The 60,948-nt window shown below is 31.9% G+C and overlaps 3 protein-coding genes across 7 annotated transcripts in view; 2 read left to right on the top strand and 1 right to left on the bottom strand.

Moving 5' to 3' along the window:
* Positions 1-205: 205 nt before the first annotated feature.
* Positions 206-36,245, bottom strand: LOC111050556. Of its 4 annotated transcripts, XM_022336899.2 has the most exons (13): positions 33,617-34,474; positions 32,856-32,902; positions 31,673-31,830; positions 30,602-30,804; positions 28,761-28,920; positions 27,622-27,742; positions 20,859-21,000; positions 20,087-20,200; positions 18,987-19,120; positions 8,838-8,985; positions 2,894-2,973; positions 2,090-2,213; positions 206-1,371 (listed from the first exon to the last, which is right to left on the bottom strand). In XM_022336899.2, the coding sequence occupies exons 3-13, from the start codon at positions 31,780-31,782 to the stop codon at positions 1,280-1,282; spliced, it is 1,428 nt and encodes a 475-aa protein (XP_022192591.2). In that variant the 5' UTR covers positions 31,783-31,830; positions 32,856-32,902; positions 33,617-34,474; the 3' UTR covers positions 206-1,279. The 4 variants fall into 4 exon arrangements, with proteins under 4 accessions (XP_022192591.2, XP_039280747.1, XP_022192590.2 ...); XM_039424813.1 differs by lacking the exons at positions 32,856-32,902; positions 33,617-34,474 and adding an exon at positions 36,214-36,245; XM_022336898.2 differs by lacking the exon at positions 32,856-32,902 and having other exon boundaries at positions 33,617-34,390.
* Positions 36,246-49,510: 13,265 nt separating this feature from the next.
* LOC120350595 lies at positions 49,511-51,001 on the top strand. The gene has a single exon (XM_039424765.1). The coding sequence runs from the start codon at positions 49,664-49,666 to the stop codon at positions 50,396-50,398; it is 735 nt and encodes a 244-aa protein (XP_039280699.1). The 5' UTR covers positions 49,511-49,663; the 3' UTR covers positions 50,399-51,001.
* Positions 51,002-57,284: 6,283 nt separating this feature from the next.
* LOC111050555 (microprocessor complex subunit DGCR8) overlaps positions 57,285-60,948 on the top strand; it is an 11,228-nt gene continuing 7,564 nt past the window's right edge. The window contains exon 1 of one of the 2 annotated variants that reach the window (XM_039424741.1): positions 57,285-57,460. The gene's annotated coding sequence lies outside the window, so the exon portion shown is untranslated. Of the gene's footprint in view, positions 57,645-60,948 lie in introns of both variants that reach the window. The other variant, XM_039424748.1, reaches the window with a different exon arrangement.

Raw genomic sequence — 60,948 nt, 5'->3', positions numbered from 1 at the left:
TTTTTTTCAATTAAAATCGAATCTTCAATTCGAGATCTATAAAACTTGATAGTAATATCAGAGTAATCGATATGCAGACAACTTTTAACTGAGAATTTATCATAAATAATTGTGTTACACATTCCATGGTATCACCGAAACAGAGTTAACAGAATTAACAGATCATTATAAATAGCATAGAGGATAAATAAATTTAAAATAACAGTTTCGAAATAAAGTTTTATTGAGAACAAATATAAAATGTAAATTCTAAACTTGTAATTTATAAATTTTTGGAATTTAATATCGAAGATGTGTTCATAACGTTGTCACCATTTTTGGCTTCATCTAAAATGCTATCTTTGTCGCCCTTCTCTAAAAAATGGTGGCTGGCTATGAAGGTGTTTTGTGCTCTCTGAATATTTTTCTGTTTAATTGAAATTTATAATGTTTTAATTTGAGATTTGAACAGTTTTATAGTGTTCTAATTTTGTATAATTTGATTTGTGTGTCTACAAGCCTATAGCCATTGTTTTCAACTATATAAATGGATAAGTATTTTAGCTTGTAATGATGCTATATGTTTAAGTGTTGTAAGGTATTGTTTTGTGGATTTGTGTTGTATATTGCCAAAATTCTTATGAAGATTATAAGTTGATTTGCTCTGAAAACTGGATTCCCTATTCATTAGCAATAGATCCATTCATAATTTATCAAGAATTTACCATTTTGGAGCCGATAACTTTCTTTAGGTTAATAGGTGAAAAATGCTATTCAACCTATTTAGGATATATTGGTAGCACGGCAAAACATACAAAATAACATCACATTATACACAACCATGGCTTGATTGAATATAATATAGTAGTTGAATTACACTATTCAAATGAGTAATGAAACTAATATGCACTATATGATATGTAAATGAGTTGATGAATAAAATAGCTAATAAACTATTGAGCTAATGCACTAAATAACTCAACAAGTATTAATAAATTTTCTTCTTTATTAAAAATGTATATGAAATTTATCACTCATTAATGTTTATTATATATATTGGATAATAAATAATAAGTAGAATTAATGAGTGAATTATCTCATGAAAAGTGGGCTATTTCATAATTCCACTTCACAACTACAGAGGAGTCCTGTATGGTATAATAAGTAACTACCGTATAATAATTATTATCATTATCAGAGTTAATGTGAATATAAATAATGAATATAAATCTGTGTTGGACATTGATGTTGTTTTGTCCGACAAAATTGAAAAATGAGAATGAAACTGAAGAAAAGGTTCTTAGATGCAAAGAGAGAAAAGTTCTTCGCTGAATGATAAATGATTGTTTTGATTGTGATGCTCATTATTTTCCTCAACAACTGGCTTACCACCTGCAAAAGAATTGAACGTTACGTAAATGAAGTGATTGAAATGAGAAAAATTCCATACATGGTCAAGTCAAATTCAAATTAGTTTATTCATGAAATATGACATATTTAAAAAATATAAGTGTTATGGATTACATGAATATTCTCCCTGCATGGGTGATTTGTCCGTGTGCAGGGAGGAGTCGCAAAGCACTAAATAACTCAATAAGAGCATTAATAATAATGTAAGTGTTAACTGAGATTCAGTTGAATGTTTAGCACTCTATTATGAACAAAGCAGAGCACTTAGGCTACAATACTAATTTTCAATAAATTAAGTATAAAAAATCTATTCTAGACGCATAAAATACTGTAAGTAAATCATTTGAAAGGGGAATTGTTAAAAGGAAAGTTGATGGGAAAAAAGTAAGTCAAACTACTTGACAAACCGTGAATCTATATGATGTGAACAAAATTGGAAACTATGATTTTAGTGACGTCCTTGTTTCATTATCATTACAGTATGGGCGATACCATATTAGGCGGTTTTTTGGGCGCCAACCCAATCAGAAGCTAATCGGAGAGCTTCTTGCCCTGCCGACTCCGAAAACACCTGAAACCCCGTCTAATTTTGTCTCTATATTGAGAAGTAATATTCAATTCTCCCCTGGAATATGTAAGCTATATTTTCTGACACTTTTCAGAAAGATATAATATAATCTGATTTTCTTAAACATATTACCTTCCAGAAGTTTGTCTGCAGTCACAGCAGTGATTATAGCAATCAAAATATTTGAGGACAATAGTTTTAAAAGTGCAGGTGATGAGCCACCACATCCAGACGTTAGAACAATATTAGGTAGGATCTGGAAAAAGTGAAAGTATTAATGAAGAACAAGTTGAATTCATATTATCATATGAAATTGACGACTATTAATTAGTTTGAACTTTAAAATACCTATGTGGATTTCTGAAAATCATATTTGAACAAATTATTATTTTTTTATTGTTACCATTTCATGAATGTTACAGCCTATACGAATGGATTGTAAGATTATTGAAATCCCAATGTTGGAATTCGAAGGAATAGATAGATATTATAGACAATTTTTTTTATCCATTGCAATCTAGTCCAAAAATACTAATGAGCAATTTTTTTCTAATATAATAATGGGTTAAATATTAATAAGATAGGTAGTTCTCACCAGGACTACTACTTAATCTAGCAACTAACTTGAAATTAACAAAAGATAACAATAGTGATATATAAATAAATTATCATGTATTATAATATACACATTCACACTATCAGCACTGCTCTGCTTTTGACATTTTCACTCCACAACACTACACAACTCTACGGTTTTGATATTATAGACAATGATGTAAAATTATCAATACTTGGATTTGTTATTGATATACCGGAAGTCTAGTTGTAAGGTGAACAGAATTTTTATTTGAAATGTTTTATCATGATTTTTAATATTAATGATTTTAAAATATTAATTAAATTGAAATCATTATGTTATGAATATATTGTTCCTACAAAGCTAGTGAATACTGATGATCCAATAACAGCGAAGTCTCGACTTGACGTGTTTCTTATTGCCTTTATCATCGAAAAACCTGAAATCAAATAAGGTAAGGTAAAAATGAGGCTTTATTATATTATATTCAAGAGCATTAACTAGCTTATTTTTATAGATGATAAGCGTCTACATGATTAGTTAAATATGTCAACCATATAAATTATTATATTATTTTACAGTATCCCACCTTACCGTACAGGGGCGGATTGAAGGGTGTGGTGGGGCTACCGGGCTCGAATGATGGGTAAAGAAAATTAGGATGTAGAGATACTGTTTTTTTTTTTTTTTTTTTTTTTTTAGATTACGTCCTAAAGACTCCAGTCATGGAGTATAAGACAAGTCATGTTATTACATAATAATTCTAACACTAAGTAGTTCAACCTAGTTTAGGATTGAAAGGAATTCTTGTACACTATAAAAAGCTTTATCAACTAAATATTTTTTCATTTGTTTTTTGAAAATCTTCAAATCATCATTACTTTTCAAGATTTGAGGTAGCTTGTTATAAAATTTCCTACCAATATAATCTGGTTTTTGTTCAAATAACCTACTATTGTGACCCATTATATGATAATCTGCTCTGTTTCGCGTATTATACTCATGAACATCTGAATTCTGGATCACACCACTCTTTTTCACATGCATTACAACTTCATATACATACAATGATGGCACAGTTAATAGACCAAGCTTTTTAAATAAAGGCCTACAAGAGTCTAACCTATTCACTTTCTCTATACATCTGAGTGCCTTCTTTTGAATCTTAAACACTCTGTCCATATTTTGTTGAGATGAATTACCCCATACTAAAATAGCATACCTAATATGAGATAGTATAAGTCCATGGTAAGCAGTTAACAGTAGTTTTTTATCATTCAGCCTAGCAAGCTGCCGCAGGACAAATACCCCAGATGATATCTTATTACATATCCTCTCAATGTAAGGATGCCATGTTAATTTCCTATCCAATAAAATTCCCAAGAATGCTACTTTCTCTTCTTGGTCTAATTCATTTTCCTCTACAAACACATTTATTTCTCTATCCTCTACTGAATTATATTTACTTTTGAATTGTAGGAATTGACATTTCTTACTATTTATTGTTAATTGCCTTTGCTTCAAGAATTGGACAATTGACTGTACTCCAGTAAAAGCATTTATTTCTAGACTATCTAATAAATAATTGTTAAAGATAAGCGATGTGTCATCAGCAAACAACAGAGCTCTGTGATCTTTTAACTCTTTTGGTATTTGGTTCACATACAACAGAAACAGTAAGGGACCCAGAATTGAGCCTTGAGGTACTCCAGCCTGGACCTCCAGTTTTTGAGATTTAATTTTTACTATTTCATTCCCATCCACCTTGGTAAGCTCAACACACTGGTTTCTACCTATGAGATATGATTCAAACCATTTTAGTTCTATACCATTCACACCTACAGTTTTTAGTATTTCCAATAATATTCTATGGTTCACACAATCAAAAGCTTTGGATAAATCAAGAAATATTGCGGCTGCCTTCTCACCTGAATCTATTATATCTATTAGTCTTTCAACAAGGGATACTATTGCAGTCTTAGTAGATTTCCCTTTCTGGAACCCATGCTGTTCATCACATATGAAATTAATTTCTTCCAGGTGCATCAATAACCTATTTAAAACTACTCTTTCAAAAATTTTACTTATTACATTTAGAATACTAATGGGTCTATAATTTTCAACTCTTTTAGAATCACCGCTCTTGAAAATTGGCAAAATTTTTCCTTGTTTCAGATCATCAGGGAAAATACCCTGCTCTAGTGAAGTATTAAGGAGATGCAATAAAGGGTCCAGTAATTCATTTTCACATTCTTTTAAAATTTTGCTTGAGACCCCATCCAATCCTACTGTTTTTTTGTTATTCAAATTTTTTATTATTCTTGACAACTCATCTCTTGATAATGGATGAAATTTAAATACCTTTTCAATTGGCTCAGCATTTAATGTAGCTGTATTATAAGTATTAGTGTTCAGTGACTTTTGGAGATTATATGCAACCTGTTGATAATATTTATTGAAAAAGTTACAAATGTCTATACTATCATCCATATAATTTCCATTCCATGTTCATCGATTATCCTAGGGACATTAGTAACTGTATCCTTTTGAGCTGCTCTCCTATTTCTATTAATTACCTCCCAAACAGCAGAGTTAAAATTGGTACTAGTTGTTAATATTTCAGCTGTTTTCTTACACTTAGCTTTCCTCACTTCTTTTGCATAGTTTTTCTTTAGACATTTGTATTTGACCTCACTCGGAACATCCCTCACTAATTTAAATTCCTCATAAGCTTCCCTAACAATATTTCTTTGAGTAAGATATCTTCAGTTATCCATTCATCTACTTTGTTTAATTTACTTTTTACTTTGACTTTTTTTATCGGACAGCATACACTAATGTGAAATCTTAGAGTATCAATGAATTGCTTATATTTGTAATTTAGGTTACAACTGTTATAAACACTACTCCAATTTTCTTGAAGCAGTTCCTGCTTCAAACAATTTATATTTCCTAGCTCATATTGCTGAATTTCTTTCACAAAAGTTTTTTTCCTGCTTGGATTCTGGCCCTGCAACTTAACATCTAAAATTTGATAGTTATGATCTGATAGATCTGAGCTACCTAACCTGACATTACAACCTTCTATATTTGTGAGGATATTATCAATAATTGTCTGTGAAGTTCGAGTTACTCTTGTATATTCGTGGACCTTAATTTCTAAATTATTCATATTAATAATATCTCTAATATCCTCTGTCATTTTATCGTGCCTGGCAAAATCGGTATTGAAATCTCCTACTACTATAACATTTGTGAAACGAGCGGTTGTAATTTCCAAAAGTGTATGGAGCAGCTCACAAAATTTTTGCCAGTCTCCATTTGGTGACCTATAGATACCTAACACTACTACCTCAAATCGATCATCAATTTTTAACCTTAGTCCCGTCACCTCTAAATCCATCTCAACAGAAAATCTCTTAACAAAATCCAGTTCATAAGTTTGGGTATGTTTAGCATTGCTAGTGAATATACATACACCACCACTTCTATGAGCTATTCTACAAAATTCTGATCTCAGTGAATAGCCTGGAATCCTAACTTGATTTATTTCCTTTATTTTTAAGCCATGCTCTGTGAAAATAACAATGTCAGGATCCTCCTGTTTAAGAAATACTTCTAATCTGTCAATTTTGTTGCGAAGATACTGAATATTTTGATGATAAATACTAAAAACCTTACCATCTTGTGCTACTCTATCTCTAGCATTTGTAGCTATTTCCCTTTCCCTGTTTTGAGCCAATTTACTAAAAAATCGTTATTTGTTTTTCTGACTGTTTTTAAACCAGAGGATTGCAAACGGCTTTCAATCAGCTCTGCCAATCTATTACAAAAGATTACTTTGCCAGATCGATTTAGATGCAACCCATGATTAGTGAAGTTATGTCTTTTCAGCCTTTCATTTAGAAAACAAATCCCCAGTTGTTTAGAATTCTTATTTTTTAGGCTGTTGATTGTATTATGGATTGATTTGTTTGTCGAATTGATTGCTTCATTTAATTCTGGCCTATCAAACCTATTAGGAATAGTACTTATTATTAAGTTTGTTTTTTTGCTGAGTGGCACAATTTCCTTGATTTTTTCTGTTACTTGAGGAAGATGATTCAAGTTAGGTTCATTTATATTATTTGAGCCACCCAGTACAATTAGATAGTCATTTTCATCAAAGTCTTTAGTTTGTTCCCTAGCTGACTCTACAACTGCATTAATTGATGCACTTGGCTTGAAAAAACATTGGACATCAAATTTATTTTTTAATCTTTTATCAAGGAGATCACTGCAATCACGTCCATGACTGGACGTCAGTAGCAGAACTCTCCCTTTCCTATCTTTATTTCCCTCAGCTATATTTTTGGTTGCTGTCTTCAAAACCTCACTGTACGTTTTATTCGACCATTTTCAGAGCATTTCCCATCATTTAGGTTAGATTCTATTTTTTTGCATTTGGACGGAGGTTCTATCATACATTTAGTATTATCAAATTTAGATTTTAGTTTCTTTATTTCCTCCGACATTAGACTACATTGATTTTTTAGATTTAGTATTTCTTTTTTATGGTCTTCATCTTGTAATTTTATAATCAGTTCCAAAGATTTAATTTCTTCTACCATCCCTAACCTTTCTTCCTCAGACGTTTTTAAAGTTACTTCTAATTGGTTTTTTAAATTAGTGTGGCTACTTTGTAGTTGAGCAACTTTTTCGGCTAAAGTAGTTTGAAGAACTGGGGTTTTTGGTTTTGGCGTTTTTGAATTTTGGTTTTGGGAACGCGTAAGTACTCTCGCTATGTTTACATTTCTATTATTAACCTTCGGTGTTTTACTTGAGCTCATCTTCCTATCTAAGAAATTATATTACTTGCAATAATAATAATAATTGATTTATAAATGATAGGATTTTAATTTGGTTATAATTCTAGTCAAGTAAACTATCTATGTTTATTTTTAAATCTCGAAAACCTAACCTCAAACTAACCTCTAAACGGTGTTTGGCTTTTTAAAATAGAATTAAGAATTAAAATCTAAAACAAAATGATAAAACGTGATCAAGAAACAATTAATAATGAAATAAACACAAAATTTGTACTTATCCGTGACTATTTATAACACAAAATCTTCCAAAACCCAGGAGCGAAATTATGTAGTACTTTCATTCACAACCTCTCAAGGTCAATCCTGTGATAAGAAACCCAGAGTCGATATCATATTTTGAAATCACTAGTATGAAAAAAATTGATGAACTAATTATTGTTAAAAAACTTTTCTAGATCAGGTTTGCTGTAATGAGAAGCAATAAAAACGGTATTGAGTTGCTTACATTTCTTCAAGGGTTATCAGTCTATTTATGAAAATTATCCCTGGGGAGACACCGGACCCCTCTTTTAAAGCTTTGGCCTCATCCAAATACTTTTGAAATTGAAAATTAACAGGTGAGACATGTTCAAATCGAGATTTCACTCCAGTGTTGTAAATATATTCGGCTACTCGAGTTTCTCTCATATTACTAGAGTTTCAATGGAAAAATTTATTTTAGAATTTCCGTACGTCTTACGAATCAATGTGGTTCATGCGCATCTATCTGTGTGAGGTCATTACTAAGATTATTGGATAAAAATTGAAAAAAAAAATCCAAAATTAATGTTTGAAAAAATAAGCTAATGGTTTCAAAATATTATTAGCAAGCAGGTACCATCAAGAATAATGATATTGAAGAGATCAACGAAGAAAATGAAAAACACAATGTGATTTGAATCATATTGATTAATAAATAATATACACGAAGTTTGTCATCTCTTTATGTTTGTACCTCTCAAATCATAGTTTCGATCTTGGGAAATTCCCATCAATTTATGGATGATGAATTGTTTCTTTATTTCCTTTCTTTTTAATTTCAATGGAGGTGTTCAGTCATATCAAGGATGAGCTACTACTCTAGCTAACAAATTAGAAACTATTAATACTATTCCATCAATCTGTGTTGCCTGAAAATTATTGTCCATTCTCTCCATGATAAGATTTGATGGTAGTGGTATCTGCCTGGGGTCCCACAAATACTACTTAATTCGGCCATAGCTTTTTAAATAAAGAGAACTTACTGTCCAATATCACGACAAAAACAGTTATGAATCAATTTAACACATAACAATCATTTTGATGATTTTCATTCATTGTTATTTCAAATGTTAATATGAACATCCTTATAATATGTCCAATCGGAATATCAAGGTGCATTTGATTAGACTGAGTCGCAATAGAAGGTTACCGTATATATTCAACTTCAATCAATAAATTGTATTTGATTACTAACCAATTACTGACACAAGCATTGATATAAGAAAGTGTATTGCTTGTAGATGATACATGCTTATCCTGGAGAAGGCCAGCAGTGTAGGTGGATGGATCGCTATAAGTACAAGGCTCAATCCACATAACTTCACAATTCTGGTATGCATTATCTGCAACACATATTACATTTGTTAAGAACCACTAAGTACAGAATATAATATTGTAAAAAACTAATTTTTCAAGTCATAGTCCGAGAGAAGCCTTCATTCAAAAAAGCCTTCTTTTATTGGTTCTCGTGACATTTAATCATGATTAAAATTCAACGGGTTTTTGTGCAACTGGGCAATTTTGCTATGTTTCAATATTTTCAAATTATATTGACGACAGAGCATATAGTTAAGAAGAATCAGTGAAATATACTTTTAGTCGTATAGCCTATGCCTTATTTTATATCACAAAAGTTTCAAAAAGACAGAAAACATGAGTTTTCTAAGGAATACTTACTTACTTATTCTGCAAAATCGGTTTATATATATATATATATATATATATATATATTGCCGTGCTACCAATTTTTCCTTAAATCGGTTGGAATAGCATTCCACCTATTAACCTAAGGATAGTTGTCGGCTCCAATGAAATAGATTCTTGATAAATTGTGAATGGATCTATTGCCTATGAATGAGAAATCCAGTTTTCAGAGCAAATTAACTTATAATCTTCAGATGAATTTATACAAATACACAAAGAACTATATCTTAAGCCTAATTATTTTTAGAGTAACTACGAACTAAAATACTTATCTAGTTTACAGTTGAAAAACAGTGGCTATTGGCTTGAAGACACAAATTAACTATATCTTAACAAAATAGAACACAAAAATTTGTATAAAACTCAATTTAAAACATTAATAAACGAAAATGATTCAGAGCAAAACTCCACAACAACACGCTTAGCCAGCCATTTTTCTAGAGAGGGCTGAACAGGAAAAACCTAAGTTGCAAGTCACAAAGCCAACGCCTTGTTCAGTATAGATTTTACAGACACGTCACCAAAAAATTATAACTTACAAGTTTAGAATTCACATTCTACATCTGTTCTCAATAAAACTTTATTTTGAAACTATTATTTTAAATTTTTATATATATCTCGATTTAAATAAACCATTTCTAGTAATTTTGTTAACCCTGCCTCGGTGACAACATGGAACAATGCAACAAACATTCACAATAATAAATTCTCCGTCAAAAAGTTTGTCTGTCTATTGATGACTCTGATATTTACTATAAAGTTCCATAAATCTCGAATTGAAGATTCGATTCAAATGTGAGAAAAAATGTAATATTACAAATACCCCCCTCTTGACATAAAAAAATTTTACTGTTTGAAAATTTAAAGAAAAAAATTTACATTGACCCTAATGAAAATTGTTGAAATTTAAATTCGAGAACAGTAACAATTTTTTCTAGAAAAACATTACATGTCATCCAATAATATTGAAAATTATTATAAAAATTCATCAATAGCGTTTGTTATATGTTTCCAAACAATATCTCAAAATATAGAATATCAATATTACTTTTGATTTAGCTTTATAATTTAAAGGAAAATATCTCAACAGAAAGTTTAATATGTAAAGAATAGTTTTCTGAAATTGCACATAAATTTAATAGATAGAAAAATTTAATTTTTTATTGCATAAAAAAAATTTAGTATGTTGAATGAAAAATTTATTATTATTATATTATTATTATTATTATTTTTTTTTTTTTAATGAATTGATGAATTGTTACATTTAATTTTCACATAAAATTTCAATAAATCAAAAAATGTTCATTTCTTTCACTATTGACGCGGTTGATATTGGCATTGGCATTGGCGCAGGCATTGGCATTGGCATTTGCGCAGGCATCAGCGTTGATTTTGGCATTGACATCAGCATTGGCACAGGCATTGGCATTGGCGCAGGCATCGGCGTAAATATTGGCATTGGAATCAGCATTGGCGCAGATTTTGGCATTGGCACAGGCATTGGTGTAGTTATTGGTGTTGACATTGGCATAGTTATTGGCGTTGGCATCAGCATTGGCACAGATTTTGGCATCAGCATTGGCGCAGGCATTGGCTTCGGCGCAGGCATCGGCGTAGATATTGGCGTTGGAATCAGCATTGGCGCAGATTTTGGCATTGGCACAGGCATTGGTGTAGTTATTGGTGTTGACATTGGCATAGTTATTGGCGTTGGCATCAGCATTGGCGCAGGCATTGGCTTCGGCGCAGGCATCGGCGTAGATATTAGTGTAGGCATCAGCGTAAATTTTGGCGTAGTTATTGGTGTAGGCCGCAGCGTAGATGAGTCACACTAGTTCGAAAATCACCCAAATGTTCTTAACACTCTTCATGGCGTTCACTTGTTGCTGATTTCGAGATTCACATGATAACTATTTCAATGTTAATGTCTGTGCTGTACCTGTTATCTTAAAATGCTTATACACTAAAAAGAAAAACTTGATTAGGCTATCAATACAATCTAATACACATGAAAATTATTTTTAAATATTTATGAACTTGAAATTTGTTAACATCCTATTATACAGTCAGCAATACATAAATTGTGAAATATGGACATATCAATGATAAATTTAAAAAAATTCATTTTCATCTATTCACTGTTCAAATATCAAAATTTAATCCATTCTTCAAAATAGAAATAGAATTTCATAACACCCTGTATCATTATCAAAATTGTAAAAAACATCAGATCATCACAACAAAAATTAATTTCAATACATATTTCAATAATTTCAGACAATTGATCTTCTATTCACAATCATTTCATAATATATCTGCATTTCATTATCATTTAGTATAACATTTCATTTATAGCATTTATAGCAAGTTCATTTCACATTTATGATTTATCATTCAGGGTTTCGAAATTATTTAGTTTTAACTTTTTGTTCAAAAAATTTTATAAAAAGCAAATTATTTAATATTATTAATCATCGTTTGTTGGATACTATAGTTTATTTCGACTCTTCAATGTTCTAAACACAAACTACATTTCATGACAAAACTTTACTATCAATCATTAAACAAGAAAACATTCAAAACATCAATAATATTTTGCTTCAAAGGCAAACAATATTCATAATTAATCATCATTTGTGGCATTATTTTTGCATCTATGGCAATCAACATTATTAATCAACACAAAAATATTATCTCATTACTGCCTCTCTAAGTCATAACCTCTGTTATTTCTTCTTTAGGCAATAATGGGTTTCCATCTCAAAAAACAATCACATACCAGCAAAATTCTAATCAACAAACCCCACTAAAAATTCTACATACACTCCAGCATCCATTTCAAACGATAATCAATCATATCAAAATTTATAGAACAAACAATTTTAAAAATTTTGAAAAAGATATCAATCACAAAAACTTATTACAATTAATAATATAACAAAACGTTTTAAATTGAACCATTTATTTTTTAAAATAATTTAAAATTTTAAAGACTGTATAATAAGTACAAACATTTCAAGATTATAATACAAAGATGATCAAGATGAATAATGGGTAAATAAGTTCCCTAAAAAATACAAACAAGAGAAAAAGAAAATTGGGTAAATAAATTCCCTAAAACAACACACATTTCAAAATAAGTGATACATGATGAAAAAATATACCACAAGCAAACAATTATTTACACAACAATGGATAGATTTTAGAAAAGTTAAGTTTTATCAACAATTTAAAGATTAGGAAAATAAGCTACTATTTCAACTTCTAATATTATTTCAGAAAAAATACAAATTTAAATGACTATGGACAAGATTGGTTAAGATATGCATCATAGAAGAAATTTACTGAATATTACACAAAGACAGGAAAGAATCGAAAATTGAAAAGATTAAGGGCCAAGAAAAATAGGCTACAGGAAAAAAAAAGATACAATTATGGACTCTTACCATACATAGTATTTACGGTCATTGCTATTCTGAATCCCGGCATGACACAGGATTCCTAATCATTGTGTGTTGGGGAATACCCTTTCATCATGTGATTCATTGTCATCATCTTGTAAGTAAGCAACTTGAAACAACCTTTGAATACTAACACATCAATGGAGACTTTGCGTTTCGTTTTCTTCAAGAACATGATATTATTCATGGGTTCATTTGTTTCAACAAAGCTGTTTTGCCTACAAAAGTTAGTCATGTTCACTTGAGAATGCATTGCATACACCTTTTCAATTCTCAGTTGAAAGTTGAACTCATCAACTTGATTCAAAGCAAGATTCATTTTGTTTACATTGTTCCTAACCTCTACAGAAACCTGTCTCATGTAATCATTCACTTTGTTCATAGTTTTCCTAACCTTCAATGTAGCAATATTACTTTCATGATAGTTGACTTTCAGTGAAGACAACTCCCTACCTACTTCTTTACTCAATTCTACTATCTCATTAGGGTTGACTTTTTCAAGAACAGTAACTAGGCCTACATTGTCAGAAACTTGAATGAGTTGATCCTGTATCTTAACACTACTATTATCCTGCTTCAATTTGTTTTCATCTTCATGATTATTACTCAATGTTTCATGTGCATTTTTCAATAGAAGGTTTATACTAACCTGCTCTAGTCTAATGCTAGTACATTCTTGCTTCATATCATCAAACCTAGCATTTTGATTTTCAAACATTTGGTCTAACTTAGCATTTTGCTTATCAAATTTAGCATTTTGCTCATCAAATCTAGCATTTAACTCATCAAATCTAGCATCTAGCTTATCAAACCTTTGTGTTAAGAATGCTATAAGATTCAGATCATTTTTAATGTTTGCCATTTTGTAATATGCACTGATTCATTAAAACTTGATCTCTCTTGAACCGACTTCCCACTCAGCAACAAACCATTCATAACCTATCAAGATATCTATCTACTAATAATTTCTATAACCAGGGATTTCATGGTGTACCATTTGGGACATATTTATTTTGTAATTCTGTCCCACCACAGGGGTAACATTTGCCATGCTACCAATTTTTCCTCAAATCGGTTGGAATAGCATTCCACCTATTAACCTAAGGATAGTTGTCGGCTCCAATGAAATAGATTCTTGATAAATTGTGAATGGATCTATTGCCTATGAATGAGAAATCCAGTTTTCAGAGCAAATTAACTTATAATCTTCAGATGAATTTATACAAATACACAAAGAACTATATCTTAAGCCTAATTATTTTTAGAGTAACTACGAACTAAAATACTTATCTAGTTTACAGTTGAAAAACAGTGGCTATTGGCTTGAAGACACAAATTAACTATATCTTAACAAAATAGAACACAAAAATTTGTATAAAACTCAATTTAAAACATTAATAAACGAAAATGATTCAGAGCAAAACTCCACAACAACACGCTTAGCCAGCCATTTTTCTAGAGAGGGCTGAACAGGAAAAACCTAAGTTGCAAGTCACAAAGCCAACGCCTTGTTCAGTATAGATTTTACAGACACGTCACCAAAAAATTATAACTTACAAGTTTAGAATTCACATTCTACATCTGTTCTCAATAAAACTTTATTTTGAAACTATTATTTTAAATTTTTATATATATCTCGATTTAAATAAACCATTTATCTAGTAATTTTGTTAACCCTGCCTCGGTGACAACATGGAACAATGCAACAAACATTTACGATAATAAATTCTCTGTCAAAAAGTTTGTCCGTCTATTGATGACTCTGATATTTACTATAAAGTTCCATAAATCTCGAATTGAAGATTCGATTCAAATGTGAGAAAAAATGTAATATTACAATATATATATATATATATATATATATATATAATATATATATATATATATATATATATATATTCTAATAAAAATATAACATACTGATAAGTACAATAAACTAAATATATAATATAATAAATCATGAAGACAATATACTAATAATAAATATACAGAGTGATTCTTAATTATGGTAAAATAATTTAATACATGATAGTAGAGGTAAAAATAAGAAAGAAAGTTCTCATAAACATATATCCATAAACGATTCATTAGCGAGCTATACAGAGTGAAAGATTTCGACCGGAATTCAGCTCCTCTTGTGAAATACACCGATGCTGAATTGTTTGGGGACTAGTTTTTGAAAAACGTATGGTGGATTCATATGGAAAAATATCTGAAAAATTGAATAAAACTAGTCTGGAAGCTGTAGTGTGAGTAGTTTTTGAGAAAGCAAAAATCTAAGTAGAAAAAACAGACTTCTACGTTTGATGCCCAATAACTTTTTTCAATGACCAGTAAACAAATAATTTTTTGCAATAAAAATTGTAGAGAATTTAATTCTGAAAAGAATTATGTGAGCTGTGTAAACTAAATTGAAATAAAAGTTAAATGAAATGTATTCTTATGTAGTACATTACAGCACAAAAATTTGCTGTTTTATGAGAAGAGAACTAATAACTCATAGGTTGTAGATGATTGCAAATAAAGTATTCGGTTTTTATGAAAAGTTTTATTTTTATATGAAAGTAACATATCTAAATGACATTAAACTTATACCAAAAGACTAAAGATGATGATCAAAGTGACCTCCGTTGTTCTAAATGCATATGTTCAGACGTCTTATCATCGATTGTCGGACCCGTTCCAGAAGTCTGCTTTATCATGTCTATTCCGTTCAAAATCCTTAATCGGAGTTCTTCAATGGTATCAATCAAAGTATTGTATACTAAGGTATTCAAGTATCCCCAAAGATAAAAATCCAAAGGATTTAAGTGTGGTGACCTAGCTGGCCATGGTACTGGCCCACCTCGGCCTATCCATTGATATGGAAACCTGTGATTCAGGTGTTCACGAACAGCAACACTGAAGTGTGCTAGAGCTCCATCATGCATAAACCAAATGTTTTGGCGCAAATGAAGAGGTACATCTTCAAGTAAGATAAATAGCTCCTCTCTCAAAAAGTTCAAGTAGATTATGCTATTAAGCCTGGGAGGAAGCTCGAACAGAAGTAGATGATCTCCTATGATTCCTGCCCAAATGTTTACTGAAAACTGATATTGTGGACGATTAGGATTGATGGCATGAGGATTCTCAGCTGCCCAAATATGTTGGTTGTGGACGTTAACGATAGCTGTTCTTGTAAAGTGTGCCTCGTCAGTAAATAAAACGGTTGTTTGAAAGTTTGGGTTAACAAGTTTTTCTAAAAACCATCGGTTTGGGTCATCGGAATACAGTCTCGTGGCAATAGAGTATGAACTTTCTGGAGGTGGTATGGATGTAATTGTTGCTCTTTTAATATCCTCCAAATAATAGATTGATTGACATCAAACTGCACTGACAATTCTCTCGTGCTCTTCTCTGGATGTTCATAAATTTCATTAAGAACTTGTTCCTTTAACTCAACAGTCCTAGTGGATCGGGGTCTGCCAGCATAAATGTGCTCTCTGGACCTCAAAGAGCCTGTTTCAGATAGACGTTGATGAATAGTGACAAAAAACCGTGAGCTTGGACATACTCGGTTAGGAAAGTTCATTTGAAACAAACGTCTTGCTTCAGTACTATTACAGTAGTGTCCCATTCCATACATCAAAAGCATGTCCGCTAATTCGGAGTATGAATAATGTCTAAGATCACCTGCCATTTTTCAAAAAGTTAACACTTAACACAAAACAGCAAAGTAAGATGGTTACAAATAACTGGTTAATAGATTAAACAAAAAATACAGCGCGGTTACAGTAGGCCTAACTTACAGCTTGTTGTTTTCTTCAACAGTGAGCTAAGATATTTCTGGAAATAATTTTCAGCTGATAATTTCTTTTAAATATTTTCTTATTTAAAACAAAATAAATCAACTGTTTCGAACATCTGTTATTTAGATCCATGTTTTATTTGCAATCAGCTACAACCTATGAGTTATTAGTTCTCTCCCCATAAAACAGCAAATTTTTGTTCTGTAATGTACTATATAAGAATACATTTCATTTAACTTTTAGTTTACACAGCTTACATAATTCTTTTCAGAATTAAAATCTCTACAATTTTTATTGCAAAAAATTATTTGTTTACTGGTCATTGAAGAAAGTTATTGGGCATCAAACGTAGAAGTCTGTGTTTTTCTACTTAGATTTTTTGCATATTTTAACTTTTTTCTCAAAAACTACTCACACTACAGATTCCAGACTAGTTTTATTCAATTTTTCAGATATTTTCTCCATATGAATTCACCATACGTTTTTCAAAAACTAGTCCCCAAACAATTCAGCATCGGTGTATTTCACAAGAGGAACTGAATTCCGGTCGAAATCTTTCACTCTGTATAGCTCGCTAATGAAGCGTTTATGGATATATGTTTATAAGAACTTTTTTTCTTATTTTTACCTCTACTATCACGTATTAAATTATCTTACCATAATTAAGAATCACTCTGTATAAATATAATACACTAATAAAAATATTTTTCCTAATTTTTACATACCCTAGTCAATTTTCCTAGACCGATGTTGTAAGCACTGACATTTGCATTCAACCCGAAACCTGCCAGAATGAAATTCATTAGACTCTCACCAAGAACTCCATTAGAAACCGTTCTTGTAAGAGTTTTATTCTCCCCTGGAAAATATATGACAATAATTAATGCTATTAAGCCTGGGAGGAAGCTCGAACAGAAGTAGATGATCTCCTATGATTCCTACCCAAATGTTTACTGAAAACTGATATTGTGGACGATTGGGATTGATGGCATGAGGATTCTCAGCTGCCCAAATATGTTGGTTGTAGACGTTAACGATAGCTGTTCTTGTAAAGTGTGCCTCGTCAGTAAATAAAACGGTTGTTTGAAAGTTTGGGTTAACAAGTTTTTCTAAAAACCATCGGCAAATACCAGCATAGGGAATACAGTCTCGTGGCAATAGAGTATGAACTTTCTGGAGGTGGTATGGATGTAATTGTTGCTCTTTTAATATCCTCCAAATAATAGATTGATTGACATCAAACTGCACTGACAATTCTCTAGTGCTCTTCTCTGGATGTTCATAAATTTCATTAAGAGCTTGTTCCTTTAACTCAACAGTCCTAGTGGATCGGGGTCTGACAGCATAAATGTGCTCTCTGGACCTCAAAGAGCCTGTTTCAGATAGACGTTGATGAATAGAGACAAAAAACCGTGAACTTGGACATACTCGGTTAGGAAAGTTCATTTGAAACAAACGTCTTGCTTCAGTACTATTACAGTAGTGTCCCATTCCATACATTAAAAGCATGTCAGCTAATTCGGAGTATGAATAATGTCTAAGATCACCTGCCATTTTTTAAAAAGTTAACACTTAACACAAAACAGCAAAGTAAGATGGTTACAAATAACTGGTTAATAGATTAAACAAAAAATACAGCGCGGTTACAGTAGGCCTAACTTACAGTTTGTTATTTTCTTCAACAGTGAGCTAAGATATTTCTGAAAATAATTTTCAGCTGATAATTTCTTTCAAATATTTTCTTATTTAAAACAAAATAAATCAACTGTTTTAAACAGCTGTTATTTAAATCCATGTTTTATTTGCAATCAGCTACAACCTATGAGTTATTAGTTCTCTCCCCATAAACCAGCAAATTTTTGTTCTGTAATGTACTACATAAGAATACATTTCATTTAACTTTTAGTTTACACAGCTTACATAATTCTTTTTAGAATTAAGTTCTCTACAATTTTTATTGCAAAAAATTATTTGTTTACTGGTCATTAAAGAAAGTTATTGGGCATCAAACGTAGAAGTCTGTGTTTTTCTACTTAGATTTTTTTTGCATATTTTAACTTTTTTCTCAAAAACTACTCACACTACAGCTTCCAGACTAGTTTTATTCAATTTTTCAGATATTTTCTCCATATGAATCCACCATACGTTTTTTCAAAAACTAGTCCCCAAACAATTCAGCATCGGTGTATTTCACAAGAGGAACTGAATTCCGGTCGAAATCTTTCACTCTGTATAACTCGCTAATGAAGCGTTTATGGATATATGTTTATGAGAATTTTTTTCCTTATTTTTACCTCTACTATCACGTATTAAATTATTTTACCATAATTAAGAATCACTCTGTATAAATATAATACACTAATAAAAATATTTTTCCTAATTTTTACATACCCCAGTCAATTTTCCTAGACCGATGTTGTAAGCACTGACATTTGCATTCAACCCGAAACCTGCCAGAATGAAATTCATTAGACTCTCACCAAGAACTCCATTAGAAACCGTTCTTGTAAGAGTTTTATTCTCCCCTGGAAAATATATGACAATAATTAATTCGATTAAGTAAAAAATGTTGAATCTTCGATGTATGTAAACAACTATATTTGATTTTCCGTTTCACAACTGATGTTTGGGTAGGCCTACCGTTATCATAAAATTTCAAGTACCATAGCTTAAATGATTTTAAAAGAGCGGTGATTTTGATACACCTTTCTAAATATTCATACACGATTTTGTTGTAAAGAATTGAGATATTCATTCTTGAGATGAATCTTATAATAACATCAACATCTCATTCATTTATGGAAAATTCTGTCAGGTACAGTAGGCCTATGTATAGGTTACACAATAGCTGGAATGCAAAATATCGGGTTCAAATTTACCTTGACCTTCAAGAGCAAGAAAAAAAATTGTCACAAAAACCACAGATTTGATATAGGTTCATATCTACCTTTTCAAATGTATCTTATAATTGGTGACACAAAATATTCTCTATTGATAATTATGACTGCAAGTGTTATTCCACTTATATGAGGAGAATCAATATAGGCCATCAGTGAAGAACATAATAGGATATATTCCTAAGTTTTTTTTACAAAAGATACTGGAAGAATATGAGGTTGATTCGCCATCAAATTGTCTTTTTCCGTTGGGGCTACTCTTGAAATATAAATATAAAAATAGAAATCTAAGTACCCTTATATTAAAATTGTTTGATAATGGCATCATCTAGCCGAAACATGTAAAAGATTTTAATAAGGGTTCTTGGATTTCTATTTTTATTTATATACTGGAAGAATAATGCGTTCATTCTATTATATCTATAAGAATGAGTTACCGTATACATTTTTTCTCAATTCTTAGAATTGAAGACTAAGTTATGAGAGGATATTTTAGACTAAAAAAATCATGTTTGCAGTTGATTATTGGTTTTTAAATATTCTTCATTATTTTATCTCTATGATGATCATGTTGTAAATTTGTAAATGGCTTACCGCAAGCGAACCTTGTTGCTCTAAAAATCACGACCGATGTTGCTATATTAATGACAACATCTGGCAAGAGATTGATCATCATTTCATAATCTAGCTTTGGCCAACCATATATAACTGCAAAGCAAAATACCAATAACAATATTATTCACTTTATAAAGTGATTTACTTCAAGGTGAATAAATAGATATTAACATTATATAATAGATGAATACTACTTAGGCATAGTAGTATTAGGTAGGTAGTATTGGTAGTTATGGTGGAAATTAATTCAAGTTTTACAAAACAATAACTTTAAACTTATTGATTAATAGTTATAAAATTACGACTATTCTTATAAGTCCCTTGATCGTCACAAAATTAAGAATGCCACTTGCAGTTAAAATGTTAAGACTTATTTTAATAAGACTGTACGGTAGTACTACTATATGAGAGAGAATATTCTAGGCACCTCGTATGGCAATAAATAAATTTACAAATTGAATAATATTTATTGCCTTAACTTATCAATTTTTTGACGCCTTCTTATCTCTCACACAAGTATTATAATAAGCATGAGTAAACAATATAGTCTGATGATACTTCTGAATTATTTAACATTTTTCTGATTTGGCCAAGGTAGGGTTATTTGGGAGCCAATCAGCTTAAAAATAAAAACCCAAATTTTAGACCCAGTCGTCTTGAAAAATTAAAAACTTCAATTAATAAAGTTAATAATGTAAGTTACATTTCGATTTTCTTTCCAATATCTTCCTATACAAGAACAGTAACTTACATGGTCTATGAAGGATAAAACGGTGACTATCATCTTGTTCTGGAAAAGCATGTCCTGATGCTTGTTTATAGGCCTTGGAACCATAAATTAATGCTTGGAGTCCAGGATATGCGAAAATAACACAAAAAGTAGAGATGAAAATCTGAAATGAGACATGTAATATTACATTTTTTCTCGATTGGAATCGAATCTTCAATTCGAGATCTATAAAACTTTATAGTAAATATCAGAGTCATCGATTACGGACAACTTTTTGACTGAGAATTTATCGTAAATGATTGTGTTGCATATTCCATGGTGTCACCGAGGCTGGGTTGACAGAATTAAAAAGATAAATGGTTTATTTAAATAGAGATGATATATAAAAAAATTAGAATAACAGTTTCAAAATAAAGTTTTATTGAGAACAAATATAAAATGTGAATTCTAAACTTGTAATTTATAATTTTTTTTGGTGACGTGTCCGTAAGATCGACACTGAAGAAGCTTTGCTCTGTTCCTGGTAGCTAGGCTTTTCCTGTAGCTTCTCTCTGAAACTTATGGCTGGCTATGTGTGTTGTAATTAGTGTTCTCTGAATATTTTTCTGTTTAAGTGAATTTATTAATGTTTTAAATTGAGTTTTGAACAGTTTATAGTGTTCTATTTTGTCTATATATTGTTTATTGTGTATACAAGCCAATAGCCACTGTTTTTCAACCATAAACTGGATAAATATTTAGCTCGTAGTGACTTTAGATGCTTAGGCTTTTAAGATATTGTTCTTTGTGTATTTGTGTAGTATATTGCCAAAATTCATCTGAAGATTATAAGTTCATTTGCTCTGAAAATTGGATTTCTCATTCATAGGCGATAGATCCATTCATAGTTTACCAACAATCTATTACGTTGGAGCCGATAACTATCCTTAGGTTAATAGGTGTGGAATGCTATCCAACCGATTTAGGAAAAATTGGTAGCACGGCAAATGTTACCCCTGTGGTGGGACCGAATTACAAAATAAATACTTATGTCCCAAATGGTACACTATGAAATCCCTGGTTATAAAAAATTATTGGTAGGATAGATGTCTTGATAAATTGTGAATGGATCTATTGCCTATGAATGAGAAATCCAGTTTTCAGAGCAAATTAACTTATAATCTTCAGATGAATTTATACAAATACACAAAGAACTATATCTTAAGCCTAATTATTTTTAGAGTAACTACGAACTAAAATACTTATCTAGTTTACAGTTGAAAAACAGTGGCTATTGGCTTGAAGACACAAATTAACTATATCTTAACAAAATAGAACACAAAAATTTGTATAAAACTCAATTTAAAACATTAATAAACGAAAATGATTCAGAGCAAAACTCCACAACAACACGCTTAGCCAGCCATTTTCTAGAGAGGGCTGAACAGGAAAAACCTAAGTTGCAAGTCACAAAGCCAACGCCTTGTTCAGTATAGATTTTACAGACACGTCACCAAAAAAATTATAACTTACAAGTTTAGAATTCACATTCTACATCTGTTCTCAATAAAACTTTATTTTGAAACTATTATTTTAAATTTTATATATATCTCGATTTAAATAAACCATTTATCTAGTAATTTTGTTAACCCTGCCTCGGTGACAACATGGAACAATGCAACAAACATTTACGATAATAAATTCTCTGTCAAAAAGTTTGTCCGTCTATTGATGACTCTGATATTTACTATAAAGTTCCATAAATCTCGAATTGAAGATTCGATTCAAATGTGAGAAAAAATGTAATATTACAATATATATATATATATATATATATATATATATATATATATATATATATATATATATATTCTAATAAAAATATAACATACTGATAAGTACAATAAACTAAATATATAATATAATAAATCATGAAGACAATATACTAATAATAAATATACAGAGTGATTCTTAATTATGGTAAAATAATTTAATACATGATAGTAGAGGTAAAAATAAGAAAGAAAGTTCTCATAAACATATATCCATAAACGATTCATTAGCGAGCTATACAGAGTGAAAGATTTCGACCGGAATTCAGCTCCTCTTGTGAAATACACCGATGCTGAATTGTTTGGGGACTAGTTTTTGAAAAACGTATGGTGGATTCATATGGAAAAATATCTGAAAAATTGAATAAAACTAGTCTGGAAGCTGTAGTGTGAGTAGTTTTTGAGAAAGCAAAAAATCTAAGTAGAAAAAAACAGACTTCTACGTTTGATGCCCAATAACTTTTTTCAATGACCAGTAAACAAATAATTTTTTGCAATAAAAATTGTAGAGAATTTAATTCTGAAAAGAATTATGTGAGCTGTGTAAACTAAATTTAAATAAAAGTTAAATGAAATGAATTCTTATGTAGTACATTACACCACAAAAATTTGCTGTTTTATGAGAAGAGAACTAATAACTCATAGGTTGTAGATGATTGCAAATAAAGTATTCGGTTTTTTATGAAAAGTTTTATTTTTATATGAAAGTAACATATCTAAATGACATTAAACTTATACCAAAAGACTATGAAGCTTAAACGACAAAAGATGATGATCAAAGTGACCTCCGTTGTTCTAAATGCATATGTTCAGACGTCTTATCATCGATTGTCGGACCCGTTCAAATATTCCAGAAGTCTGCTTTATCATGTCTATTCCGTTCAAAATCCTTAATCGGAGTTCTTCAATGATATCAATCAAAGTATTGTATACTAAGGTATTCAAGTATCCCCAAAGATAAAAATCCAAAGGATTTAAGTGTGGTGACCTAGCTGGCCATGGTACTCGCCCACCTCGGCCTATCCATTGATAAGGAAACCTGTGATTCAGGTGTTTACGAACAGCAACACTGAAGTGTGCTAGAGCTCCATCATGCATAAACCAAATGTTTTGGCGCTAATGAAGAGGTACATCTTCAAGTAAGATAAATAGCTCCTCTCTCAAAAAGTTCAAGTAGATTATGCTATTAAGCCTGGGAGGAAGCTCGAACAGAAGTAGATGATCTCCTATGATTCCTGCCCAAATGTTTACTGAAAACTGATATTGTGGACGATTAGGATTGATGGCATGAGGATTCTCAGCTGCCCAAATATGTTGGTTGTGGACATTAACGATAGCTTTTCTTGTAAAGTGTTCTTCGTCAGTAAATAAAACGGTTGTTTGAAAGTTTGGGTTAACAAGTTTTTCTAAAAACCATCGGTTTGGGTCATCGGAATACAGTCTCGTGGCAATAGAGTATGAACTTTCTGGAGGTGGTATGGATGTAATTGTTGCTCTTTTAATATCCTCCAAATAATAGATTGATTGACATCAAACTGCACTGACAATTCTCTCGTGCTCTTCTCTGGATGTTCATAAATTTCATTAAGAACTTGTTCCTTTAACTCAACAGTCCTAGTGGATCGGGGTCTGCCAGCATAAATGTGCTTTCTGGACCTCAAAGAGCCTGTTTCAGATAGACGTTGATGAATAGTGACAAAAAACCGTGAGCTTGGACATACTCGGTTAGGAAAGTTCATTTGAAACAAACGTCTTGCTTCAGTACTATTACAGTAGTGTCCCATTCCATACATCAAAAGCATGTCCGCTAATTCGGAGTATGAATAATGTCTAAGATCACCTGCCATTTTTCAAAAAGTTAACACTCAACACAAAACAGCAAAGTAAGATGGTTACAAATAACTGGTTAATAGATTAAACAAAAAATACAGCGCGGTTACAGTAGGCCTAACTTACAGCTTGTTGTTTTCTTCAACAGTGAGCTAAGATATTTCTGGAAATAATTTTCAGCTGATAATTTCTTTTAAATATTTTCTTATTTAAAACAAAATAAATCAACTGTTTCGAACATCTGTTATTTAGATCCATGTTTTATTTGCAATCAGCTACAACCTATGAGTTATTAGTTCTCTCCCCATAAAACAGCAAATTTTGTTCTGTAATGTACTATATAAGAATACATTTCATTTAACTTTTAGTTTACACAGCTTACATAATTCTTTTCAGAATTAAAATCTCTACAATTTTTATTGCAAAAAATTATTTGTTTACTGGTCATTGAAGAAAGTTATTGGGCATCAAACGTAGAAGTCTGTGTTTTCTACTTAGATTTTTGCATATTTTAACTTTTTTCTCAAAAACTACTCACACTACAGCTTCCAGACTAGTTTTATTCAATTTTTCAGATATTTTCCCATATGAATCCACCATACGTTTTTCAAAAACTAGTCCCCAAACAATTCAGCATCGGTGTATTTCACAAGAGGAACTGAATTCCGGTCGAAATCTTTCACTCTGTATAGCTCGCTAATGAAGCGTTTATGGATATATGTTTATGAGAACTTTTTTCTTATTTTTACCTCTACTATCACGTATTAAATTATCTTACCATAATTAAGAATCACTCTGTATAAATATAATACACTAATAAAAATATTTTTCCTAATTTTTACATACCCCAGTCAATTTTCCTAGACCGATGTTGTAAGCACTGACATTTGCATTCAACCCGAAACCTGCCAGAATGAAATTCATTAGACTCTCACCAAGAACTCCATTAGAAACCGTTCTTGTAAGAGTTTTATTCTCCCCTGGAAAATATATGACAATAATTAATTCGATTAAGTAAAAAATGTTGAATCTTCGATGTATGTAAACAACTACTATACCTATTTGATTTTCCGTTTCACAACTGATGTTTGGGTAGGCCTACCGTTATCATAAATCATTTCAAGTACCATAGCTTAAATGATTTTAAAAGAGCGGTGATTTTGAAACACCTTTTTAAATATTCATACGGTACACGATTTTGTTGTAACGAATTGAGATATTCATTCTTGAGATGAATCTTATAATATAATTACATCAACATCTCATTCATTTATGGAAAATTCTGTCAGGTACAGTAGGCCTATGTATAGGTTACACAATAGCTGGAATGCAAAATATCGGGTTCAAATTTACCTTGACCTTCAAGAGCAAGAAAAAAAATTGTCACAAAAACCACAGATTTGATATAGGTTCATATCTACCTTTTCAAATGTATCTTATAATTGGTGACACAAAATATTCTCTATTGATAATTATGACTGCAAGTGTTATTCCACTTATATGAGGAGAATCAATATAGGCCATCAGTGAAAAACATAATAGGATATATTCCTAAGTTTTTTTTTACAAAAGATACTGGAAGAATATGAGGTTGATTCGCCATCAAATTGTCTTTTTCCGTTACTCTTGAAATATAAATATAAAAATAGAAATCTAAGTACCCTTATATTAAAATTGTTTGATAATGGCATCATCTAGCCGAAACATGTAAAAGATTTTAATAAGGGTTCTTGGATTTCTATTTTTATTTATATACTGGAAGAATAATGCGTTCATTTTATTATATCTATAAGAATGAGTTACCGTATACATTTTTTCTCAATTCTTAGAATTGAAGACTAAGTTATGAGAGGATATTTTTAGACTAAAAAAATCATGTTTGCAGTTGATTATTGGTTTTTAAATATTCTTCATTATTTTATCTCTATGATGATCATGTTGTAAATTTGTAAATGGCTTACCGCAAGCGAACCTTGTTGCTCTAAAAATCACGACCGATGTTGCTATATTAATGACAACATCTGGCAAGAGATTGATCATCATTTCATAATCTAGCTTTGGCCAACCATATATAACTGCAAAGCGAAATACCAATAACAATATTATTCACTTTATAAAGTGATTTACTTCAAGGTGAATAAATAGATATTAACATTATATAATAGATGAATACTACTTAGGCATAGTAGTAGTAGGTAGGTAGTATTGGTAGTTATGGTAGAAATTAATTCAAGTTTTACAAAACAATAACTTAAAACTTATTGATTAATATAGTTATAAATATTATGACTTTATAAGTCCCTTGATCGTCACAAAATTAAGAATGCCACTTGCAGTTAAGACTTATTTTAATAAGACTGTACGATAGTACTTCTATGAGAGAGAATATTCTAGGCACCTCGTATGGCAGTAAATAAATTTACAAATTTAATAATATATTGCCTTAACTTATCAATTTTTTGACGCCTTCTTATCTCTCACACAAGTATTATAATAAGCATGAGTAAACAATATAGTCTGATGATACTTCTGAATTATTTAACATTTTTCTGATTTGGCCAAGGTAGGGTTATTTGGAGCCAATCAGCTTAAAAATAAAAACCCAAATTTTAGACCCAGTCGTCTTGAAAAATTAAAAACTTCAATTAATAAAGTTAATAATGTAAGTTACATTTCGATTTTCTTTCCAATATCTTCCTATACAAGAACAGTAACTTACATGGTCTATGAAGGATAAAACTGTGACTATCATCTTGTTCTGGAAAAGCATGTCCTGATTCTTGTTTATAGGCCTTGGAACCATAAATTAATGCCTGAAGTCCAGGATATGCGAAAATAACACAAAAAGTAGAGATGAAAATCTGAAATGAGACATTATTCAATAAATTATTTTTTGTCAATTATTACAATACAGAACACCTAGCTTAGTTCTTGAAAAATTACTGAGATACGGTAGCTATTATATATTAGCATTAGTGAGTCCCAGATCTGTATAGAGAAGCTTGTCTGACATTAAAACACATAATTTTGTACTTTTAAGTACAGTTGCATATGAGCAAAATATCTGCCTACTATATATGCTGAAATGCTTCACTCAAATACATTGGGAAAAATATATTTGACTATGAAATAACTACACTTACTGAAAATAATTGGAATAGTTTACATTCTCTTGCGCCGAATCCTTCCTTCAAGGAATAATATGGTACTCTGAATTTGACTTCTCCAAACTTGAGGGCAGCAATGACCAAAGAAATTATTGTCCTGAAATAATATTGAATTAATATTATTGAATTGAATAATATTAAAGAGGGTAGATAATTTATTTATTAGAAAAAAGCATTGTGATGTACTCATTTACTGTATGAAATTACACATTGGAAATACATTTACACTCAACTCACACTTACGCGACTCAGGTCGAGAAGAGACTCGACTCTAGTCGAGAGCATGATTGTGTTTCCAAATGGTGACACTCAGACCAGTCGATTCTAGTCTCCGCGACTGCATGTCACCATTTGAAAACACATGCTCTCGACTAGAATCGACTCTCTTCTCGACCTGAGTCACGTAAGTGTGAGTTGAGCCTTATTTCCACGACGAAGCTTGCTGATACGATATATCACTCATCAAAAGCAACTATATAAATGAGACCTACGATATTGTTATAGCAACTTTGGTATCGAGTGTGAATTCTTCAATTTTGCACCAATATAGATAATTTAAACATGGTAATGATAATACCAACATAATAATGTAGGTAACTTTCCAATAAATTTGAGAAAGAAATTTGAATGGAATGTCTGGAACACAATTTTCGACTTCGCAGCTTTAGTGGATCTAGTTAGAAGGTGAACGTTTTAAACGTCTCCTTTGCTAAAGAATATGAACTGCCTTGTTAACTCTTGCTAAAAAAATAATATTGGAATTAAAATTTCACAATTAAAATTAAAGCTGCTAGGCCCCATATACCGATTGAGAGAAAACATACAATCGTGAAATAATAAATAGTGGTATATATATGAGAGAGAATTACGCACCATGCTCTACATCCCTACTATGCTTATAACTGTAAGACTCATCGTTTTCGAGAAAATGCGATACACCAAGAATCGTAGATTCAGACCACTTCCACCCCGTTAGCACAGTGGGAAGCGGTGAGGACTTTTGATATGTTCACCCCTAATTATATCAGAGAGAGCTGCAGGGAGTCAAAAATTGTCTTCCAATAATTTTCCCTCTTTACCTTTTTTGGCTAGACTAAACCCATTTTTGAACTTACATTGTAACAATGACTTCTGAATCTAAATTTTCCGAACTTCCATTGACTGTGTTAGTTTCCAATTTTAACAAATCTTCAAATTGTGATATGCCTATAGCAACACCAGCAGGTACTAAAACCAAATTATTTGATATAACGCCATCAATTGCTCGACATAAACCTGAAAGCAGGAAATGAAAGATGAATAATATCACAGCCTACTATTATAGATAGCCTATTATCTAAAGTAAGCCATTATAATATGGAAGGATCAATTGCCTATTATCTAAAGTAAGCCATGATAATATGGAAGGATCGATTGCAATCAATCATTTATTGGCTGCGATGGCAAACGGAAGATCGAAGCGATAGCAATCAATTCATTTGAGGCTGAATACGTATAATTGGATAAAATGATAAATAATGGAATAATGAAATGAATGAACGTATAATTAGATGAGACACTTCATATTAATATTCTATAAAATAGGTACCCTGATGAATTATTTAAATATTGTCTACAGAGGAAATAATTAGTAGGAAATTGTGAGAAAAGGATAATTGAATAATTTCTAAGACATTACAATTAACGCTTTTATTGAAGGAGAAAATGATATGATGGTCTATACAGGTGTATAGTTAGGATAGCCAATCAAGAGATTGGAGATGAGATGCAATGTAAGTTGCGATTCCCACTTTTTGTAAAATGTATGAAATTTATAAAGTCATCACCATCCTTTATAAAAATAACATATTAAATGAACAAGTAAACTTCAAACCAAACAAACTTTTTGATCATACCAGAAGTTGCCTTGCCTTCAAACTCACGGGATCTGCCCCATCAGGGCAGTTTCGGAGGGGAAAAAAGAAAACCCAAGAGACCAGAGATGGATGAAACTCTAGGCACAAATTCAGGTCAAGAGGCTGAGTCGAGGGTGACCGGGTGCCCTAGAGGCAATTTGGCGACCCCTCCTTCAGCGGAAGAACCTACAAAAAGCCAGGAGTGGAACTCACGTAGGTTTCTACGTGTCACGAGTTTGTGAGTAGAGAGGCCAAAACTCACCACTGCTCAAAGAAGGGCAGCCATTCAGGCAAAATCTCTTGAGAGAGGTGAGCTTTTGACCCTGTGAAGTTTCGGAGGGGCAAAAGGAAAAACCCAAGAGACCAGAGATGGGTGAAACTCCAGGCACAAATGTGGGTCAAGAGGCTAAGTCAAGGGTGGCCAGGCGCCCTAGAGGCATCTCAGTCACCCCTTCCTCAGCGGACCTTTAAAGAAGGCCAGGAGTGGAACTCACGTAGGTCATGAGGACTAATCAGTCTGAGGAGACTGCCAAGCATATCACACTGGATTACGACAAGCAACCAGATAATGAATGGGATGTTAGCATAGGGAAAAACTCCTGGTTCTTGTAAAAAGGACACAGGTATTGGTTTGCCTAACTAACATACTACTTGGGAACACAATCTTAGCTTCGGTTGACGTGTGGGGTTCTTTGAACCTTTGGATCCTTGAATCCGTCCCTTCAAAAATGATAATAGGTAATATTTGTTTATCAGAAGATCAACGAAACCCACACGTATTACGCACAAAACAGTCTCTACTAATACTTTTACAATCAAATTGATCATGCAATCAAGATGAAAGATGATATACGCAAGACTACAGCAGCAATACATTCCAACTGATGTAATTTTAGTTTCATGAGTGCATTTGGGCTATGCCTGTAGCACTCATATATGTATGTATAAATAAATACAATGCATGCAATTCATAATCAATATTGCTCTCAAGTTTATTAAAAGTTCAGGTAGGTATTACATAATATATTAGCAATTTATATTCTGGAAATGGAGAAAGGCACCTGTTAATCCTGCAAGCGCTGTCAATACATTTGTGAAGATGAGGCCGCTTTGAACAGTGTTAATCCTCGACTTCCACTCGTGAGATCTCTTGGTGAAACCCATGGCGAAGAGGTCTCCGCTGCCAGGACAAGCATTGTGCAATGATAAGCTGCTTGAAACGTTCTTATAATATCGTACACTTGGAGAAAAAAGAACTGGTAACCTGAGAAACAGTGGAAAAAGAAATTGTTGAATGTGATGGGCCTATCAAATTTCTTGAAGACTTTGGCCCGGTTGCACAAGAACCAGTTAAATTTCAATCATGATTACAATCTTGATTCAATCGAAAACCAATCAGAAAAGGCTTTTTCAAAGAGAAGGCTCTGATTGATTCTCGTGAAATTAATCGTGATTAAAATTTAACCGGCTTTTGTGCAACCAGCACTTGATCTTTTAAAAGGAAAGTATTCTTGATATACTTACTTATCAAATATCTAATTTCTGAATCATTCCTATTCTTCTAATAAAACTGCATTCCAGAATGTCTTCCAATTCTAAAAATTGAACATTAATAATTATTCAATTTAGTGGCCTATTCTAAAACAAACTATCATGCGATGGAAAAGCTAAAAATTGAATCGTTCGCTATACAATATAAATGAATAATCAAATTAGTTGAATGGTTCTGATAAAACACAAATGATTTTACAGAAAGTAATTTGACCTCTTGTCTATTCAGTTTCTATAGGCTATCTTATTTGATTGTATTGTCCAATAGCGGGTTAAGTCTAATACCCAATCTTTCAAATTGAAGAATTTTCTATTTTCTAGAATTTGGAATACTTTTGCTGACAAAGGTACGGTACAGTATGCCATTTTATAGAGCTTTTTCACACTAAAAGCTAATTACTCAACTTAGAAAGTGCATACAGGTAATTTGTTTCTATATGGCAGAACATATATTATTGTTATCCCTAAAAATATAGGGATTCAAATGGAATGAAGATCAGATTATCAAAAATAAAGTTACTAGTATCTGGTAGCCTACTAACAAAGAAAGTTATCAATTTCCAGAAACGCGCATCATTTACCTTTTCTGAAAAATGTTGAATGCAAGCGTGCTTATGCCAGTCACCATCATCATCAGAGATAATACTTGGATTCTGACAGGGTCATCGGGCAGAATACACACTACATCCATCAAGCTGTTGGAAACCTTAACTAACGGCAATAGTATTACTACTATAGCCTGAAATGAAAAAATACAGTAATAATAACTTCAAATGAGTAATAGTTCGATCCAAAAAAAATCATATTTTATTGTAGATGATAATAATGATGCCAGGATAATTCAATACCGTACTCGGCTTAGTTGGGAGAACCTCTTTGCAGAGACTGAGCGATTCATGCTGGCGGCTATCCAAGATGAGTGTCTTACTAGTACAAACTATACCTTAAATATACATAGTTCGAGAAAGACTTGACAGTGATAAATTCCGCAGAAGCCACCAGCAGGTATCTGGAACGGTCCAGCATGTGACAAGTGCATGTCAGGCTTTGGTAGCAAGTGACTATCTCCATCGGCATAACCAGGTGGCAAGGATCGTAAATCAGAGCTTAGCATGCCTGCATACCCTGTTGATAAGCTCAGTTCCATATCATCAATATAGGTACTCCTTGTGCAGTTTTTGAAAACGCTACTCTCACAAACTGTACTAAGATCGGTCAGTTCTCACAGACAAAACAATAATTCACAATAGACCGGACATCATCGCATTCTCATAGATAGGCAAAAACAGACCACCTACCTCATAGAGGTTGACATTCCCAATATGCACGATTTGAACCAGTGCAGTGAGGAGAAAGTTGTGAAATACCTGCCTTTGGCAAGTGAGTTAAAGCAGCTTTGTAATCAGGAGAACGTTATAATTGTGCCATTATTAATGTCAGCAACAGTGGTGGTACCTGATATAAGGATTTGGTTGAGAAGTTGATAAAAATGGGATTGTCAGCATAGGTGTTGCATCTAATGCAAAAAGCTATCATACTGTGCATAACATTAGGAAGTTTTTTTAATTATATTACACAATAAAGATAATAAGAGTGTCATTTTGCTTAATAGCCAATACCACTTCCTAAACCAGTAAAATAGAGAACCAAAAACTAATACCAATATGAATAATATCTAAGTTTGTTTCTCCTCATATTTTTATCAGCTTTCAGTTTTTGCAATATCTTCTTGAACGGAACTTTCGGGCAATCTATATACCGTACCTTTCAAGACATCTCAGTTTACCCAACATCTTTTCGAATGGAAGAGTCTGCAATAAAATCCCAAACTTCGTTAATTTTTAAATCCTATAATAACATCTTATGACTTTGATGAAACAATAATACCACTGTACAATAATATCCCCAAATTAGTATTATCTCAAGAATTAATCAGGTTTTAATATGCATATGGATGAAAAGTGACAATAATAGGCTTTCCAATATACCTAGTTGATGAAATTATAAAGTACCTATAGCCTAATAATAATAAGGTACCTAGCTAATAAACTCAAAATTAGTTCACAAGAATAAATTACATTCCAATAATATGAATAATAGTAACATATCCAATATTGCATCAGCAATGTATCGTAAGTTTGCAAACTGCTAGTGAAGGACTCCTATCCAAAAATTCCCTGATTTATGAATTCCACTTTCTGGAATAATTCTATAGTAAAAATATTGTCTACAGCGAAGATGGAGTAGTAAGTAACTATTTTTATTCTAGATAACTTCAATTTTTTTCAAATGCTGATTATCTTTTCAGTTTATTCACTTAATTCAAAATTTTTATAGCATATTAAATTTGATTCTATGCAAAATTGTCAATTTTGAGCTGTGTATGTCAAATTTAAAGACTAACTATTAATTTTCTGAGCTTCCAAAGAAACTTATTTGGTCAGTTAAAGCTAAATTGAGGGTTTATGAGACCTTTATGTTGTACTTGAGCCAAATTCTTGTTATAGAATTTTACTTCAACTTACCTGTAAACCCATAAACAGTGATACTAAATATGATGGAGATGATGGTTCTTCTATTTCATCCGAGCTTTCATTTTCCAATTTTTTCACTTCACTGTAACTTATTGTATCCATCATTTCCATATTACTGTGCATGTTATGATGTACGGTAGATAACATTTCGAATAAATATCTCAATTCAAAAGAAAACTTTCGAAATTTTAGGAGGCTAACAATAACGTTATAAAAAATTGATGAGACATTTCACTGATCATCAAATAATATTATTTGTAAGAGGTTGTACATTTCAAGGAAAGTAATAAATTTCTATGAATAACTCGTTATCCTACACTTGTTACAGTATATGGATTGATTTTTTTTTTCAAAGAAAATGTCTCAATTGAAGTGGATTATTATTAAAATTGAAATCGAATCAATTGTTTATAAAATAAATACCATTGCACCTTTTATAACTCCTAGAAAATTAATAAAATTCACATTATTGATTGATCAGTTCCAGTAATTAACACTTCACATCCATGGATTAGAATAAAACCTCGATTGAGTTCACGATGATAAAAAACACTCACTAAAATTCCAATTTTAGGATGATAGGGCTGTATCAAGTCTCAGTCATGAGGGCTCAGACCAAAATCTCAATAAAAAAACTTTTTATTTCGCTCTATTAATGGACAGTTACATTAGAGTTGAATCCTTAGAATCATGAACGCGCAGTGAACTCTATCGCATTGTTATTAAATTCAGAGATAATTATTGCACTTTTGGTGTTTTTTCAACTGAAATCTCGGAACGATTCCTTTTTAATCGAGGAATATGAGAAACTGTAACCCTTGTTATCTAAAAGGTCACTTTGTGCTTGTGTATGTGAGTATTTCGGAAACACAACTTCTAGAGCATAGTTGATGATGAATCAGTTCATAATAATGGAGTTTTATCTTAAATCTCAACAGTTTTATTGCGCCTGTACACTAAAACCACAAATCTTGACTCAAGTTGATGGATTAACAATGGCGGGGATAACCATGGCAGTTAAAGCTATTACCGGTACCTTACTTTCTTCAACTATAGAAGGAAAACATTGAGCTGAAAGTGAGCTAGAATAGGATTCTAGACATTAAAAAACTTTTCTATGCTGCAGGTTTTTTGAAATTTTCAAATATTGCCATCAAAAGGCTTATAATCCATGGAATAAATAAGAGCTATAAAATCCTAATAGAATTCAAATCAAAGAGAAAAGTAGATTTTTTTAATATGACAAACTGTTACATTTTGTAAGCTAGAGGAAAGAGAACCTCCACCAATAATGTGAGTGTGGCTACGAAAATGACAACAAAAATGAAAGGGAAGAATATTTAACACTTCAATAAAATTGATAACATTAGATAAATATGGTAATAATTAGATTGAATATTATTAGATGTTGAGCTATTTCAAATGAAAATATATATTTGAAAAAAATCACACAAAACTAGTTTTTAAAAATTCTTAAATAAATACATATGGACGCTACTCGCTTGGTTTTCAATTTTTGTGGTACCTAATAGAATGAAATAACTTTCCGTTTAGAATTCACTGATAGACGCGACTTTACAATTAATATAAAATAAATTGTATTAAAAAAGAACAAGCCTATCCTCTTTATTTGATCAGACGGACTTACTCTCAGTCCTATCAAAGTAGCTCTACCCCAAAAAAGATAATTTTGGGGTTTGGTATTTCATGCCAAACATGAAAGTCACCTCGAGTAGACAATAACATTTTTCTATCTATCGCACGAGCGCACGTTTGTTATTAAAATAGAGAAAGATGCTAGGTACAGTTAATATTGACAACAAACAAATAAACAATCTTTCTGTCAATGACAGATAACTGTTCAATGAATTTTAATTTATAACTCCAAAATACTGATCAATATGAGATAAAATATATGTCCCATATGACCAGGTGACAATTTGAAAATACTGGCTGTATATCGACAAGAAAGTGAATATATTTTTAGGAAAGACGAAGCTCTATTCCCACATAGCAGGTATCTTCAGTATCAATCTATGTCCGGTTCAGTGAAATTATTCTTCCTGAGTCCTAATTGGACTATTTTCCCACTCTGCCCGGCTGAGCAAGTACTGGTATGTATAGTCCCACATTAGAACTTATGGATAGTATACTTTTTTACTGAAACCGGACACGGACTTTTAATAATATACTTGTATGTGGAAATCTAGCTTCATGCAATATCATGGGTAAAAATATTCAATTCTTATTTTGGGTAGGTAGGCCTATAACTCCAAGGGAGTTACCAATTTCTAATTTATTCATAATTCCAAACTTATTCAATCCCTATCCAACGTTTCATGTTGGCAACAAAAGCATTCCCGCCAATTTTCTTCATCAACTTATCTATTGTTGCAAAACTGAAGCTCTCACACTCAAAACTGCTTTAAAAGTCATGGGGATTGAAAAACATAAGTATATTGGAAATAATAAAAAAAGTGCATAACATAATGAAAATAAAATTCTCTTCATCCCTATTAGATTTGTTTTTCAAATGTGAGAATATTGATAGTGATGGGCACGCATCATAAAAAATATTAAAACCCTACCTTATGGAAATAGACACGGCCAGACATCTGTGTAATGCATGCAATGAATAATCCACTTGTCAGCTGATTGATTAAGAATAATTATAATTATAGTCTGATTAATCCTATCTTCAAAGTAGTAGTATAGTGACTAGTAGTAGTATAGTTCAGTATACTGAACATATTCAGGCTTTAAAATAAAAAAAATACTACTCAAAAATCGGCGTTTGCTGAACATTTAATTGAAACTAATCATAATTATATCGATATAAATTCTGATATGAAAATATTTAGCTTTGGTAATGAAAGTAAGAAATTGAAAGTAAAAGAAGAATTTTATATTTATAAAACTGCAAAATTAAATGGGAATAATTTAATAAATATGACTCAATTTGACTTAAATTTTTTATTATTATTTACTATTGCTATCTAGTCATGAGACTAATGAGCAAATTTTATCGAACCTAACCTACTAAATAATAATAAAATACAGTGAAACTCTCACTAGAATCTCTTACTGCTAATGATAAATATTATGTACTTAAATTAAATAATAGTACTATAAAGCATGATTTTATTGTTTCACTCAATCACTGCTCTGCTTTTTCACTTGAAACCACTTGCACTACACTAATTCAAATGGCTTCCTCCTTTTGAGCCTCTGCACCAATCCTCCCTTGTCTAGCAGCTGGATTGCTTCGACGTTGTTGTGTTGGTGGAGCAGTGCTTCATGACTCTCTGCATACTGCTGAATCTCACAGGATACCAGGTTGACTCCCAGATCTCTATGGATGTCGCTGTTCCGCACATACCAAGGAGCATCAACAATGTTTCTGAGCACCTTGTTTTGGAATCGTTGAATGATGGCGATGCTAGTCGGTTTGGTGCAGCCCCACAGTTGGATACCATAGGTCCAGACAGGTTTGAAGATCTGTCTGTACAGGAGAACTTTGTTTGGTATTGGAAGTGATGTGTTTCTTCCAATAAGCCAGTAGAATTTCTTGTATTTTATGGTGAGCTTTTCTTTTTTCTTTTTGACATGCTCCTTCCAGCAAAGCTTAGCATCAAGAGTCATGCCGAGATATTTAGCAGAATTTGCATGTGGTATGTTGATATTATTTAAGCTGATTGGATGGTACTCATCAGCTCTCCTGTTGGTGAAGTTGACGTGAATTGACTTGCCCTCATTGAGTTTCATCCTCCACTTTCTGGCTCAGTCCTGTATTTTGTTGACAGATCTCTGGAGCTTTTCTGTTGCAGTATGAACATCGCTGTCGACTGCTAGTAGGGCGGTGTCGTCTGCAAACGTGGCTGTGGTATTCTCCTCCAGATTAGGAATATCACTGGTAAAGAGAAGGTAAAGCACTGGCCCCAAGACACTTCCCTGTGGAACTCCTGCTTTTATCTTTCTCAGATCAGAATATGAATCTTCATACTTGACTCTGAAGTACCTGCCACCCAGATATGATTGCAATATTTCTGTGAATTGCTTGGGAAGCATTTTCTTCAACTTGTAAAGAGGTCCATCATGCCATACTTTGTCGAAGGCTTGCCCTATGTCAAGAAAAGCTGCTGAACAAATCTTTTTTTCTTCTAAACTCTTCTCTATTACATTAACACTATTCTATGTACCTGGTCAATTGTGGAGTGCTTTTCTCTGAAACCAAACTGGTGATTAGGAATCAATTGTTTACTCTCTATTATTGGCTTGAGCCCACTCAATAATAACCTTTCAAACAACTTTGATAACACAGGTAACAATGAAATCGGCCTTTATGAAGTTACTTCATGTGGTTCTTTTCCTGGCTTGAGCAGCATTATAACTTCAGCTACTTTCCAGATTCCTGGTACAAATCTAAGTCTAAATGAAGCATTTAGTATGTTTGTTAACTTGATGAGTGCTTTCCTTGGCAGATGCTTTGGGACTAAGCCAGTTATCAAGTCAAATCCTGGAGTTTTCTTTGTATTGATAAGCTTAATCTCCTTTTTAACTTCTTCCACCGAGACACATAGAATTTCTTGATTCTCTTGCATAAAATTTTCATCAGTTTCTAAATCTTGTTCCTGTGGTCCATTATTTGGCTGGAAAATTTTAACAAGATGATCTGCGAATGTCTGTGCTTTTTCTTCATTGTTTCTGGCCCATTCTCTGTTTTGCTTTCTGATAGGAGGTTCTTGTTAAATAGGTGTTTTCATTTTCCTAGATGTCTTCCAGAGTGATTAATCAGTGTTTTTTCCTCCTGTTAAGTTGCGCAAGTAACCGTTGATCGATTCATTTTCAGTGTTTCTTTGTAAAAAATATAAATAAATAAAAAATATAAAAAAAGAATAGATTGTATCTCTCTTTTCAGCTCTTGAGTTAGATTATTCAGCAATCTCTTATCTTGGGGAGAACGTGATTGCTGCCACTTTCTTCTAGCTCTTCTTTTCTCCGCAATCATTTCTCTTATTTCACTTGGGTAGTTGTTTACAGTGTTGTTCTTCTTCTACTTACTTGTGGAGTATTACACCATGCTGCCTGTTTTATATTGGTTACAAATTTTTCCAACTCGTCATCAATCTGATCTGCATTTATTGGTGGTGAATTAAGATGAATTCTTCCCTCCAGCATTTGTTGAAAGCCATTCCAATCTGTATGCATATGACTGTAATAATCATTATCTTATCTAGGTATCTAATCTATTTATGAAAGTGATTTTTTCTTATGTAGCCTACCTGACAATGTCCATGGGTCCTGTAGCTTTGCCTATCATCGGTATAAGGCCACTAGACTATTAATAATACTACTCGTTCAAAACGACCTCAAATCTGTGGGGGGCTTCCTCCCATCTATAGTAATGTCCATGTTATAATGGCAGGGTTTGATGGTATTGCTATCCTTGTCTATCATCCAACAAAGTGCTATCTCACTCTAGCTTTGCAATGTTGTCAGTTGGCCAGAAATATTTTATTTTCACTTGGATTTAAGTTTTGACAGTGACTGTAGGTACAGATGTAAAGAATCAAACCTCAGCCGCCTTGTTTTTTCTACATTCTACCAAAATACTTCAGTACAGAGGTCGTATAATTGATTTGAAAATGTATTTTTGAGTAAATTAAATAATCTTTAGACATTACTGTATGAGAAACACTAATTATATACTTGACTGACCAAATTGATGACTGACCATCCTAGACTTCGTCTATGCTTCAGTTAGCCCACCGATATTATAGCACGGAATAAGCATACAATAATGTATGTATGTAGTACTTCTTTCCTCTGTGATTATAGTAAAATAACCTATAACTGTTATAGGTAAGGCCTTTTCTGCTACCAGTATAAATAAAAACGTTATTAAAACGTTATTTCAGAATTAATTCCATTGAAATTATCTTATTATAATTTCTAGGATTCCTATTTTCCTATCATTTAAAAAAGAAATTGGAATAGAATATCTATAGAAAAATCTAATTCCTGTTTTTTGAAGTTTAGATTGGTGAAATAAATCTTTTCAAATTAATCTGCGTTTACACCGGAGTTAATAACACAAGTTTTTAACATTTTTGTTATCAACTGATGTTAATTACAAAACTTAATAACATTACCGTGCTACCAATTTATCCTAAATAGGTTGAATAGCATTTTTCACCTATTAACCTAAAGAAAGTTATCGGCTCCAAAATGGTAAATTCTTGATTAATTATGAATGGATCTATTGCTTATGAATAAGAAATCCAGTTTTCAGAGCAAACCAACTTATAATTTTCATAAGAATTTTGGCAATATACAACACAAATCCACAGAACAACACCTTACAATGCTTAAACATATAGCATCATTATAAGCTGAAATACTTATCCATTTATATAGTTGAAAACAATGGCTTTAGGCTTGTAAACACTCAAATATAATTATACAAAATTAGAACACCATAAAACTGTTCAAATCTCAAATTAAAACATTATAAATTTCAATTAAACAGAAAAATATTCAGAGAGCACAAAACACTTTTAATAGCCAGCCACCATTTTTTTAGAGAAGAGCTCACAATGACCCGCCTTTTAGATGAAGCCTAGAACAGTGACGTTATGAACATGCCATTGATATTAATTTCCAAAAAATTATAAACTACAAGTTTAGAATTTACATTTCACATTTGTTCCCAATAAAACTTTATTTCTAAACTGTTATTTTAAATTTATTTATCCTCTATGCTGATTATAATGATCTGTTAATTCTGAAATAGAACTCTGTTTCAGTGATACCATGGAATGTGCAACACAACTATTTATGATAAATTCTCAGTTAAAAGTTGTCCGCATATCGATTACTCTGATATTTACTATCAAGTTTTATAGATCTCGAATTGAAAATTCGATTTTAATCGAGAAAAAATGTAATATTACAAATACCCCCTCTTGACATAAAAAATTCTACTGTTTGAGAATTAAAAGAAAAAATTACATTGAAACAAATGGAAATTGTTGAAATTAAATTCGGGAACAGTAACAATTTTTTCTATAAAAGCATTACATGTCATCCTATAATATTGAAAATTATTATAAAAATTCATCAATAGCATTTGTTATACATTTCCAAACAATATTTCAAAGTATAGAATATCAAAATTACTTTTGATTCAGCTTTATAATTTAAGGAAAATATCTCAATGGAAAGTTTAATAAAGTATAGTTCTTGAAATTGCACATAAATTTAGTAGATGAAAAAATTCAATTTTTTATTGCATAAAAATTTAGTATGTTGAACAAAAAAAATTTTTTTTTCAATGAATTGATGAATTGTTACATTTAATTTTCACATAAAATTTCAATAAATCAAAAAATGTTCATTTCTTTCACTATTGACGCGGTTGATTTTATTGATGCGAATTTTGGAAAAACAGTCCGTTAAGGCACTCAGTATGGATTTCAGTTAAGTGTGACTCCAGTGTGATGACATCAGTGTTGGGCTGATCTGAATACTTGTAGTGTTGGGCTGATCTGGATACACGTAGTGTTGGGCTGATACTTGTAGTTGACTGATGCATACCAAACTCGATACAGGTGACATCTCAGTTAGCATTGCCTCATGCTTGTAGTAGACGGCTGCATACCAAACTCAATACAGGTGACATCTCAGTTAGCATTGCCTCATGCTTGTAGTAGACGGCTGCATACCAAACTCGATACAGAGTCACATAAATTTTGTATCATATAATTATACAATGTACATTTCAAGCTTGAAATGACAATGTAATTTGTTTTTTGGAAAAGAGATAGGCGCTGCATACAGGATTAACCTAGGTGAGGATTAATTTAGGTAAGGTTTGGTTTTTTGATATTTTCAGCTTTCAAGGTTTAGAGTTCTGCATACAGGGATAATTTAGGAGAGGATTTTTTGAATCAATTCCTTTCATGATACTGTGACTGTTATTCTGCATTCAAAGTTGTGAACGTGAACATGGATGGCAATTACCTCCAGGTAATGTGGTAGTGTTGAAGTTTGAGTTACATGGTCAGCAATAGGCGTTGGCATTGTCATTGGCGTATGCATTGGTGTTGGCATTGACATTGTTGTAGGCATTGGCATCGACATTGGCGCAGGCATTGGCATCAGCGCAGGCATTGGCATCGGCACAGGCATCGGCGTAGACATCAGTGTAGATATTGGTGTTGGCATTGGTGTAGACATCAGTGTAGATATTGGCGTAGTTATTGGCATTGGCATTGGTGTAGGCATCAGCGTAGATATTGGCGTTGGCATTGGTGTAGGCATCAGCATAGATATTGGCGTTGATATTGGCGTAGGCATCAGCATCAATATTGGCGTAGGCATTGGTGTATATATCAGCGTAGATATTGGTGTTGATAGTCAATTAATGAGTCACACTAGTTCAAAAATCACCCAAATGTTCTTAACACTCTTCATGGCGTTCACTTGCTGTTGATTTCAAGATTCACGTGATAATTATTTCGATGTTAATGTCCACGCTGTACCTGTTATTTAAAAATTCTTATAAACTGAAAAGTAAATTTTGATTAGGCTACCAATACAATCTAATACACATGAAAATTATTTAAAAGTATATAATCAATATAAAAAATGAAATTTATTGTTAACATCTCATTATACAGTCAGCAATACATAAATAAAATTGTGAAATTTCCTCAAACTCAATAGAGACATCAATTACAAAATTTTAATAAAGTAATAATTTCATTTCCATTTATTCACTGTTCAAATAACAAAATTTAATCCATTCTTCAAAATTTAGAACATAAACAAATACATGTTACATAAATTTCATAACACTCTGTATCATTATCAAATTTGTAAAAAACATGAGATCATAACAACAAAAATAATTTAAATAAATTCAGACAATTGGTCTTCCATTCACAATCATTTCATAATATATCTGCATTTCATTATCATTTAGTATAACATTTTAATTATAGCATTTCACATTTATGATTTATCATTCAGGGTTTCAAAATTATTTATGTAGACAAATTTATAAATTTTCATTTTAATTTTGTTCAAATATTTTAAAAAAACAAATTATTCAATATTATTAATCATCGTTTGTTGGATACTATAGTTTATTTCGACTTTTCAATGTTCTAAACACAAACTACATTTAATGACAAAACTTTACTATCAAATCATTAAACAAGAAATCATCAAAACATCAATAATATCTTGCTTCAAAGGCAATCAATATTCATAAGTAATCATCAGCATCTATGGCAATCAACATAAGTAATTAACACAAAAAATATTATCTCATTACTGCCTCTCTAAGTCATAACCTCTGTTATTCCTTCTTTAGGCAATAATGGGTTTCCATCTCAAAAAACAATCACATACCAGAAAAATTCTAATCAACAAACTCCACTAAAAATTCTACATACACTCCAGCATCCATTTCAAACGATAATCAATCATATCAAAATTTAAAGAACAAACAGTTTTTAAATTTAGAAAAAGACATCAATTACAAAAACTTTAGAGAAATTTTAACCTTTAACTCATTTCAATTAATAATATGACAAGACGATTTTATTTAATGAAATCATTATTATTCAAGTTAACTTCCATTTATCTTGAACATTTCATATTTATGGCGACACAATTCATTAATACTTTCAAATTTTGAAGTTTTATTATTATAACAAAAGAATTTATACATAAGATTAAATTTCAGCATGTTCTAAATTGAACCATTTATTTTTCAAATAATTTCAGAATTTGAAGACTGTATAATAAGTACAAACCATTTCAAGATTACAATACAAAGACGATCAAGATGGATAATGGGTAAATAAGTCCCCTAAAAATACAAATAAGAGAAAAAGAAAATTGGGTAAATAAATTTCCTAAATAATACAAGGAAGAGAAAGATTAATTAGAGCCTATCCTACATGTCAGTTCTAAACTTTCATAAGGAAGTATATTTAATAATAATATACTACTATGGAATTTTGTAGATTCCAAGTATGACTCTAATTTGTTATAACTGTGAACTATCACTCCCACAGAAACAACTGGTGAAGGAAAAATATTTTGACTATTGTGACTGGGTGGAGAGTTCCTAGATGTCTGTAAGGCAATGTGATAGCAGACTAGTATCGGACCACAAAATCAAAAGTATGCAAAAGTTTTTACAAACATTTGATGTTGCCGTCTTATGGTTTTTATATCGCAAACAAATAGGTCAGATAATCGAGTCCAGACATATGTGGTTCACGCCCACACCTCTAAAAGAATTACACCTACTCATCTACCAAAAATCCAAATTATTGGACAGCAAAAATAAAAAAAAATGCAAAATGGGTTAAAAGCCCGGAAGAAAACTATAACCTTGGTGTTGGCATTGGCATTGTTGTAGGCATTGGCATCGACATTGGCGCAGGCATTGGCATCAGCGCAGGCATTGGCATCGGCACAGGCATCGGCGTAGACATCAGTGTAGATATTGGTGTTGGCATTGGTGTAGACATCAGTGTAGATATTGGCGTAGTTATTGGCATTGGCATTGGTGTAGGCATCAGCGTAGATATTGGCGTTGGCATTGGTGTAGGCATCAGCATAGATATTGACGTTGATATTGGCGTAGGCATCAGCATCGATATTGGCGTAGGCATTGGTGTATATATCAGCGTAGATATTGGTGTTGATAGTCAATTAATGAGTCACACTTGTTCGAAAATCACCCAAATGTTCTTAACACTCTTCATGGCGTTCACTTGCTGTTGATTTCAAGATTCACGTGATAATTATTTCGATGTTAATGTCCACGCTGTACCTGTTATTTAAAAATTCTTATAAACTGAAAAGTAAATTTTGATTAGGCTACCAATACAATCTAATACACATGAAAATTATTTAAAAGTATATAATCAATATAAAAAATGAAATTTATTGTTAACATCTCATTATACAGTCAGCAATACATAAATAAAATTGTGAAATTTCCTCAAACTCAATAGAGACATCAATTACAAAATTTTAATAAAGTAATAATTTCATTTCCATTTATTCACTGTTCAAATAACAAAATTTAATCCATTCTTCAAAATTTAGAACATAAACAAATACATGTTACATAAATTTCATAACACTCTGTATCATTATCAAATTTGTAAAAAACATGAGATCATAACAACAAAAATAATTTAAATAAATTCAGACAATTGGTCTTCCATTCACAATCATTTCATAATATATCTGCATTTCATTATCATTTAGTATAACATTTTAATTATAGCATTTCACATTTATGATTTATCATTCAGGGTTTCAAAATTATTTATGTAGACAAATTTATAAATTTTCATTTTAATTCTCTTCAAGTTTTAAACACCCTTATTGAGATCATCTCTTACTATGTAAGGTCCACGATATTTAGGACACAGCTTGGCAGAAAACTTCTTCAGCTTGCTCGACAAAATGTAATTTCGAATTACAACTAGATCATCAACCTTGAATTTATACTTGGGTTTATCATGCATATTCTGTTTGAATCTTCTGATGACACCTCTATTCTTTATTCTGTACAGTATTCGTTTGTTTCTGATACTTTCTTCTTTAAGTTCAAACTTATTTTCTATAGGATATTTGATATACTTAAAAACAAGATGTGCCAATTTATGATTCATCATAAGCTCCATGGGTATGTGACCAGTTGATTCATGAAAATTGTTGTTGATGACAAATTCAACCTTATCAATATACTTGTACCAAATATTATGCTTATTTACTGAAACATAGGTTCTCAATATGTGATTTACCTCTTTCAATGGTCTTTCACTAAGATTTGCCTGGGGATGATAAACTGAAATGTAGTAATATTTATTATACCTAATATTTCCATAGATTCTTTCCACAATCTGCTTTGAAAACAAGTATCATTATCACTGATTATATATTCAAATTTACCAAATTCATTTACATATTTTTCAAAAAAATTTACTAAATTATGAGCGTTAGCCTTAAAACTATAGGATACAACTTTTTAAACTTAGTAAAGCCATCATGAATAATGCACATCCATTTGTATTTGCCACCTGGTAGTTCTCCATAAACATCAATGAACACTTTGTGATGTTTTTTCTCAGAAATTGTGGTATGCATTTCTAATAATTTCTTTTCATTTGATGTCTTTACAAGTTGACAATACTTACAGTATCTTATAGTTTTGGTAACGAGTCTGTAACAATATTTTATGTAAAAAGTTTCTTCAATAAATTTGCATGTTTTTGATTTACCTACATGACCTAATCTTTCATGAAATTCAACTATTAATTCTTCATACAGTGCTGAAGGCACACAAACTTTCCAAAAACTATTTTTTCCACATTTTCTAGTGAACAAAAGATCATCATTTACTTTAAAAAAATTTGTTGATATTCAAATTAACTGTCTCTAACTTTTCTCTTACATTTTTTAACCAAACATCATCTTTTTGAAATTCTTTGATTTTCTTTACTATTTCAATTAACTTGCTATCACTCTTAATGATATTTAATACATTGAATTTATTTGAATTTCGATTTTCTAAATTACCTTTATAATCAGTTCTAGAAATGATATCTGGCACAATGTTATCCTTTCCTGCTACAAATTCCCACTCAATATTAAAATTTTGTAATGCAAGAGTCCATCTTCCCAAACGACCATGTCCTATCTTACATTTTTTTAAAAAGGTCAAAGCTTTATGATCTGTACGGACAACTATTTTTTGATTACCAAAATAATTTTGAATTTTCATTAAGCCAAATAATACAGCTAAACATTCTTTCTCACATATTGTGTAATTTAATTCAGATTTTGTTAAGCTTCTGCTAGCATATGCAATGACACAGTGTTCCTTATCTTCACCTTCCTGAAATAACTCAGCTGCAATTCCTACATCACTGGCATCAGTGGCCAAAAATGAAATTTTTGTTATAATCAGGATGTTTCAAGATCACACAGTCGATGAACCTATCTTTAATTTCTTGAAAGGTATCATTATCTTTTTCAGTCCAAATGAATTTATCTTTCTTGCATAGAAGATGCTTAAAACGATTTGTCAGGTATGAATAATTTTTCTGAAACTTTCTGTAAAAATTACAGAGACCTATGAATGACTGTAATTGTTTCAAATTTTGAGGAATGGGAAATTTCTGAATAGCATTTAGCTTAGAGTCATCTGCTTCAATACCATTTTTACTCATAATAAAACCCAAATACTTTATCTTATCTGCGATAATTTCGATTTATTCAGTTTCAACTTCAAATTACTTTCCCTTAACTTATTGAATAATAATTCAATTCGACTGATATGTTGTTGAAGAGATATACTAGAAATGGCAAGATCATCAATATAAGCAATAGTAAACTCACAAACCTCTTCACCTAGCATTTTGTACAAGCACTTGATAAATTCAGAACCACTAATATTCAAACCAAATGGTAGATGTGTATATTGATAAGTCTGACCAAAAACATTGAAAGCTACATATTTTTTACTATCTTCAGTTAATTTTACCTGATTGAAACCTAGAGTGAGATCAAAACTGCTAATGTAGTTGCACTTATTGAATCGAATGAGTAGGTTATCTATTGGTTCAGTTTCTGTAAAATCCTTTATTATGTACTTATTTATCTCTCTTCCATCTAAACATAATCGAATTTCATTATTTGGCTTTTTTACTATACTACAATAGGGCTTGTATACTCAGAGCTACCTGGTTCAATGATTTTCTGATCTAACATTTTCTTTAATTCTTTCTTAACTTGATCTTTATACTGATATGGAATCGGATAACTCTTCTTATCTAATTTCACATCATCTTCCATTTTAAGTTGACATAAATAATCTTTTACAGATCCAGGACTATCAGAGAAAATATCTTTGTTATTTTCAAATACTCAATTAATTTGTTTACCAACTCAGGAGATTCATCGCTTAGCTGCAATCTTAAATTATCAATCTGCTGATTCCATAAAGTATCAAACGTTTCTTGGTTTCTTTCTATGTTAACATGAAAAAGTCTATTGTACTTCAAGGTATCCTTTTTTATAAATGGAAAACAACAATCTTTCAATGATATCATATTTTGATTAAAATCAATAACTGCTCCAGCATCTTTTAAGAAATCACAACCCACCAAAATATCTACATTTAAATCTTGAACTATAAGAAAAACTATTGGCAATTCTTACTTATCAAAAAATACCTCTGACATAATCTGTTTATTTACCTTCTTATGTCTCATACCAGTAGCTACAACTATACTTACATTAGGAGCTGGTACTAAGTTCAACTTGAGATTATTTTTCTTCTTTTCATCAACAAGTTTCTCATTAATTACATTTACCTCAGAGCCAGTGTCAATAATCATTTGATATTTCTTATTGAAAATTTGTACTTCTATTTCTGCTAAATCATATCCAGTAGGTGAAGTGTTCTCTTGTTCCTCCAATAGTTCATTAAAAATACAACCTACCATGTATAGTTCTTCTTGACAAACAGTTTCAGATTTATTGATAGCTTCATCTACCTGAATTTCTGGAGTATGTACTATATTAACACTTGATTCTTTAATATGACTTTCTTGATAACTAGGTATTACTTCATTACTTAAATTTTTACAACTATTTTCTTGCACATGAATTTGACTGATTAATTCTGGCTTTCTTATTTCTAATCTGTTTGAAGTTTCAGATTCAAAATTTATTTTGTTCATGTCTACGGCTATATCAAAATTTGACCTTTCCTCAACTGGGAGAACAGGGCTGTCATTTCGTCGTCCCCTTATTAGTTTAAAGGAACATTCTGTCTTGGACGATTTGCATTCATCTGATTTGAAGCTTGAGCAGGCATATAACCTGGCGGTGGGAAGCTGAAATCTAACTGGTAGTTGTTAGCTGGTCGATTTGAATTTGATTGATTTGAATTCACAAGTTCATGATTTCTATTATCTCTGAAATTATTCTGAAAATTTTGATCTCTATGACCATTATTGTTTGGTCCATTTTGGTACCTTTGATTTTGGAAATAATTCCTACCTCCTTGATACTGCTTATTATTATCATGAAACATTACACCATTTGAATTCTGAGACCTATTTCTATCATCCCTATGTTCACTCTGATGAAAACTTATTGTTTTATTTTGACCTCCAGTTTGAGCATTGTTATGATCACGGGGCGTTTGTCTGTTTACTTTGTAAGTGTCAGTATTGTCAAACTCATTCAACAAACTAGTGAACTCATCACTAGTCTTAATGTTACGAATAATAGCAGCTGTAGATATGGTTTCATCAAAATGACCTTTCAAAAACTTAAAAATAGTATCTTTATTTAAGGCTGGAATTAGATTCTTAGCAATGTTGAAATAAGAAATATAATACTCAGTAAGATTCTTAGATAAGTTTGGCTTATATTTTCCAAATCTCGAATCATTTCTAGCAGATGACTGAATGTCGTCTGACCACATTCTAGCAATGAATTTCTCTTTAAATTCTTCAAAGTCATTTACATCAAAACGGATGAAAATCCACCAATCACGATGAGCAAAATTCGAATTGAAATTGTTTTCCAAAATACCTTTATAATTTTGATCCAGTTTGTGATTTCATTTCTCTCAAGATACTCGGTCAAGTTTACTAAGAAATGCATTGGATTATTTTTGTCAATTTGCATTTGGAATTCAAACCGTTTGGAAAACAAACCATTCGGAGAAGACATAAGAAAAAAAAAAAAAAAAAAAAAAAAAAAAAAAAAAAAAGAGCCAGAAACACATTTTTGCCCAAGGTTCAAACTACTCAGAGGTCGGGTGCTGGAGATAATGCGACGTTCATGTACCAAAACTGTGGTAGGCTACCTACTTGGACAGATTACAATTCCTGGAGGACCAAGAAGTTCCAAGGCCACCCACAACCATTACATCTTTTACTATATGAGGAATGCATTTCAAATGTGACGAGATATCTATAGACAATGGTGACTGGAATTCAGATTTCTCTTCTGGTCGTCGTCTTATTCTTGGGATACGCTGGACTCAACCGGGCTGAATCAATCAAAGATAGACAGGTTGCAGAAATAGTGGATGATGGTACAGATCCGGATATTCCACTTCAAGAGGAACCCATTTGCAAAGACGGCAAATGTACATTGAAACTCAACATGGGTATACCTTGGGTTAAATCCCATTTGGAAGGACAAATGGAATTTGGGTATAAAGGTGCGGACAATGCGGTAGAAGGTTCATCGGGTATGTCATATGTGCCATTTGGAGGATCCCCCACCTCATTCAAACTTTTCAGTGAAATTCATTGTGAAGGTGAAGATACAGTAGCATTACGCGTTGGTGCTGGGGTTAGAAAAACAATAAATTGGCAAGAAGTCAAAGGAAAAATATCACAAAAACTGCCTCCAATATGCATTCCGATTCCTGGAGCAACGGTTGTCTTGCTTTGTTTGTTTCTCACCAAGTACAAATATCACCATGAGGATAAAAGTTTGGAGTTCTGCATATTACTTCAGATAAGAGCTACTGTAATAGCTGGAATTGGATTTAAAATAGTAAATTTGCATAACAGATGCATGGTTTTGAGAAGAGAGCATTTCACACGAATCGGCGAAGGCGTGAAAGCAGTGCCAAGTTTCGCCAAAAAACAAGCCACTAGTATGCAGCAAATGTTTCAGAGATCGTTCAGCTTTCGACGATCTTAACTCACTTCCTGCACCTGCAATGGATGTTCTACCAGGTGCCTAATACATTCGACGCTTGAAAATTCTAGAAATTGGTATCAAAAGTTGATACCAATGTTTAGAATTGTCGTGTAAACCTGTACAACTTGTTGATTGACCCAGACATATGATTTAAATTTGATTGATATTCAAATTATTATTGGAATATCAATTTCATATTCAATTATAATTTCTATTGAAATATGTACCAATTTTATATCCAGTTATTAATTCTATTGGAATGTAAATTGAATTTCAATTGCGACTGAGTCACTCGATAGAAAGTGCAGGTTTACCATTTGGATGCAACTACTGCACAATAGCTGATCAATAAAAGGTTTCACACTATGTCTGGTATCATTTCATTTATACTGAAGAAATAATACAGTATCCAAAGTTCTAATATTTTGTGTTACTACAATTTGATCCAATGCTACACAGTTGATATACAGTTCAATTTTATCTGTGATTACTTTTAAATATTACCTTCTATGATTATCCTACTATAGTGGTTTATTTATTTTATGTATTCATTCGATAATTTGACAATGTTTCTAAGCTTAAGCCTATTGAAACAAACTTATATAACAACAACCTATCGAAATTACTATTGTTAGCCTACCAGTATGATTACACATCGGTTTTGTTGACATGTTAATTTTATTTATGTTTTTCCTAACCTCAGTTATAGCAGCTGTATTTTCTTGACAATCTATTTTAAAAGAGGATAATACCTTGATTTCCCTGTCTACTTTTTTGTTTAATTCTACAACCTCTTTTTCAACATGCTTAATACTTTCATTATTTTCTACATTGATAGCATCTTGTGTCATATTTTGTTGCTCAACTATGATATTTTTATTTACTCTTTCATTAACCTCATCGACCCTATCAGAAACTTGAATGATTTTGTTTTGCATTGATTTTTCTACATCTAACATTGATATTTCAAGATCATTAGTTTTCTGCTGTAGATGACCTATTTCTTTGTGATTTTTACTCAATGTATCATTTATCTATTTTATTTCCTGCTTTGTACTAACCTGCTCTAGTCTTATGCTAGCAAATTCTTGCTTCATATCATCAAACCTAGCACTTTGATCTTGTTTCAAATGATCAATCTTAGCATTTTGCTCATCAAACCTAGCATTTTGCTCATCAAACCTAGCATTTTGCTCATCAAACCTAGCATTTTGCTCATCAAACCTAGCATTTTGCTCATCAAACCTAGCATTTTGCTCATCAAACCTAACATCTTGTCTATCAAACTTTTGTGCTAGGAATGCTATAAGATTTAGATTATTTTTAGCTCCTACCATACTTGTTTCATTTGATATTTCTATTACTTCCTCATGAATTGTTACATTTGAAACATTTTCACTTACAGCTACACTACTATCGTTTGAGTCATTGTTTAAGGTTAGGTCTAAATCTTGAGATTCTTCATCTAAGTTTTGAATGTTTTCACTGGATAAAACTTCATCATTTTTATTGTTTTCCATCTTGCTACTGCGTAAAAAATATTTACTCATTAGAACCTGAATTTTCTCGAACCGATTTCCCACTCAGCAGCATCTCCCATTCACAATCTATGAAGATATCTATCCTACCAATAATTTTTATAACCAGGGATATATTTTGTAGTTTGAGTCCCACACGAGGGCGTACCATTTGCCGTGCTACCAATTTATCCTAAATAGGTTGAATAGCATTTTTCACCTATTAACCTAAAGAAAGTTATCGGCTCCAAAATGGTAAATTCTTGATAAATTATGAATGGATCTATTGCTTATGAATAAGAAATCCAGTTTTCAGAGCAAACCAACTTATAATTTTCATAAGAATTTTGGCAATATACAACACAAATCCACAGAACAACACCTTACAACGCTTAAACATATAGCATCATTATAAGCTGAAATACTTATCCATTTATATAGTTGAAAACAATGGCTATAGGCTTGTAAACACTCAAATATAATTATACAAAATTAGAACACCATAAAACTGTTCAAATCTCAAATTAAAACATTATAAATTTCAATTAAAAAGAAAAATATTCAGAGAGCACAAAACACTTTCAATAGTCAGCCACCATTGTTTTTAGAGAAGAGCTCACAATGACCCACCTCTTAGATGAAGCCTAGAACAGTCACGTTATGAACACGTCATCGATATTAATTTCCAAAAAATTATAAATTACAAGTTTAGAATCTACATGTTTTTCACGTGGATTTCCGCGAGTAAACTAAGCTTGTCATGTGTGTGAAACGACCTAGTATGTTGTCGCCCTAGTTTGTTGAAATAGCCCAATTCGTCCCAATTTTTTTGGTTGAGATGATTTTAAGGGCTGGTGATACTCTGCGACCCCCACAAGTGTACACTCAGTGAGTAGTATAAAAAGGGGGAGTCTGGGACACAAGTGTCCTAGACTCCCCCTTCACCTCAAGGTCACCCAAGATGACCTAACCTAACCTCAAGGTCAAATAAAGAAAAAAATTAAAAAAAAAAAATTAAAAAAAAATAAAAAAAAAAAATAAAAAAAAAATTAAAAAAAAATTAAAAAAAAATAATAAAAAAATAAAATGAAAATAAAATGAAAAGAAAAATTAAAAAAAAATAAATAATAAAAAATCAAAATTAAAAAAAATAAATTAGAATTAATTTCATGACCTTTGGGAGTGGTGGGAGACTGTTTGGGTATATATATGGGAGCTCCTAGCCATAAGAACTATCATTGTGTTGCTGACTAGTTGGAGACGAGTTGCTCTTTTTAGTGTGTGTGTGTGCTACAGTGCAGTTTTTAGTGAATAGCAAAGTAAGTACAATCTATATTGTTTATTATTATTGTTGGTTATTATGTTAAAAGACCCATTTTGATGAATACTTTGTGTGGAAGACTTTAAGATGTCTCCTCACACACATCATGATGATCATTCAGTTTGAGACAGAATAAATAGAATTTTAAAAGACTCATTTTGATGAATACTTTGTGTGGGGGACTTTAAGATGTCTCCTCATATTCTTTGTGCTGTGATTGGGATGGCTATCCAAGTTGAATGTGTAAATTTCAAGTCTCTATCATTAAAAATGCAAGAGAAAAACCAAAAAATGCCAATTGATTGAAAAGACCAGTATCAGACACTCCCTGTCTGATTCTGAAACTGGCCTCTATTGAAACCTAGTATCAGACACCCTCGTAATTGGTCATAATATTGTCATTTCAAGAAAAAATTCGAAATTTACCAATGTAGTATGCTTACATGAGTGATAAAACCAAAATTGGTAAACGGGATGGGAAAAATGGGGTAAATATGGCATGAGAAAGTTGATCACCTCTTAGCTACGATGTCTAGTAACCTTGCCTGCTGAGAACTGAAGTGGAGGCGTCCAGCAAGAACCACAATCAAGCCAGTCATAGGCTTCTCTGAGCTCGTAGTTCTACTAGAACTCAGTAGATAGATCTGCCTGCACCAAGTGACACTTGAAAAAGTAACACTGGACACTGGACCAGTGTCTGAAACTGGTGCCTTCACCCTACTACATCTGAGTATTGTAGATGGTCTTGATTCAGCCTTAGACCAGTTATAGATTAGACATGGCCCATTGTATATTCATACTGAAAGTCGATGAAGCCAACATCTAACTGCCAAATCCACCCACCTTGACGTCACAAAAGTTTGTTGTGTAGGTGTTTGTAGGGAACTATGAATACCAGGTCAGTGAACTCTATTCTAAGTTAGTATAGAGTTCAGTGTACCAGGTACGCGCAGTCGCCATTTTGAGTCACAGAAGAAGGAGCCAAATTCAAATTATATCAGTATACTCTATGTTATATGGTTTTGGACAGAATTTATATTGACATCACTGAAGGACTGAAATGGCTCATAAAATTGATGAGAATATTTTTCTAATAAGGATACATTCAAAAAATGAATCTATTGTTCAGAACAAAATGAAATGATTTGTATTAAATTAAACAAAACCCGGTACCCTACAAAAGTAGTCCAGCTGTAGTCCTTCAACTCTGTGCCTCAACATTATTAGTTTTGGAAAGGCTTAGTCTTCCGGAAAAAGTTTCTATCAATCATGATTAATAGTCTACTCACTACTGCAGTAGTCTATTTAGTGCAGTTATTATGAATGAGCTAATTTACAACAAGGAGAAGCTATTACAAGACTCTTCTTGTAAAATGACTTGGAGTATTAATTTGGGATAGAAAGAAACTGATCGTTAGTCCTTGTAATAGTGATATTCAATTTAAAAAATAATGAAACTGTTATAGGCTACAAGACTTTGATTGCTTAAACACTTTCAAGAACCTTTTCAAAAAACCAATAATCTTGAAACTGAATGTTGTTTGAAACTGATATACGGTAACTGATACAATATTATTTTGAAAGTGATAATAATATTTAGTATATTTAATCAACTTCTATATATTATTTTCAAAGACTTTAGCTCCACTAATGGCTACAGGCCTAAAATTACTAATCTCATTTTCTTTGCTTGATTTATAAATAGGAGTGATTTTAGCTTTTTTCCAGATGAGAGGAAATTCATTGCTTCTAATTGACAAATGAAATATTTACAATACAGTAGAAACTCGGTTAACCATCACACTTTTAACTGTCATTCTCTGTTATCCGTCACTGCTACTTTACATATGTACATACTTTTAATGAGCCGGATTGAAGATGTGCACAGCACTGTAGGAGATATGCTTTGTTTGAACGTAACTGTATGTGGTTAATGACCTTAGTAGAGGGGGACAGCCGATCGTCAATCTGCTACTTTCTCCCGTTTGTTCCTCATGACCTCTAGTCAGTGTATTGGCAGATTCGACGCTGCACGGAATAGCTTTTGTTTGCTCATAGATCAGTGTGTAAAGCAGTTTGCTTAGATCAGTATGTTTTGTCAGTTTGTACATATAATTCAACTGTTTGTACATAATTTAACTGTTAATTGTTTTGTTTTGAAGATGTCTGAAAAGCGAAAATGAGTTGTATTAGGGCTTGAAAAAAAAAACTCGAGATTGTTAAACATTTGAGGAAGGGCAAAAACTGCTACAAGTATCGCGTTGATTTATGGTGTTGGTAGAACAACCATCAATGACACAAAATGGGATGCCGAAAAGATTGAGCAACATGTGTCAAAAATGCAGAGTACTGATGGAGATGTATAAACTCGGAAAACTATTAAACCTGCTAGATATGAAGAACTTGACAATGCTCTCTATCGATGGTTCATTCAAGCTCGAAGCCAAGGGATCCCCCTTTCAGGTCCAATTATAATGACAAAAGCAATTGAACTGAATAAAAAGTTAGATGGGGATCCTAACTTTAAAGCTAGCATGGGTTGGCTTGATAAGTTTAAGTTTCATCACGGCATTCAACAGCTAGACATAAGTGGCGAGAAACTTAGTTCGAATTGCGCAGTTGTTGGTGATTTCAGAGAAGAGTTTCAGTCAAAAATCGCAGCTCTTGAACTTGTAAGAGAACAAGTGTACAACTGATGAAACCGGACTCAATTGGAAAGCTTTGCCACGAAAGACTCTAGCGTCACTTTCAGAAAAGGCAGCACCAGGCTTTAAGCTACAGAAAGACCGCATCACTGCAATGGTCTGTGCCAATGCAACTGGAAAACATAGGCTACCCTTAGCAGTGATTGGCAATGCAAAAAATAAATCTCTGCAACAACGGATTGGACAGTGAACATCTAACAACAGAGGAAGTGACAAATTGGTTGGAATGTGACAAATTTGACAAAGGCTTCCAACTTTTGAGCGACGAGGAAATAATATCCAATGTTCTGCAGTTCAACGACGTTGATGCCGGCAATGAAGAAGCAGAATCCGACCAACGACCAGCCACTAGCCACTCCGAAGCCGAAAAAAAGGTTTAGTTAGTGCATCAACTGGTTTGAGAGACAAGAGGAAGCGAATGCCACTCAGATTCTTCTTCTTAGAAAAATATGCAATCTGGCGCCCAAAAAGCTCGGCAAACAAAAAAGCAGAAGAAGATGACAGACTTTTTTAAAATGTGAATTTATTGTTATTTTAGTGTACGAACATTATTCTACATATTTGTGGCGGATCTGTGTTATTCTTGTATGTAAGTATGCACTGTGAATATAGCGTTAGTAAAAAGATGTATTATCCACTTGAACATAGTTCACGTTTTTACAATACCTTTTCAATGATATTTCTGTTATCCGTCTATTCTCTCAACCGTCATAGTCCCGGTCCCATAGGTGACGGTTAACAGAGGTTCCACTGTAATGGCAAAATTAGTTCTTTCTTCAATTATTTGAAGAAATAGTGGGTATACCATCTGGACCATTACTTCTATCATTCTTCAAATGTTTGAAAGGTGAAAGTGTTAACTACATCTATCTCACTCACTTCTCCTAAATTGAAACCTAAAGTTTAAAAAAAATATCATCATCTTTGAGTAAATCTTCAATATTACTATGGTAATATTTACTATAGTATAGGTTGCAGCTTCGTTGTAAACTAATTTGAAAACGGCTTGACTTATTTTAGTGGAAAAAGTAACTGAGTATTTATAAAATAGAATTATAGTACCCTTTTCTGAAAATTTTCATTTCTGGCAGTTAGATGTTGGCTTCATCCACAAAGTAGGAGGAATCTCTTCTCTGTGCTTCATCGACTGTCAGTATGAATATACAATGGGCCGTGTCTAATCTATAACTAGTCTAAGGTTTAACTTACACTGTTGTTATTCAATGCATTGTTAGCTTGGTTGTGACGTCAAAGTGGGCGGATTTGGCAGTTAGATGTTGGCTTCAGAGGCTAGGCTTCTCAGAGTGTCTATTTTATAAATGGTCTAAGGATTCAGCCTGGCAAGGAAGAAGGCAGTGAACGTGAAGTTGAGGTTAGATCGACTTAGATTGTATGGTTTCATGAAACTATGAAAGTATTGTTTTAGATTTTTGAACTTTGTATTTTAAAAATCTTTGACTCAGTTCTATGAGGATTTTTATAAAATTGCTCTTTTATATGTGTACAAACTCACATTTTCGTAAGTAGGCCTATTTTATTGAAATGCCCTATAATTATAGTATTCTATGCTTCTCAGCCATTGAAATTTTTACTTGAGAACTACTAACTGACAGGAGTCATCTGAAGACAGGCAATTATAATATAATTTGTGTTAAAAAACAAAAATGAAATAACACAAAAGATAGAACATAAAACGATATTATGTAAGTGAACAAATTAATCTTATGTTCTTATTTTAATTTTTACTGACAAATTAACATCAAAATCTAGCAGAACATTGGCCAATTGTAAAATGCTACACTATTCTTGTACCTGCTGAAACTAAGGGCCAGTTGCACAAAAGCCGGTTAAATGTAAATTCTCAAGAACCAATCAGAGAAGGCCTTTTAACCTTTTCAAAAGTTAAACGGTGGCCACTTAGGCCTATCACAAATAAAAAAAAAGTTTCACTAACCTCACTTTGTTCAAGACTCTTTACACACCTCTAATTACGCACACTTCTTTTAAAACTTCTCTGGACCTAGAATTAAGCCGGTTAGAGATCAAGTTGAGTTATGTTTATTAGTGTTTTTAAGGTAAAAGGGTAGATTAGGGGGTTAGGTTTTTGGTTTGAAATATGCTGGAAGGGGTTAAGGTACAGGTTGAGGTATTATTATGTTCAGAGAATAAATATTAATAATAATATTTACTAGTGAGCCCCTGGCTGAAAAACTCGCTCCAAATAAATATTGCCTCTGATATTCCGTCAATTGTTCTATTAAAAACTGTGGAAAGTCTAGAAAAGTAGTGTTGAGTTATTAATTGCATGCAATTAGTTGACAGCTAATTCATGATTTGTAATGATATTCTTCTCAAGTACTTATAATAAAAAAGACGAAGTAGTGAGTCAATTTTGTTGGTCTACAAAATCAATTTTTAAAGTTGATTTATGAAAGCATCAAAAGTTATCGTTGAACATACAAACGAACCCACAGACGGACAAAGACTTGATCCCCCAGTTAGAAGTACGAACTTGCTACACTCGTTCAGTAAATGCACTTCAAAATAAAACAACACTCGACATCATAATCAAATTCATTTTGCAAACTTGAAAGCTTCCGGATCCAGTTTACCAGTAAAATTTTTACTCACTACAATTGATCGGATAATTGAACAGATCCTGATGTCGCTCTGAGGGCTTACTTAAGGTACAATTCCTTAACGACGAAACTAGACGCGTTGTTGGAGTCGTCGTAGCTGGAGCAAAAAACCTATTTATTACATTCGAGGATTCGATAATTAGATATATGAATCTAATACATATCGCGGTTGGAGTTGTCGCTAATGTGACGTTTAGTCAAGTTTTTTTGACGTTTGTGTGGAATGAATGTATTTTGAAAACTTGAAGTCAAGTTTACAAGAACATTAACTTGAGTCCACTATAACAATGTAGACCCTTCTACAGGGTTTGTTGATTCAAGAACATAATATTGAACATGATTGGCTCTTGGATTCAATTTGAATCTTGAAGGTACAATCCATCCTACAAATGGGTAAATGAGATAAAAAAAGTTGTCAGTCAATGTAGAATGTATAATCCTCAACTCAAATGAAAAAGTATGATCCAGATGAAAAAGAAACCTTAAGATTAATTAGATTTTTTACTCCATGATGAAATACTTTTGAGGCTATGAAAACTTGAATTCAAATATGAACTTGAATTCAAATATGAACTTGATTTTAAGTTTTCAAAATCGCCCATTCAACTCAACCTTGAAAAAACTTGAACGGTAGGAAACCTTGCCAATGTTAACGCACCTTAAGGCAGTTCGGTACACTTTTTTCATTAGGTATTTAAATTGGATAATCTTTTTCAATATAATTTTTAAGATCATTATAAGAGTGAGAAAAAGTTGCAACTGAAATTTTTAAGTGGTCTAATAAGCGAGTTATGGGTTGTTAACTTTCCAGATTCCGTTTTATTTCCAGATCATAAACGGTTTCGACTATATTATTAGAACTTCTCTCAAGAATTAAAAAAATATATCTTTCCAAACTAAAACATTTTATTCCACATATCGTTTATTAATAAAAAAGAAACATTTTTTGTTAACTCGATAAATTGTTTATTTTGGCATTAATCGCGAAAAAAGGCATATTAGAACAAAGCCAATAATAGCCTAATTATACTGAATGTATTAAAAAAAAACTCTAATGGAAAATTCGAAACCGTTTATGATCTGGAAAGAAAACGGAGTTTAGCACGTCAACAACCCATAACTCGCTTATTAGACCACTTAAAAATTTCAGTTGCCACTTTTTCTCAATCTTAAATTGATCTTAACAATTATATTGAAAAAGATTATCCAATTTGAATAAAAATGAAAAGGTGTACCGAACCGCCTTAAGGAATTGCATCTTTTAGAGTTATTAATATCCAAATATCGGGGCACCGAGCTTCCCTCGTTATTTATTTATTGATAAACAGAACACAATTCTTCATACTAACAGGCATTTTTGATTTATACACTTAAATGGTCCAAAAAGTAGGTTATGTTCCATACACTTGAATTCAGGTCCAATCTTCAATCCAAATACTTGAAAACATAAAAGTTCTAATTTAGATTGTTTACAAACCAAATTTAATAACAAGATAACACTCACTAATCACTTAAAACTGTAAAATAATTATTAACTTTGAATATTATAATAAACCATGTCATGTCAACAAATCAGATAATTTTGATCGAGTCTATTAAAATTTCTAGATCTCTCGGGAGATACGGTAAGCTAATTGATTACACAGCTGATCTCCCACACATTCACACACATCTTCTGTTATCGACAGACGACGAAATTATCATCTGTTTTTCCAAGGATGAATTATCATTTTCATGTCCTTCAGCGAGTTTTCCCAGGGATGAGACCTAGTGCAATCGATTTTTTATATCATAAACCTACTATGTTCCAAATTTCGTGAAAATCGTTACAGCCGTTCTCCAGATCCGTTGGACATAAATAACCAAATATAAAAATATATACAGAAATTGCTCGCTTAATATAATAGGATAGCCTATTCATTCTAATATATATTTTTTGAATGATCATTATTACCCATAATTATTATTTTCATAACTGTAATAATAAAATAATTATTGATACTAATATATTAAACTCCTTAATAAATTATTATTCTCAAATAGGTGAATGAATAATTTCCAATCATTGAAGAAAACCCTACTTTTCTAAACATATGTGGATTCAAAGCAAATAATCAATTATCAATAAGCTGATCGAAATAATTTTGCGTTGATCGTGAGCGCGAGCTTGCCACGTGTGCGTTCCATTGTTGTATGCTTGGCCAGTTCGGTTTGAGCCTTCTATCAGCTGTTTATGAAAATAATATATTCGTTTCTTGACTTGGAAAATCTCAATTTATTTGAAAAACAATAGTGACTGCCGTTTAATTTTTGTGATTTTGTGACAAAAAACATTTTGATAGCATACTGAATATATCCCAACCAAACA

This window comes from Nilaparvata lugens, chromosome 1, assembly GCF_014356525.2.
Source record: "Nilaparvata lugens isolate BPH chromosome 1, ASM1435652v1, whole genome shotgun sequence".
Classification (NCBI taxonomy): Eukaryota; Metazoa; Arthropoda; class Insecta; order Hemiptera; family Delphacidae; genus Nilaparvata; species Nilaparvata lugens.
This window is presented reverse-complemented; position numbering and strand designations above follow the sequence as displayed.

What these genes read in the sequence shown, in the direction of transcription:
- LOC111050556 (XM_022336898.2), bottom strand. Translation starts at nt 33,772, where the DNA reads ATGTTATCTACCGTACATCATAACATGCACAGTAATATGGAAATGATG. An exon ending in AATGCTTGTGTCAGTAATTG is followed by an intron (nt 2,974 to 8,837) that starts GTTAGTAATCAA and finishes ATTTGATTTCAG; the next exon opens with GTTTTTCGATGATAAAGGCA. An exon ending in TGCAGACAAACTTCTGGAAG is followed by an intron (nt 1,372 to 2,089) that starts GTAATATGTTTA and finishes ATTCTTTTGCAG; the next exon opens with GTGGTAAGCCAGTTGTTGAG.
- LOC120350595 (XM_039424765.1), top strand. Translation starts at nt 49,664, where the DNA reads ATGGTGACTGGAATTCAGATTTCTCTTCTGGTCGTCGTCTTATTCTTG.